At 38.5% G+C, this 60254-nt stretch overlaps 1 protein-coding gene across 1 annotated transcript; it reads right to left on the bottom strand.

Moving 5' to 3' along the window:
* Window positions 1–10920: 10920 nt before the first annotated feature.
* On the bottom strand, window positions 10921–54480 carry LOC140229774 (nephrin-like). The gene is made up of 19 exons (XM_072310010.1): window positions 54359–54480; window positions 51089–51258; window positions 44211–44549; window positions 42726–43067; window positions 41757–42089; window positions 34467–34775; window positions 32560–32676; window positions 30774–30977; window positions 29808–30095; window positions 28768–29079; window positions 27925–28086; window positions 26168–26293; window positions 25380–25400; window positions 24287–24511; window positions 23335–23469; window positions 18888–18912; window positions 17822–17892; window positions 13201–13265; window positions 10921–12441 (listed from the first exon to the last, which is right to left on the bottom strand). Exons 1-19 carry the CDS (start codon window positions 54478–54480, stop codon window positions 12202–12204), a joined length of 3606 nt encoding a protein of 1201 aa, XP_072166111.1. The 3' UTR covers window positions 10921–12201.
* Window positions 54481–60254: the final 5774 nt, after the last annotated feature.

The following is a 60254-nucleotide window of genomic DNA, read 5'->3' as shown; positions in this document are numbered from 1 at the left end:
AAGCGAAAGCCCAACGAATTCGAAAATGTGAAGACAGTTTGCATGTCTGACGTTCGTTGAATTCATTAGCTACTCGTAGGGATTCGCAGAGATACAATAAGTACACTGGAGATTTTGGACATGTTTAAAAAAAAAAAAATCGGCTCCAGCGTATCTCTGCGAATCCCTACGAATAGCTAATGAATACAAAGAATGTCAAGGATGTTACGAACTATTCTAGTATTACCAACAGATGTGAACATATTTTCAAATTTTCAAATTTATTGGCATTCGTTGGGCATTCGCTGTAGTGTGACGGGGCCTTTAGCGTTGCGTTTGCTCAATGAGAGGTACAGCCCCGGTCACACAGCACTCCACGCCGAAATCACGTGCAAAAAGTTAAGAAAATCTGGTGGACATGGTCATACTGTAAGTGGTAATTTTTTTGGTCAATTTTGGTTTGACCGTGCTTTGTACGGGGTATGGCCGTCGGTGGCTGTTCCACTGCTGAAGGATTGCCTAAGCACGGCTAACCACGTCCAGCCACGTTCGTATGTGTACGCGGAAATCCATTTGTCAGCGATAAGCCGCTAAACATACGCTATTTCCCGTGATACCAATGCATAACACGCGTCAGATGACCGTACTCTGCCCGTGACAGACCGCTAAACTTTCGCGTCTTTACCGCGTCTCCCCAAGTTTTAATCACTGCCGGAACACGGATTATCACGTGTGTTTCACCTTTAACACGTGGCACGTGTGCCGCCCGTGGTTGCCCGCGGAATAAAATTTTGAGCAGTTCAAAACTTTTTACCGCGTCCAACGCCGTTCAGACTTTTCCCCGCGTCCTGCCACGTCTATAAATCGACCGTAGCTCGTCTTAAGGCCGTGTCACACCTTTCCGGGCAAGCTTTTCGGGCTTGTGACGAGGAGGTAGTTTCCAGTTACGTAGAAGATTTTCAGCGGGCGAACAAGAATGTTTGCAATTTTCATTCATGCCCTGTCATACAGTATCTGGGGAAGTTTTGCGGCTTGACTTGCGGGGAAACAAATTTACTCCCCGGAGCTCTCCCCAATTGGTCCGCACCTGACAGTACCCCGTCTAGCGCGTATCTCGCCTGTAGTTGCCCGGAGGTGCTCACGCAAGTCCGATTTAACCGCAGCCAAGTTTTGAGCATGACCAAAACTTTCTCCGGGTGAGTCGCGGGGATGCCCGGAGAGGTCCACGCAGAACGCCATTAGGAGGCCCTTAGCGGCAGCACTTCCCAGGCAACTCCCACGCAGGTACTTCGCAGTCCCCGTATGCAACCAAGATAATGACATTCCGTGGGACTTTGCCATTCCATCAGAGGAATTCCTTCACTGAGTTGTCAGCCCCCACGCGACTGGTACAAAGGTCACACAGTATACCCGCAGGTAGAATAAATTAGAACGAGTCCAGCAAGTAAGACACATGCACTGAATCGCCCGAATCCTTGTTCGTCCTCAGAAATTGCCGGTATGCTGGAAAATCCCTACACGCAACAAGCCTGCGTAGCTTGCCCGGAAAGGTGTGACAGGGCCTAAACATGGTTGCGGGTAAAAAGATTTGCGTGCACACCTCCGGGTGACTACGGGTGAGATGCGTGCTAGGTAGGCTACTCATTCTGGGGACCTCCGGGTAGTAAAAAATTGTTCTTTGCAAGTCGCACGCAAGGCGCGCCCGGAAAGGTGTGACACGGCCTTTAAACTCGACATCAACGCGAACAACATCGTCTGCTTCACGGGAGACCACGTGTTTTATTTATTTTTTTATTTATTTATTTATTTTTTTTGTTGTTGTTTTGCTTTTGACGTGTTTCGGCCGTGATTAAGCCGTAAAGCGCTGTGTGACCGGGGTTTATGTTACATAAAAGTATCTCCTTGATTGCCGCGTCGAACCTTCTTCACTTTATACTGTAATTACATAGTGGCACCCGTGATCTTGTATAGGCCTAATGTTTATTTTGTATACTGTTTTTTCTTTGTAATTGTTAGCATATTTTTGAACATTGTCATGAATGGATCACTGCTTATACTGTCCTTAAGCATTAGATAAAATGTATGAATGCATTCCCTGTCCGACTTTTGTTATCCGGCCATGTAGGGACAGGCGCCCGTCCGGATAAGCAATTTTGCGAATATGGGAAAGCAATGTTATTCATGTACATACATGAGAGATAGAGACTACGCTATCGCTGTCGACCCTGTGGCAACTACACTGTATTAGGTACGTACAACAGTGTGTGTGTGCACCGCAACGGTGTGTAATCTCTGCTGGCTACTCGAAACTGCCTTCCGCTTATTACGGAAATTCAAACATCGTATCAATTCATAGCACGTTGTTAAAAAAAAAAAAAATATATATATATATATATATATATATAATAGGCAAATCGAACGGGTTTTGTATAAGGAGCTTTTTTTTTTTTTTACTAAGTTTGAAACCATTTTTTTCCCTCTTCACATGTGCGAGTTAGCACGTCCAGATGCTAGCGAAGCCCGGATAAGAGAATATAGGAAGTTATGACCGGATAATCGAGGTCGGACTGTATTTACGAACGCGTGATATTAGACTCGTTTTAGCTAGGCAGCAGTGTGACGTCATAGTATTATCAATATCCATTAATCATTCCCTCGGATAATGCTTTCCAGGAATCGATTGTTTTCGTCTAATCGAATGAACTGTCTTATCATAATTTAACATCAAACGCAACTGCAGTTAGTGAATCTCCCAACCTTTATCACTTGTTTATTCCTGCTTCCTTTTCCAAGTTTGATATGTTGCAACTGTTTAGTGGAATTAAACGCTCAATGTTGAAAGTATTGTAACGTGTTCTCGTAATGAGCCGATTGCATTTTGTATTGCTTCAGTATTGTCATTGTGTTTTGCTATTACATGTATTCCCGATTGCTGGTTTCTGCGTGCGCATTCGTTTCCACGGAAAAAAACAAAAACAAAAACAAAAACAAAACTAGAAATGTCGCTATGGCGACTGGTATGCCTCCGCCATAATGCATGATTCTCCTAATAGGTCTAGATAGTACATGTGGACAATGTGTGAGTACATTTTAACAAAATTGGCAAAATATTAAAATGACAAGTTTGTCACAAATATGTTGAATGTTCAACTTCCTTGACCTATAGGAGAGCTTGTATTTGGGGATTTAAGGACTTTGACTTGACTTTGACCCATTCATACGTTTATGCATCCAGTAATTTTCAAGGTATGGAGAAAAAGTGCAATTTCTGTATTGAATAGTAAATTGTTACGGGTACCATTTTCATCTGGCCTTTGACCCTAAAATTCATAAGATAATCACTGTCAGGCAGAACACGCATAAATATGTAGTAGGTTTCAAGATAACTTGAGCCACTTCCGAGATATGGAGGAAAAAGTTAGTTGAGCACTTTCACTTTTCCATTTTCATCTGGCCTTTGACCCTAAAATTCATAAGATAATCACTGTCAGGCAGAACATGCATAAATATGTAGTAGGTTTCAAAATAACTTGAGCCACTTCCGAGATATGGAGGAAAAAGTTAGTTGAGCACTTTCACTTGATCTTTGACCTTTTGACCTTTGAGGCAAGATAAAAGAAAAAAAAAAAACTTTCCAGAGAATCTCTATTAGGTTATACACGCATACACCAAGTGTAAAAAAAGTAATCCTGCTGGCATTGCATAAACATGAGGGAAATAGTAAAATTTTGAAGTGTTGCTCTTGACCTTTGACCCCTGACCTTTGACCCCATGAACCCTACATTCTCTAGATAATCACTGCCAGTCAGTACAATGTATATATACTATGTTCCATGAAGATACCTTGAACAATTTCCAAGGTACGGAGAAAAAAGTGAAGTTCTAATATTTTTACTTGACCTTTTGACCTTTGACCTCATGACCCCTAACTTTCACCACAGAATCTAAATTGGGTAATATATGTATACACTAAGTTTCACGAATTCTTATCCTCAGGCATTGCATAGATACGTATGGTGGAAATAGTGAAATTTTATGTATTTGACCACGACCTTTTGACCTTTGACCTTGAGCATGTGCACCCATAAGTTGAGAGGCACTGCTTCACCCCCTAATGCCAAGTGTCATTAGGATACCTCAAAAGGTTTTTTTTTTTTTTTTTAGTTACGCTGTCCACAAAATTCATTACGGACGGACGCAAGGACGGAAGGACGGACGGAAGGACGGACGGATGGACGGACAACCCGAAAACATAATGCCTCCGGCACCACTTCGTGGCGGAGGCATAAAAACCAACACAAAATGGTAATCATCACAATAACTTGTGATGTAATGCATTTTGTCATGCACTTCATTCCCACAGTCTCGTGGCTGTCCAAACGTTTAATACACAAACATACACACGAACACAGACATAGCTTTCAGCTTTCTGAATCTAGCCAGAGAGATCGATAGGGAGAGAGGGGAAAAATAGAGAAAGAGAGAGAAAAACTTCGGACACGAATATGAATATGAATTAACAAGCGCATTATGACACAGATATGCCTTCTATAAATAGAAAACACAAAAGCACAAACAATTAAATTTCATTTTGAAAATTTATTTCAAAATATTAAATATACGTATAGTCCAAGGAATGATTGCATTTTGGTCTAGAGAACAAGTCAGAGCAGATAACATCATTAAAATCTACCACTGTCTACACCTGTTGCATAAATCTAACAAGAGTCGTATTGTGATAACGATTTGCCATAGATAACGAAAATATACACATGGCATAAAGCTATTGAGAAATGCAAGATAAAGCTTTGTGTGAGAGAAAGAAATACAGAATATTACAAAGCTACAAATATATTAGATTTCGGCAGTAGAAATTAAGAATGAAACTATTAGAAGAATAGGCGGTGTTAATTTTCATGATTACACATTAATTCGCCAGACGCAGCTGACGGGAGACATTTTATGCTTTGGACATTTGCTGTAGTTATCATAGCCTGTGCTTATTATACAGTGTACATATCTCAATTTATTTGTACGTTCAGAAGAGCACATGCACAAGAACATACCTGAAAAGTCAAGATCAATTATGTCGCCAAAAAATAATTTGCATATACACGATATCAAAATGTCATTCCCATACTGGACGTATAATTGTCTATTGCAGGTTACTTTGCTAATTACATTGTACGTTTGATTCTATCGCATATAATATCCCCTCCATTGTGTACCGACTGGCTTTTATTAAACGCAATGCGTGAACAAGACTGCATACCACGCACTGACGATTAAAGAAAAAAAGAAGGGATAACATGCGGTGTGTTGTCATGGCGACATTCTATATTTTGAAGCGCTTATACCACAGTAAAGAGTTTCCTAGAAAACGTTTTGGAACAACGCTTAGTGGAAGTATATCTTTGGCGTAAGTATCCCTAATCGTGCAAGGTGAGCGAATGTTGAACATCGAAAAACCGCGCCTTCGCTCCATGAATTATAGAAAGTCAACTTTTCAGCCAGATACAGTACGAATAACTCCAGTCATGAAACTGCATCATGGTTTTGCAGCAAATGTTGTGCACAAGGGTTAATAAGTAATTCCCTGGTTTGTTTCATATCAATCATATCTAATAGCGGTTTTTTAATTTTCTAAATCATCATTACAGCATGAAATACACATGATTGTGTGATCGATTCTAAATTACTATTGACAGGTACTTCTTTTCTCCAGTGCCCAGAATGTCTCTGATATGATCACGTGGTCATGGTTTACATCAACATTTATCATCATTGATTAGTTTTAAGAAGTCAACCACTTGTAACAAAAATGTAAAGGCCACAAGATTAAAGATTTAAGTCAGAGCAGACTAATACTAATAATATTCCTTTGCAGTCCCCCAAAATGTCATGTCAAACCTTAAAAAAAGAAAGAAAAAAAAAGAAAACAGCACAAGAAATAACATACATGAAATGATTATGGACTATTCATATCCCTATCAAATAATGAGATATTTCTTTTCTCTCTCTCTCTTTTTTTTTTTTTTATTTTTTTTTTATCTCGGGTCAAATTTTCTTGTTGATGAGGATTGTCAAAAAATCTGCTACCACAATGGGGGAAGGATTGTTACCAAGAATAGAACAACCCCCAATTTTCTTCAGAATTCAAAAACTTTAAAAGATGCAACCTTGCACAATACAAACACAGTGGTTGCAATTGAACATGGAATATGACATACTCTAAACACTGTACCACTATGTTGTACAACTCTACACGATGCACCTACATACACTCTTCTACTTGGCAAGAACCTCTGGTTCATTATGTTTTTACTTTGTAGCACAAAAAAAGTGAAGGACTTTACACAGAATATTCAAACAGGATCAAAATAATATTAACATTTTAGCATCTCAGATGATGTCAGCTGTACCATAAACACAATAACAAACAATCACACAAACAGATTAACAGAAGTGAATGTCAACATGATAAATGCATTGCATGTTTAAAGATAGGTTGTCTTGGGTGGGGCAAAATGAATTGCTGGAATTATATCAAAAGACAAAGAAAGAGGAAAAATGTAAGTGAGTAAATTAATTCTAAAGCTCTCAAAATCGTGTGAAAAGTCACATACATAATTATTTCCTATCACCTTGTGTTTGCTACAGATCAACGTGTGGCCTAAAATAGTATACACAGACATAATATTGTACATAGCAGGTGTCTACAATTGCATAGGCACGATCATAAACTAATACCTTCTTTCATTATTTCTAGTCACAAGATAAGAGTAAGCATGAGGTTAGGAATTAATGTAGGTTCCTCAAACATGATTTCTCTATTTTTTGTTTTCATGTTAGATCTACAGAATCTGTACGTATGAACACAATGCTACAATACTTCAGCAAAAAAAACAAAAACAAAAACAAACAAAACAAAACTGCGACTGCAGATTATTCATACCTTTGTGCTACTGAGCTGATTTTACAACAATAACAAGACAAACCTGGTTTATCAATGCTGTTGACTTTTCCAAAGACATATCATGGACGAAACATACTCTTGAAATAGCAAGCATTCCTTAGGACAAGAAGAACAAAAAACCCTTCATTAATTTAGGCAAGTAAAGGGCACAGTAATGTTATTGATACAACAATTATTTCAGCTATGTTATGTAAGTGCACACATTATTATTATTATTTTTTTTTTTAAATGGATCAAATTTTGGACAGTCTCAATTGGTAACCAATAAATTCTTACTCTAAACATAGTTCACTTTAGCATCGGCTCCTTACCAAGTTTCAAATCACCCACAGCATGACAAATTCTTTGAAAGTTAGAATCTAAACACAGTTACAAAACTGACATAGTGACACAGAGTTGTTTAATGATACACTGTGATAAAACATCACATTGTTCATGCTATCTAAACATCTAGCAGCCTCTCAAACACTATTTCAGAGATGTCGATTTGAGTAGATGTCAATACTAAATTGAGTTGATGACAACTCATGCATGGTGCACCTGGGATTTTGATTTGTTGTATTTATTTCAGCACGATGACGTTTACAAAGTTTAATTAAGCTTCACTGCCTTCAGCTGCCAGACATGTCAGATCGAAGTCACTTTTATGTTCAAGTATCATAATCCATAAAGAAATGTCAGCACACTCGTATTACAGAGAGAGCTGTTCATGAACTTAGCAAACTACTGTCATGAAAAGACAAATCTAAAGGACAACATGAGAAAAACTAAAGAGCGGAGAAGAGTAAAAAGTCCATTTTGTGCATAACAAACTGTGAGAACCATGAAAAAGGTGTACACCCGATTTCTGCATCTCCTAATGACTTACAACCTGAGTTAAAGTGAGTTTTGAGATCTTTATAATATTTTATGTTGACCACAGTCACATAGACATATTTATTCAATTGCAATTATTCATCCTTTTTCTTCGGTAACTTAAAATGAAATGCATATTTCTGTTGCTACATTACACAAAAGATATCCACATTTAAAAAGAAGTAATATTCTTGCTAAACTGTTTCAACATTTATCAACTCTTAACAAAGAAGGCATTTACAAACAATTATGCATAGATCCTACAGAAAATTCTTCAAGTTTGAAAGGATAGGTGTGAAAACTAAATTTTACACAAGTAATGCAGTATGTTTGAAATGATTACACAGACATGAACATTAAAGATGATATTGAAAGAACTGGATACTTCAAACGATGTGAGTTGATGGTCAATTCATACTCAAAATTTGATAGGGGAATAACTGGAAGAACATGGCATCAATGTGACAAATATGAAGAATACTCAATCAAGGACAAAAGCTCTTCAATCAACAACAGGCCCTAATTCAGATGATACAACTACATTTTGGGAGTACATAATTAACTTCAGCACCTCAACATTCATCTCTTCCCATTGTGAGTTAAATGCTGCATAAACCCATGGCTCATGGCTCCCTGTTGAACAGGTTTAACCCATATCCTCTCAAGTTCTGAAATCTCCATTCACTTTGCTCAGGCCCATCAGCTTCCAGTGAGGAATGGGTTATGGACTTCAGAGCAGCAACACATATTAACTCTGTAATCAGCAGTCATCCGTGACAGCTGACGACAACTGTCTCAGAGACACACATCAATCACAAGGTTTTAACCTTAGGGTGATGTTCAAGGCATGCTGGCACCCAAGTCATTGTGTTCACATGTACATTTCCTTCCATAATAGGATACTCAATGACATTAACCCGTTGAAGATGAGTCCTGAGTATACTCAGGCAGGTGTCTATGGGAAATGTGTGTTATGGCAAAATCAGTCCGTCCTCAACGGGTTAACAACGACTAGAATTCAGAGATAAAGTATTGGAAGCTGTCATTGTCATGCAAAGAAAACAGGAGACAAAAATAACACTCATTATTATCCTATTACACTGTACTACTCAATAAAAAACTATAATTGCTCTAGGTGCTAGGTAGCAGTAAAAAAGATTAAGCACATCTTCTTTAAGTACATTCGTCTATTCTGAGGTTTGTGGAATGGCATACACTACAGAGTTTGTCTTTTCGAAGACAGAGAGAAAAAAAGCACAACATGGGACAAAAATGGCTTTGCCAGGCAACGCAGCTCAATCCACAAAAGCTTCGGCACATTTCAACACTCTTCTGGAAGACAAAGAAATGCAGTGGACAAACATATTTTGGGGGAATTTGTCATCACTTTCTTGACATCAACTGAACAACAGAAAGGATCTCTTGACTCCCAGTCTTCAATGAAAGGTGGATACCATTCAAGAAGAAGCTCAAGTTGCCACTTAAACGGCTAACATCTATGCCTTACTCGCTCTACAACACACATTCATTTACAGTCTACCAAACAAGACATATTACTATGTACCAAACCAGGTTCTTTAGACTATTATCCAAAGTCCTCTTTCTCTAAAACATCAAGCGAGGGCGCCATACCACTCTTGTGCCTTTGTATATATATACAGCTCTAGGGAAACTCATCCACTGGAGTGTGTGTTGGGAGGAAAGAATGGTACATGATCTCTTCTTTCTATCCCTACATGCACCTGTACACAATAGCTGCACTATATTATGTCTCTTCCACCATAAGATATGTCACCACTCTCAACATCTTCTACATGTATGCATGAATGAAAGGTGACACACAGCTGGAAGAAATGACCTCCAATGTACCCACAGAGTATAGTACGATCAAGTGAGCCTCTACACAGTGACGTAGTGAGTTCATATGTACAGCTGCCCAGACTGGTGTGCCACTTTCGTGTGTGTAATACTGACCAGTCTCTCCGACTCAACTCGTTCCAGTGCCGACGAGTACATACATCTACAACATACACTGGAATGAGAATTTAACTCAATCCTATTTGTGCTGTATCACTGGCCATTTTACAGAGAATACTCGAGGTCACCTGTGACGGTGACTTCTTTTCCAGATCTGTCTCTTTGTCTGTCTAACTCTCTGTCCCTCAGTCTGCCATCCTCTCTCCCATATCTCCCTAGCTCTATCTTTTCCGTCCCTTCCACCTGTCTGTCTGTCTGTCTGTCTGTCTGTGTCTCTCCCTTATGCAGTTTTTACAATGGCAGAAATTCAACGTGCCGCCCCTGATCAAACGTTCACCACCTACCCCTTCAACATATCCATGACACCTTAGTATCGATACCCTGCCAGATAGATGTCCGACTTTCTGGCAGGGCAAAGGGTCGATCAAATGTAGCCAATTTCCCAAGATTGCCTCTTCCTTTCATAAACCATAATTTCATCATGAAGTGCTGTGCTGGTTAGATAGCCGACAGTGTTTATGTACAAGTCAAGCACTTTTGTGCCGTGATATAAATTATACATGTACACTGGTAACACTTCAGCTGGGTCTGCTCAAAGATGATGCATTTTCTCAATACAAAGAGAATATTAGCATACTATTTTTTGTTCGAGCTAGTTTTTCTTCTTTTTTTTCAAGGAAAAAAAATCGACCAACATGCCTGCAAAATTACAGTTAAACTGCTGTATAGGTTGGGAGTAAATAATGTTGTTAATAATTCAACTATCATGGATAGATTTACTTAAGTCTGTATTGCATGAATGGCTAATCCTCTTGTTGTATTCATAACCGTGATGAAGACTTTTGATAATTGCTACACCATCATTTCTACAGTGGCAAGGTGTCTATGACCTATTATTGCTGTTAGATAAAACGAAAAAAAAAAATGTATTCAAATACTGATAAAAGTCTTGGGGAGAGTGCAGAGTTATTGTACAAATCTGGTCAAAAGGGCGCCATCACTCATAATGCTACCACAATTTTCGGCATCAAAGGAGGGCATCATACTGTACTTAACAAAAGAAATGTGTTCATGTCGTGTTGATATTTAGTGTGGCAAATATCGAGGCTAATTACTGTTCATTGCAAAGAGGAGTGTCTTGACAGCACCAGGAGTGTCTCGACGTTAACAAGAGAGTCTCAACTTCACCAGGAGTGTCTAAACATTACCAGGAGTGCCTTAATATCACCAGGAGTGTCTCAACATCACCAGGAGTGTCTCAACATCACCAGGAGTGTCTCAACATCACCAGGAGTTTCTCAACATCACCAGGAGTGCCTCGACATCACCAGGAGTGTTAACATTACCAGGAGTGCCTTAGTATCACCAGGAGTGTCTCGATATCACTGGGAGTGGAAGCCCAGTGATTAAACTGTCAGCTGATAAGCAATCAAGACATTCTTTGGTTTACGCCTAACTGTGAAGACATGTGACATCTACGTAACACTAAAGACATTGTGTATACCGAGAATTCCCTTTGTAGATATACCACGTAGTATTTTTTCCACACTATGGAATGATAAGTTGAGTATTTCTTCTTCTTTTTGTTTTTCTCTCAGGCTTGATACAATATTGTGTTCCTGTATTCACAATGAACTAATGCATTTCATGATTACAACACATACGTACAATCTTCCACCGGTGAAACATCAAAAACTCTGAATTTACCAGTGTATTAACCACACTCGTTTGCCCATGGGAATTCCCTAAATATAGATAGATGGTGGATTTAATACATGGTAACATTAATATTGGTGCTGCACCCTTAAGGGCAACCAGTGTCTATTCGAGATCATATTCATGGTTTGATTTGAGAGCAGATGTGCAGAAATGTAGCATTCTGGGGCATGTTCATGTGGCAAATCATCAAATAATAATTCTCGCTTAGAGCCATAAAAAGGCAAGTTACTGTCCAGTTCCCCCCAAGCTCCTGAGCACACGGAACTATAAACACGAGATGTCAAGGCAACAAACCACGGAGGTGTGTTAAATATACATTATAACAGTGTGGTTAATACACCAGTAAGTACCGTATACTGTATGTAGCTTTAGTCCTACTACAGTGAGTTACACATGTTATTCCATACAGCTTTCTCCTGTTGCCGATATAGAATAGTCTGTTGCCTTACTTTAAAAGAGTTCTCTTTTGCTGAAGCCTCTGTCAACAAAGTAGTTCAATATACCTGGCATAGAAAATATATTACATCAATAGACACAATTTACATACAATTTTTGCAACCTGAAATCAGACTTTTCAGGATAACCTCCTCATTTCCTACTCCTCTCTCAAAATGAAATGCGCACTCCTTCCATCTTTTGGAGAAGAATGAAGTGCAAGTAAAACAAAATGGAGTCATCATCGAAGCGATTCACTATCACGGCGCATCTGGAGCACCTTGCGGCGAGACGTTTTCATAAATCAGTGCATCCTTTTCGGCCGGTGGCGGCGCCGTTTCTTCGTTGGCGTTGACTTCCATCGGTGCCTCCCCGTCCTTCATCTTGTTGAAGTCCAGCGAGGCGTAGATGGTCGCGTCCTCCGTCCGGATGGGAGGCTCGCCCTCAGGGTGGGGTTTGTTGTGGGCCACCTCGGCATAGATGAGACCATCATCGCTGACCTGAGTGGACGAGAGTGACCAGATACAGACACACTTTAACCCTTTATGTGCTTTGAATGACCATTGGCACAGAAAACCACATATTCAAATTCATGAAATTCAGTGCTTATTTACGTCGATGTAGGGCAATTTGTCAATCAGTTGCAAACCACATATCACTGTTACATCACACAACATCAGACAGAAGTTCTTGCACAGAAGGGTTGAAGTCCCTCCCTATGATACTATTACAATTCTCATTTACTGCTATTACTGCTACTACGTTTCTGTCATTATCTTGTCATCAATTTTATTACTCATCACCATTATCAGCATTTATGATTCAGGACTGCAATGGTCAAAAAAAAAAAAAAAAAACGAAGCATATAACAAGGAGAACTTAAAACAAGAACAACTTTTTTGCCTTGATGTGTCCCTATAAGGATAAGGACTGGGGGGGGGGGGGGGTATGAAACTTTCCTCTCATGAGATGCAAACCTGGTCGCGATTTCATCTCTGAAGTTTACATTTGGCTCCATACGATATGAAACCCTCCAATCAGACTTGGTGACACATCACAGCTAAACTTGGATTACACAACTTTCAAACTCTTACAACTTTTCAGATATTTCACAACTTATTTTGCAATCCAGAGCATGCACAACTACCAAAATATAACTAACATTTTTGAATAGTCAAAAGAGGGTCAGAAAGAAAAGAAAAACCATGCACACATAATCATTACAGAAAAAGAAATAAATATTCAGACATTCTTCTTACAATTCTGCCTTCATGCTTCGACTTCCCATTTTCTTCTTTCGGAACCACATCATAAACTGGATTATCTGTAAAGAGGATGAAAACAAAACACTGTTACAATAAAAGTATTGCTCTATGTTGACAAAGTACTCAAATACATTTCAAACTAAATTCCAAACAAAGTATAAATATTTGTGCCTTCACTGATGAACACAACTTACTATATACACGAAACTGACTGAAGTTATTGAATGACAGTAATCTCTTGCATTGTAAGGTGGGGTTGATCCTTCCTGTAGGTTTGAACTGTCAACGGGGAAATGTATTCATAGCGAGAAAAACAGCAGCTCAAAATCTAAAGTCTTTATATATATATATATACAAACATATAGTCCCATAAATCTATATCTATACAAGAGTCATATATATATATATATATATATATATATATATATATATATACTCTAGTATATAATTGTGTGATCTACAATGTACATTGTACCTCATTACATGAAGCACAATTACACCTTCAAAATGTTTACTCCCTACGAATGTCATATTCCTGGAAACTCTGAAAGACCTAGCTTGTTGTTCAGGAAATTGATAAGAGGCAATGTTTTTGATGCAATGAACTACTCTCTGTCTCAGTTTTGGTCACTGGGACAATAATTATACAATGTTACAAAGGGGCCTTTTCAGATTATTTGACTAAAACATTTCCTGCTTGGGCTTTTCAAGGAAAAAATGAGACTTCGACGAACAAGCAGCTCAAGGTTTACATCTCAGCTGAATCCAGTTCCTAGTATTGGAATCTCTCTACGAGTTTCACAACCAACCCTATTTGTTTTAACAACTATAGTCTCTGTGTATAGAGTATAATACTTCTGGGTTTTCTGAGCAAATTTGCACTCACAGCACACAAAGTAAAGGCATACTCATTCCATAGCATTCTTCTGTTCATGATAATACATACATCACTGCACACTTGTGAACTACACATAACTATTTGAACACCATCACTGTCACACTGTCTAGCTTTAATTTTTTTTTTTTTTTTAACCCGTTGAGGTCGAGTCTCGAGTATACTCGGGCAAGCATCTATGGGAAATGCGTGTTGTAGTAAAATCAAACCATCCACAATGGTTTAAATGAACATCTATGATCATTTTAGGCTGACAGTATTCCAATCCCATACCAAAATCTGGGAGATTCAGTACAACAATGAAGAAGATATCTAATGAAGCCTAATTATTGTATCACATGCGAACTAAGAAAGCTTTTATATTCCATTATCGGGGCTCAAAACGAAATCTTAGTTTTCAGGAACTTTCTGCTGATTCAGTAATAATTGGCAACTCTGTCTCTGTCTCGCACACATATCTATTTTTTAACCTTTGGCATATCTACAAGAGCTCCCTTGTGGAGACTTTATCAGCTCCCTTGCGGAGACTTCCAATACGAATGAGCTCCCTCCTGGAGACATTATATGGTATATCTAATATTCATGCTTGATATTCTTTAAGCTTTATAATGTTTGACTTATGTCAGTATTGTTTAGGGCAAATAACTTGTTGCATAGAGCCCCACTTTTTCTTTCTTTAAAACACAACACACTATTATATCTACGATGCTAGGAATCCCATGACCGTTAACTTGCACTTTAACTATCTTTGCCTTCAAAAGGAAACGCTACAGGAAAGACATCTACACCCCTGACCTTGAAGTTTTCTGGGCAAATTAACAGCTAACCCCCAAGCACATTTAATTATATCCTTGGCAAGATGCCCAAGGGGAATTTTCCAGGGGGTTACCGCTATTGCAAAATAAACACAGTGCCTCTTTAGGTGACTATAACAACCATCTGCAGAATCACTCAAGTCTTAATTATACCATGACTTTGTTTATGTCAGCAGTGTTTTTATGCAAAGTCCTGAATTGCCAAACATCAACACTGGATGGCATAAAAGCTAACAATGACAACCAAAAACAACCAAGGAAACATGGCTGGATCGGTAATGGGAGTAGAGAGGTCAGGAGGCCACATGGCTGACGAGGAGGAAAAACAGGAAGCTCAGGATGAATGGGTGACGTTTCCAGAGGGATAGGAAATAACACCACTGAGGCTAATTGGTTGATTATAATGGGGAGGGAGGGAGGGGGAAGATAGCACATATTAGTGACTATACAACCAAAAACTAGCATGCTACAAAACATACTTGGTATATTATGTATATGACAACAATGGGTAAGACTACACTACAGCAGACCTCCCAAACTTTCTGACTATTAAAAAAAAAATAAATAAATAAAAAAACAAGAATAAGGATAATTTGGTTCAAAAGTAGGATATTGGAGAGAGCATTTCCCATAGGAGTGTGTAGTAAATTTATCAAGACAAAAAGGAAAGCTTTATTTAAAAAAAAAAATCAAAAAAAAAAATCAACAACAAAATAATAAAATGGGAATGGTTAAAACTCAGATTCTTTCCCCAAACTTAGAATGGTTGGGAGGTCTGCTGGAGTCATTCATATTGTAATTTGAAAAAACAAAACAAAACATAGATGCACAATCATGCATACATACATGAATGTGGATATACAAGAACTATTATATTAAGTAAACTACTAGGTTACATCATTATTAGTCCAAGCTTTAATATCATACATATACAAAACAAAACAGGCAGTACATTGTACATTACTCACTAATAACATTTAGTTTGTACAGGGTCTTTACATAAGGAAAGATAGTAGAAAACTGTCTTTCTTTTAAATACATAAGGAAAGAGAGCAGATAACGAAACATGAATCAAAGGAAAATCTACAATATATATATATTTCAAGTCCCCCATTGTCCTTCTCCCAAACATCACAATTTTTTTTCTAAAAAAGATGAATAGATGTTTTTGGTTGAGCATGAGGTTATTCAATTCAGCTTATCAACCGACCTTGTGGTGAGAAAGAAAATAACTCCATTCCATTTTCTATTGCTTGTTCTGTCTCAATTCTGTTTTTGGTTTCTGTTTTTATTGGACACAGAATCACACCTTCCTGTTGCTATAAGATAAAAACATGGAGACCTAACCACGAGGTTGATGTAGCGAGATGTCTGTGAATCGATTGGCATCATGATAATCATACTGCATTCATTGTCGTTGTGTGCACTACAAGATCATTTTCACCTTTCCCACAAATAACTATTCTCTATAAACCACCTATAACATCTTGCTCCAGTCATGAAGGTTTTTCTGCATTTTATTTTTGTTCATGGATGTTCTGTGTGCATTTCGTCCAGTTTGAATAACAGACAAGATGGTCTGATTCACTAATATGTATATTTTTCTTGGGCATCTTGAATTTTGAGGTACAGTACTAGTCAGATGACATCATTGATTGTGATATTGTCTCATTGTAATCATATTCTTTTTGTTCAATATGTGTTTGACTACCAAATCAATACAGATTCTACCTGTGAAAGATATCAAATAGTCAATCTAAACATAGGGAAATGAATCACTGATTATCCCTCAGACGAAGCTTTCTCTAGGCTCAAGGCTATCAAAACAAGACGGTCACTTTGTATTTGTGCAGGAAAGGCCAGAAAGCCAAACAGGCCCATTACGCCCTAAATCTTTCATTGTTTTTTGCTGAAACCATCATAAATCACAACAAACATTCCACTAACCATACAACATGTGATGTAAAGCATGGGAGTTAGAAATACACGCCCATAAGTTTAGTACCTCCTTAGTTTTTAGGAATAACAAATCCAGTGCACCATAACCCTGTCCAACACACACCTTAAAAATCTATGGTGACATCGCCTTTTATGAAATAAACCACGCGCTATTCACACCTTAACCCGTTGAGGACGAGTCCAGAGTATACTCAGGCAAGTGTCTATGGGAAACGTGTGTTGTAGCAAAATCAGCCTGTCCTCAACGGGTTAAAAACTGTGGTGGCTTTGCCTTCTATTACAATAATGTACACAGCCATTATACCACTGTTCAACCCTTTGAAGAGTACATCGTTGTATATCCCGAGTATACTTGGGTGGGTATCTATGGTGAATTAGTGTTACAGTAAAATCAACTCGTCCTCATGGGTTAAAGTGCATTACACGCACATGTTCCTACATTCACACTTTTATTAAGTCTGTGACAAGTTTTATTAAGGAAAAAGAGTGTGAAATTCTTAATGTGTACTAGTGTGAGTATCAAAGTGTTTAATAGTCATCAATGCAGGAAAAAAAAAAGACACTATCTTCCTTGCTTTATTTTTGTTTGTTTGTTTTTTGTGTCAAATAAATAAAGACAAGAAACCCAGGGCTTAATACTGTGAGAAGAATTAACTACCTTTTCTAAACACACAGAAACACAATCACTACAGTATAAACAACATATCAATACGGTATATACACATACAATTTACATTATGTTATAAATCATACACTTGCTGTACATGGGTTATGAAACAAAACGACAAATCATTCAATACTTTAAAGGAATATACATGTAGCATACACAACCATGGATTACGATGTAAACATGATAAAAACAGCCAGCAATCACTTTAATATAGAAGGGGTAAATCTACAGCTACACCATAGAAAGAGAATGAAGAGAAAGGCGATCGACACGTACATGCACAATACCCACCACTTTGGAATGCCTTCATCTGACCATTCTTATTGGTTTTTCCTCCAGCGCCTCCCCTGTCGAAGGAAGGAAGAGTTAGGTTGATAAAGGTTTCATGTATCGTCAGCCACCCACAATGTGCAGAAAAAGAAAAAAAAAAACCACACAAAATAAAACAACCCAAATTTTTTGCTACAACACACATTTCCCATACACCCCTGCCCGAGTATACTCGGGACTCGTCCTCAACGGGTTAACCCTAATCAGGCTGGGCTTTTTTGGCTATGCTATATCTTGGGGGGGGGGGGGGGCGGATTCCGCCCCCCCTTCAGATCTCGCCTATGGAACGCGTGATCACGCCGAAAATCGGCACACGCGACACCCGCGACGTATACTATCAAAATGTATGGTTGCTTTCTCCGAAAAATTTTTCTTATATTTTATATTAATCAATTATTGTAATTTATGCATAAAATCAGTTTTGGGCTCTAAATCACTTATTAATATTCTAATTAAGCTAATTTCTTTTTCAAAATGTTTCTTGTATCATTCTCCTGAGATGTAGGATAAAAAAAAAATCTGTATCGAAATTAATTTCTTATGTATTTGATTGTTTTTTGGATTTCTTTATATGTATTTCTTTGTTTTTCGACCTTTTGTTTTTGTTTGTTTTTTGGCCAAAATTTGTCACAGACATTTTTCGAAGCTTTATTATGCTAAAATAAATTAACTTCATCCATTCTAAGTCAAGATATGAATTTTTATGTGAATTAATTGAAAAAACACAATTTGCATTGGATTTGTACACAAAATCACGTTTTGGAGCAATTTTGGGGTTGACAAATTTTTTTCGAACAGGCGTCGCGTCAAAACGGTACGCGCGGGCGCAACAATTTTAGTCTCAAAAGTTGCGCGATACTTGAAAGAAAAAAGTCATGAAACATCGCGGCGGGAGCTTATCGCGCTGCGAAGATATTGCGCGAAACGTCGAGGGGGGGCGGATTCCGCCCCCCCAGCCTGATTAGGGTTAAGGAAACTTCAAATTTGGGTTGTACTGATGCCTGTATGACACTGGACTAACTGTTGGATTTTTTCCCCTTTTTGTGTGAATATGTCTTTATTCTTTATTTCTTTTCTACAGCATTTAATAGTAATCCACCCAAACTTAGCCTAGTTGAAGATCAGCAAACCCACTCAAGTGTAGTAATTGCGCCTCTCAGTTCAGTCTATCAGGAAGGACATGGTGACACAACAGGAGATAAGGAGGGGGATTAGCTAATCCCTATGATTGACAAATATAGGGGTTAGGTAATCCGGCCTATAATTGACAAACACTTTTCAGATTTGTTCCAATCAGCAACAAAAGCTAGCTCTCCAGTGTGTGTGTACCAATCAGGGAGTAAAGCATGGTATGAAAGAATTGTGCCAAAGCTTTATTCATGCATTATTTCATTGATTTCCCATTCCAGCTGAATATTCACGAAGAACACTGTTATTTGAAGCATTTCTATTACATAATATAATTTTGGTATCAACATGACATTGCACTGAGGGAGTCTTGTTGGATAATACAAAATACATAAGAGCACAGGAAAAAGGATAAGCTTAGTTTCCAATATTTCTTTTTTCAACAGAGAAAAAAAAAAAACAATATCAGACAATTTTCATGAAATCATATTTCATAATGATGTTAACATTTCATAAAATTCATGTTGAACATTTTCCAAGCTTTTGTACTCTACTATCCACAGATGTATCAACAATAAACTTTAAAGTATCAGCGAAACTTGTGAAGAGAAAGATATGTCACACTCACCTAAATGATGAACCTGTTGAAACGAAAGAAATGCAAAGAAAATAAAAAAGAGTTCGCTGTTAAAAAGTCATGTACACAAACAAGAAAAATACATTAGGTAGGACTAATTCAGACTTTTGGGATTTTCCATGTAGGTGCAAAAATACTGAAATATGCCTCATGTAATATTCCATATCAAAATATCAACATTTGAAGCCCTGCTGTACAAAATGCAAATAGGAAACAAAAGTTATATTTTTTTTTTTTTCATACTTTAAAGTTTGCATGAAGATTGGAATGTCTATTTTTCTTTGTCTTTTGGGAATACTTCCGCACATGATAGTTCTGCCTTTCATAGCGGAGGTTGCCTTCTGAAGCAAAAGATAAAAAAAAAAAAACATTTCATATTGATTGAGATTGGTTTCATGCAAGTAAAAAGAAAAAACATGAACTACGAACAAAAAATCAGAGTACTTTAATAGAATGTATAATAATAGATCTAATACTGACACTGATTGCCATGATAAAAGTGATAATATAATCTAGGGATTTTCACAATTCAAATCCTAATATTACTTTTCATGATGACAATGTTAACAAGGATCTCCTCAAGATTGTGCAATTCAAACAATCAATTTCATAGCATTTTTCCATTGTTCATATGAACCAGATCACTCTACCAAGCCCACATGAAAGTAGAATTTTTTGCAAGAGACTGACAGTTTCCTGAGGAAGGATCTATGACCTCACAATGGAGATCAGTCGCACCAGTAGATCGGATATTTACAATGACTCAAGCATTCTACAGATCTACTGTGTCTCTACATTAACCCATTGAGGACGAGTCCCGAGTATGCTCGGGCAGGTGTCTATGGGAAATGCGTGTTGTAGCAAGCGCAATCTGTCAACCCGTTGAGGACAGTTTGATTTTGCTACAGCACGCATTTCCCATAGACTTCTGCAAAAGTACACTCGGGACTTGTCGTCAACGGGTTAAAATGCAGGGTGTGCCATTACACAGGAAACTCACTTTACATTCCAAAACCACAAATCATCTACTGCATTAGGCAATGAGAAAGAAAGAAAAAAAAAAAAGGAAAATAAGCCTCAACCTAACAAGTGTATGACACTTTCACCTGTACAACACAACCGCAAAATATCACTTTTTTCTTTCTGCTGTAGTCTGACATTCCCATTGAGAGAAAGAATAACTAACAATGCGTTTTCATGTGCTTTTTTTTTGGGGGGGGGGGGATAGAATTGCAAATATTCATCATTCAGGGGTAAAGCCTTGATACCATTGACACATAGAGCAGCTGTTCTCCTCCCAAAAGGAGTGCAAAGTACCCCCTTTTGTCCTCTTTTCTCTATCAATCTTAACCCTATTCTAACTGGGGGGGTCAAATTGACCCCCCCCCCCCCCTCGACGTTTCGCGCCACGATTTCGCAACGCGCGAAGCTTTTGCCGCGTCGTTTCACGACTTTTTTCATTGAAGTCTCCCGCATATTTTCAGACCAAATTTGCGACGTCCGGGTACACCGTTTTGAAGTTATGTAATGTTTTGCATATGCATGTCAACCAAAAAACAGCTCAAATTCATGATATCGTGTGCAAATCCAATGCAAATTGTGTTTTTTTGGTTAAATTGATATAAATTACATTATTTCAACTTTTAACCATTGAAAATAATCAATTCTAGTGTAGATAAGCCTGAAAAAGTGCCTGCAACAAGTTTTGGCAAAAAAAACAATGGAAAACAAAAGGTTGAAAAAACAATAACATACATAAGAAATTAACAAAACAATTAAAAACAAAAGAAATTAATTTCAATTGAGCTATTTTTTTACACAAAAATTATTTGATGTGTCTTGAGGAATTCTGACACAAAAATTTAGCAATCCTCCAGTCTTTTTAATGGACTTATAGGTGAAGATATGATTTCATGCACAAATTTGAATAATTAATTTATTAAAAATAGAAAGGCAATATTTTTCTATTGTATGATGATGTAATCTTGTAGTTGACATCCAGCTCTATCTTCAGGCAAAATTTCGCGGCGACTGCGCGATCGGCGGCCGAGATCTGAAGAGGGGGTCAAATTGACCCCCCTCAGTAAAAACTTGGTCTCAAATAGCCCAGTTAGAATAGGGTTAAACTACACGTACCTTACACAGCAATGTGTTCAAACATTGTAGATGTGTCACATGCTACAACTGATGGATTGCTATACCTGCATACTCAGCTGAATATGATGTGCCTCTAATGAAAGTGATGATGATTAATACACAAATGCATTATTGTGTGGTGCATTCATTTTGTGACAAGTTGTGATGGTGAATTGCAACACATTTTCCAGTACGGTCTCATTCTGCATGGACTCAGCAGCCACATGGATGTGTGTAGTATCATTTTTACGTCCTTATCTGATTCAAACAGAAAGGTACAATACACAGTACATGCAGTATGTGCAGAGCAGATACGAAGGGTCATGCATAATCAGGAACTGTTCAATCATGAGATGATACATACTGCTGAATTTGAATTGCATACAAAACAATTACAGCGTAGGTGATCTCTGTACTGTAGGTAGATGTCACTGAAACATCACTTTCATCAAGCTTTTGTCATTTGTGAAGAGGACTGAAGTGCAGTCCAACACCATAAAGCAGATCACTTTACTATATTAGATATAAGTGATCTGATATACATCCTACAGAATGATGAAAGATTCTCTGGCTTTACTCTATTCCTCAAAGGGAAATTTAGCTTAAATGCATACAGTATAATTGCGTGTGGGTCCCTCAAGTCATACGCATTGTAGATGATAAAAAAAAAAAGGTGTAAATGTGTGGTAGTGAGTATTCCAAAGATGTAACTAATTACCCTGCTTGGTATCCTAAAATTCTCCTGACCCCTAAATGCATTAGTACTGGCCTTGGTCCATTCTGACGAGTCAATTTATGTATGTAGTGTAGATATCATTGTGCATGTAAGCATGTAGGCATGCTGTGATGCTGATGCAGTTGTGTGGGTTATAAGAAGTGACCCTCACTTGCAAAGGACCATGGGAGTTTACACTGCAAATACAAAAGATCCTTACCCCTTTTGCATCCTTTGCCATAACTTTGAAAACTTGTTTCATTTCCCTATGAGAAGGTAACTCAACGATCAAATATTGACAGCATATGGTGTAAGGATGTCACATGAACACAACTACGTATCATACTTCTGACTTGTGCCCCCTTCATTTTTTTTTTTTCAACTTTCAACAAAATGCTTCTGATTCAAGTTTAAAATATCCAAAGATCTCGAAGTCCATAGGCACTAATAGTTGGATGAATGCTCCATTTAATGCTCCCTATGAGATTACAAACATCTCTCATATCAAAGTAAGAGAAAAAAAATAATGACATCTTCAAAGGAAATGAACAGTGCAAGTTCAATCCTAGGGAGCAAGTGTACAAGTATCAGTGGTTACACCTAAGACCTTACATAAAAGTGTCATCTTTGGATGACATCTTGTAGGAGGGTTTGCAAAAGAGGGCATGGCACTGTGACTGGTGGTTGTGTGGTAGATGATGAGCGAAGGGTGTGGCAGCTAGGTAAAACGTGGTGATCATTGGAAGAGGCTCGGGCCGAGAGCCACGCCTAACTTACTCTGCTCCGCTTGCAGAAACCCAGTCTCATCATCCGCCACAAAGGGGTGAAATCGCTTGATCTCACCTTTTTGCTTCCGCTCGTGCTGCTTCCGAACGACGACGAGGACGACGATGACGATGATGGCGACAAACACCACCACCCCGGCGATGGCGGCGGTCATCGTGGAATCTGCCATTGGCTTGTCAGCAAGTTTAGCCACTGGAGAGAAAAGTCCAGAGGAAGGCAGAAAACAGGTGCATGACCGAGATGAGAAACTGGAGGGGTAAATTTTACTCACTTATCCACTATGGCAGCCGATTTCTAGAAAGGTCAAGGAATAAGCATCCTTCTATTTCTTGGTAGTAATGTTTCTAGTTATACAATACCACGACCATGAAAGATAAAATCCTCACTACTACAGGTAAGTGAAAGATTGAGGTATTGTTTCTGCAGCTATCGCAGAATTCCATGCTGATGCAAGCTGCAAATATCTCATCTGCCAGCTGTGTATTTCTATCTGAACCATTTCTGAGGCCAGGCACGCCGCTTATCTTGCCAAGATTTTTCATCAGCATTCATTAGTCCACCTAAACTTCCCCACGTGTAGTAGTACAATTGTATGCCTTAGTCCAAGAGGATGGCTATAGTGACACAGTAGGGATTAGGGGGATTGACAAGTAGTTTCCACAAATCAGCGTTGACTTGCAAAGAAAACAGTCCAAGCAAATTATTGATTCTTGCATCAAGATCCTTCTATTGCAGCTTAGTGACAAATTGCCCTCCATTCAAATAAATAAATAAACACCGATTATTCAGTGTTCGAGTAATATCCCTGATGAGAAATCATGAACAGACACGATTACAGGCTTACATCCAGCCTATGTATATGCCCAAGATTCTTTTATCATGGATATAACTAAGACACCGAATGGTTTAATATTCAGGTCGACGAAGGACACATTTGTAAATAAGTTGCAAAGAAAGTAGTCTAGCTTGCCAATTGGTAAATAAAGCACAGTATTAAAGGGATAGATACCTTCGACGCGCTCCACACTACTGCACAGCCCTCTCCCAAAGGTGACCACAGTGACGGGCTGGTCGCTGCGCTTCTGTACTTTGACCCCCGGCTCTAGGCAGGCACTCTTCGGGTTGCACTGTCCATCTGCGGGAATCTCAACCTTGAAACACAGCTCTTCAGGAATCTCTGTGCTTGGGTCGGTGTTCAGTGATACGACCCCATTTTCATTGGACACGATCACACCTGCAGCACAAAACAAGGGTGCATCAAAACGCAAATGTTGATTTAAAAAACACACATAACAAAACAAAAACAAAAACAAAAAACAAGCTCCCTTGTAGGTTCAAGCTGCAATGTCATTTCGTGATATGAATACTTAAGATGCATCTTGAATGAAACACTCCGTTGAAGTCAGCTCTTGAGATCAATAACTGTTTGATGTGAAGTGTTATTCAACACCTTTCCACATTTCTAACTGAAAACACGGATTTGGCTACAAAGCAGAAAAGGAAGAGCACTTCCCGATAGGATTGTGTAGTAAGATTAAAAATGAGAATGGTCAAAACTCAGATTTTTTCCTCAAAATTCAGAATGGTTGGGAGGTCTGTGCTTTGCATTAATAAACATAAAGATACTGGTGAAATGTGTACAATCATCACATTCAGATTAAAAAAACACTTCATGCAAATGAACAATGACCTGCTTGAAGGTTACACATACAAATTTGTTGAGTAGGTGATGCGATACGTCTCTCTGGTTTAAGAACAGAATGTTATCAACCAAACTTGTTTTCACGTTTGTTGTGATTAACCTTATTGTAGGACAAAAACATAATTACCAATTATCAATATCTGTATATTGTAAGCTGTAAGTATATAATTGCCAGAGTGTTATCACTGTTTTGTGGAAAGATGTAAACTATTTCTATTGATCAATCTCATTTGATCTAATGTCTGACTATGACAAATTAAGAGTCTTAGAGACACACAGTGGTTATGATTTTATTGGTAGAAGTACATACATTGCACATTTCATGCAGGTGTGTTTTAATTTGTTTGTTTGTTTGTTTATTTTTTCCAATTTGGCTCCAGTAGACTTTTATCCAACTTACCATAGACACTTGGTATTGATGCTGAAAGAAAGGAATGATAGAAAAGGAAGATGAGATAAAGACATCATGGTAATACTGATATTAACAAAAAGTGAATGGTTGCTTCACTTTCAGTACCAGTCTGTGTGTCTGATTGATATGCCACTCTACTGCAAAGCAAAATACACAGATGGTAGATACACATGACCTTGTTCTCAAAATTTCAATTGCATCATAGAGACTAGGCAATGATTCATTATCTGTTCAAAGAACTTCTTACGTTAGCAAACCCTGATACATTTCTCTCCATTATTACATACTTCACTGGTAGAAATTTTTTGTGAAGGAATTTCCACACATTTTGTGCAACAAGAAACTACATGTAGCACAAAAAATAAAAGCACTTGTATTTTTTTGCTCATTATATGTAATACTATATTATGTACATCCTGTTTCTATGGAATTCAAAACTTGTGAATTCATCTTACTCAACCGAATGCAAAGTTAATTGTGCAAAAATTTGTGCTTTCTATAAAAAAATGGGATTAGATGGAACTGGCATCTTTAAAGTCACACATGTCAATCTGCCGTCTATCTCAATAAAGTCCACATAAGGCTTCATACAGTATTTGAAACCAAGTTTGCTTCACACACGGATATCAATGAACCAAGATGTCTGAAAGCCTTTAACACCATGTGACTGAGGGGATATCTGCCTCTAATCAGCAGTTTTACAACATAATTGTCCAACAAATTTTACAATGAATATTTGTGTATATCTCTGGAAAGGGTGAGACCAAAATACTCACGGGCCGTTGAAGCCAGCACTTCAACACTCTCTGTACTTCTACCATTACTGTTTTCTGCCGATACTGAAATGATGTACCGTGTGAATGCCTCTAGTGGTTCTATGACGTATCCATTCTCTCTAATACCTGCAAAAAGAGACATTTATGCAATTTTTCAACATATTTAAGAAACTTTATTAGATTGTATCCTGCCACCAAACAGGTACACTTACTATAAATTTCAAATATCTATTCTAATTGGGGGTGGGTAGGCAGGTGAAGAATTTTATTTCAAAAGTTGCATAAAAAATATAACTGTAACTTTCTAGTTTCTTGCCAGTGTTCTACTGGCACTTATGAATAGTTATACACATGAAGTGCATCAAACTAAGACCATAATGGAAGCTAGACAGCTCACTCTTTTCTAACAATGCCTCAGTTCAGCAGAGGGGCCAAGATGACAAAAAGGGATTAAAGGAGATTAGTTGATCTCTTTTCACAAACAAGGAGATGAACACAACAGTGCCAACTAGCATGGAATGCATGGTAAAGGCTAAAACTCCTGTTGCCTTGACAGAGTATGAGCCCGCCTGACAACAATCACAAATCGAAATGACAGAGGTCCCAAAGAGAGGTATATGGGAGATATTTGTGTGTGACATGCTTCTGAAATTGAAGCCCCGATGTTAACCTGTTCCATGTGAAAACCTGGTGGCCTGTGTATTAAGTCTATGGGGATTTCAGAATTTAGTATGGAACAAAAAAAAAAGAATGTTTGTATATTCTATCTTACGGAAACAGCTTCATGTCCAATATTTCAGATAGTATTTTGCTGAATCTGGGAAACTTGGCGAGCAAATATTTAACTCTAACTTACCTGGGCTATAAGCAAGCTTGAATTCCTGGGGGGGGGCATTATGGCCCCCCCTTCGGATCTCGGCCGTTGATCGCGCGATCGGCACAAAATTTTGCATGAACATAAAGCCAGATGTAATCTACAAGACTGTTAAGTCAAATTTTCAAAAAATTTGCATATATGCAAAAAACCTAATACTTGTCTGTAATTGGCTTATAAAAGCTTACGGAATGCTGATTTTTGGTGTAAATATTCCTAGTGACATTCCGAACATTTGTGTGTAAAAAAAAATTCAGTATCAAAATCAATTTCTTATGTTTTTTTTGTTTTATCATTTTTTTAATGTATTTCCTTGTTTTTTCGAACTTTTGTTTTTGTTGTTTTTTTAGCAGAATTTGTCATACACATCTTTAGAAGCATAATTATACTAAAATAAATTTATTTCAGCCATTAAAATAAAAAATATGAATCTTTATATGAATTAAGTGAAAAAACACAATTTGTATTGACTTTGTACACAAAATCACATTTTTGAGCAATTTTGGGGTTGATGAAAATTTTTTGAAGGGGCGTGGCTTCGGAACGGTATGCCCCCCCCCCCCCCCCCCCCCCCCCCCCCCCCCAGATAAGTTAGGGTTAAGAGATGTTTGTGAATGATCTCATGCAGCAGGCTTTCCCATTTGTGTATTCCAGTAACTGTCACCAAATGACTTCATTTCCTCTGCACTATGTAGATTATCATGGGTTCCGATAAGCAGACCCGCCCATTCAGAGTTAATCACACAAACCACAGGACCATTATCAAATTCACACATTGACAGAAAATGTTAGAGTCTCAAGTTTTGTTCCCTGAAAGCTATCATCATAATCAAAATTTATCAACTTTATTTTTTGGTTTGTTTTGTTTATGGTAGCAACGCACCAAACATCTCCTCGCATTGTGGGGTACTCTCGTTCGTGCAGTATTTGACGATGAAACTTTGCGCTTCTCCTCCGTCAAAGCCTGGTTGCCAGGTAACCGGGATGGAATCGGCAGTCGTCTCCGACATGTTGACCCTGAGATGAGATGGGGCTTCTGGTTTAGCTGTGGGAAGGAGAATCAAGTGTGTTTTGGTTCTTGAGGTGAACGAGCTGGAAGGCTGTACTATAAGTATCATTAAATGGGTAAAAGATATCCCCATGCACATCTACACTTACCTAGTATCAGGTATGACACTCAAAGAGCCTGCAAAATGGGCAAAATGTGTTGCTTTTTACAACTGTGCAAACTGTACCTTTCTACACAGAGAGTAATGAAATACTGTATAAAACAATGACAACCCACATGAAGAAAGAGGAATACCTGAATCCCTTCTATATGAACAGTTTGATTGCAACATTTTTTAAGCACAATTTCAAACATTTCAAGGTAAGTTCATCATCAGATCGAACAAAATAAAAAATTTTCCAGTGATACCTCACTTGTTATATAACTTGGGATATTCTTGAAGTTACATTAAAAAACATCAAATATTTTCTTGTTATTTTGTTTGTCTTTTAAGCAGCTTTAATTGCAAATATCTCAGATTACCAATATTGGAGTTAACTCATTTTGTGGTTAATCTCTTCATCTAAAACTTAAAAATGGATTATCTTATCACTGATGGCAGTACAGTCAAGTACATACATTGTTGCATATACAGCAATCATAAGAAAAATTATTCAATAGTATCAGGCAGAATACATCTTTGAAAAGCAAGAGATGTTTAATAGTAGGATAACTTACAAGTTCCACTCAGAGTGATGATGAAGGAGTCATTTCCCTGCGGGTTGCTCGCCGTGCACTCGTAATTGCCGTGGTCAAGTTTTGGCTGGACGTCCTCGATGGTCAGCGTGCTGGTGATGACACTCTTGTAGTCGGTATTATCTTCCACCGACTCCTCCGTGGCCCGCTCCCAGAGGTCCATCGAGTGGTTGCCGTGGCGACTCCAGGAGATGGTGAAGCTAGGGTTGCCCTCGGCAACGCACTTCAAGGTGACTGTGGAGCCCTCATTGGCTGTTGAGCGATTGTCAGCCTTGTTCAATATAGTTGGGGGAACTATTTGAAATGAAAGAATGATACAATAAATACATTTAACATAAAATTGTTTTATTCTTTTTGTTTTTATTTCAACAAGAGTACAGCTTGCCTTTAACCCGTTGAGGACGAGTCCGAAGTAGACTCGGGCAAGGGTCTATGGGAAATATGTCATAGCGAAATGAGCCCGTCCTCAACGGGTTAAGCAAATGGAGTCACTGTCAGATGATCATAATGTCTGTATGACTACATGATAACCCTGATTGTCATATAAGGAGTTAGTGAACAACACTCACTTCAAGTTGTAACCATGACTACAAACAACTGACTCAGAAAAAAATGCTTGTCACAGCCATCTGCCTCACAAAATCACAACAGACAGGGGATCACAAGTAGGCACATATAGAAAAGGTGACTGTACTTACAACGGGTTGTATAACATATCCTTAACCCTTTCTGTACCAGGGTCTATGGACAGTGCAATGCAATGCTCTGGGGTTTTCTCTGCCACTTGGCGCTCCAGGCACACGACTGCTCGATAGGCTGTATGGCTGCCAGCTCTATGCCATTTCTGGCATTCCAGTCCATACAAAAACAAAAGGTTTCTGCTTTTCATATCAACAGCATCTCAGCCAAAGAAACCTTTTGATGTGACAGAGAAGAAAACACACACACACACAAAAAAAAAACAACAACAAAAAAGGTGAAAACTGAATCTTGGTCACATGTTCACTAAGGGTATTACTCACAGTCGACTATCAGCTGTTCTTCATTCATGGTTGATGGGGCAATGCCGTTATCAGCGAGGCATCGGTAGATACCAGTGTGAGATCGCCGCACCCGCTGGAACCGCAGGGCCTGAGAGCCATCCTCCTTGGTGAACTGATCAAGCATCAGACCAGGGTTATCGGCCTTGATCCAGACCAAGCCCGGCTTGGGGTTGCCGTCGGCTTGACAGGTGATCTCGAAATCTTCGGTGCCCTCCTGGATGAAACGGTCGCTATGGTTTCGGATCAGGAGAGGCACGGTCGGTGGATCTGAGGAAGGAAATAATTGACAAATTGCAGAATTGTGTTACCAAACATAACACACTAGCAGGTCTGCCAACATTCCCACATCCAAATCAGGGAGATTCCACACAGCAATCAGATAGATATCTGTGTGTTACATGCATTTCAATGGGTGAAAATAATTCCCAAATCAGGGAGATTGTAATATTTTTTCTCTTATTCAGACATGAACAGAATTTGACATTTTCAGGGAGACTCCTGCAGACTTTGGGAGACATGGCAGCTCTGCACTAGAAAAAAAAAAAGAAAAAAAAATAGAAAAAGTGATAGAAGAGATGAAGAAGGAAGATGGAAAGAGAAAGATGGCATGATGGAATGCAAAGGATGACTAGGAGAGGGAGAGAAAGAGTTAAAGAGTTAAAGAGGAGATAGGAGAAGGAAGGAAAGAGAGGGAGGGAGAGATGTGGAATGAAAGGGGTGAGAAAAAGTGAGATAAAGAGGGATGAAGATGAAAAAAAGAGATAAACAGAGAGAGGGAGAGATATGGAATGGAGGATAAATGGGAGATAAAGACATATAGTAAAGGAGGAGAGAGAGAGAGAGAGAAGGAAGGAGAGAGAGAAAGAGATAGAAAAAGAGAGAGGCTGAAACAGAAAAAAAAAATCTTGAGACTTGGAGAAATGCTGTTGTTCCATTGCTACTCACACTGTATGTCTGGCAAACATTCCTCCGAGCACACAGTGGCTGTCGGGCAGGTTGGGGTGGTGGTAGCACAGCAGCGGAAGCTCTGCCCGTAGTCAGCCCTGGTGAAGTTCCTCATATAGCTCAGTGTGGTCTTCTGTCCCATGGGGGCAGTATTTTCCTCAAAGTGTGTCTGGTAGGCATCAGCATCATCAATTGTGGTGGTACCTACAGGATCAATAAGAATCATATGAAACATTGGAGAAAGGTCATGACTGTATTTTTCAAACATCAACCAGAATGTCCTACAACAATATTGCATCCTTGAACACATTTATTGTGGTATCACCATAATCATTATTGATATAAATCATCAATATTATCCTCAAAAATAATGCCAATGAACAGTAATGATACTAATATCATCATCAATGCAACTTCTTATTAACACTATTATTTTTATTTCACCATCACCATTATCATAATCACATAAAAGTAGAATTAGCAGACGTGTCAGAATTAAACAGCAGTTGCATGAATATTCTAAATGATATTAGCATTTCATTGTATTGATAACCAGCATTATCAGTTTCATTACTGCTATCAGATTTGCATATTAAAGCTGTGTCACTTTCTATGTAAGGTACTTCATAAGAGCAAGGACATTTCATCTTAAATTTACACACAAAAAAACAAGGAAAAGTACAATTTACGCGGTGCGTAATATATGTCCCCGCCGGAAGTAGCATTTTGTAGCAAAATGTACAATACAGGTCACAAATCAAGGTCAAAGGTCAAAGAAATCAAAGGTCAAAATTCTGTGTAGAAGTTTTGAAGCCCTCACCTGCTGCCATCACATAAAGCAAACGGAATCGAAATCGGGTTAGAAATGGCGAAGGAGTAGCATTTTGTAGCCAATGTACAATATAGGTCAAAAATCAAGGTCAAAGGTCAAAGGTCAAAGAAGTCAAAGGTCAAAATTCTGTGTAGAAGTTTTGAAGCCCTCACCTAGTGCCATCACATAAAGCAAACGGAATCGAAACCGGGATAGAAATGGCGAAGGAGTAGCATTTTGTAGCAAAATGTACAATACAGGTCAAAAAATCAAGGTCAAAGGTCAAAGAAGTCAAAGGTCAAAATGCTGTGTAGAAGTTTTGAAGCCCTCAACTATTGCCATCACATAAAGCAAACTGAATCGAAATCGGGTTAGAAATGGCGAAGGAGTAGCATTTTGTAGCAAAATGTACAATATAGGTCAAAGGTCAAGGTCAAAAGTCACAACTGAAATTCTGTGTAGAAGTTTCAAAGCTCCCACATGAAGTGCTATCATATAAAGCAAACAGAATCAAAATTGGCTCATAAATGACAGAGAAGTAGCAAATTGAAGATTTTGATCACACACGGACGCACACGTGGACACACACACACGTACGGAGCCCGTTTCATAGTCCCCTGCTCGAACTCATTCGGCGGGGACAACAAACTGTCTACAATCAACCTTATTCAGGCTCTCATTCTTTGAAAGAGCTGAGAAAATGTATTTTGCATTTCTCTTTGAAATCACAAGATATTGCTCCCTTTCCTCACTGCAAAACAAGGCAGCCCAATTAAAGACACAATTCTGTTTTGACATTTACATAAACAATATCAACTTATGAAATTTGCTAGAAATTTGAAAGTTTTGAGTGGACAGACAGATATCACCTCTGACTCTACACATATCTCAGAGAGGTAACTTATCAATTGTAGATTTCTTGTAGCTAGAGTCAAATGACTCATATCTCAAACAAGGCCAGTTAGCCAGACTCACCCATGGTCCAAACGAGGTTTGCTGCTGGGTTGCTGACCCCAGACTTACAGATCATCAGCTCAGACTCACCGGCCACCACCGTGGGGCAGACGATCACTTCCACGGTTTTTGGGCAGTCTGAGGAAAAGGAGTGTTGTGGTGGTTAATTTGCTTTACATGTTCTCTGCGTTCCTTGAATTACATCTTTATCAGACAGTGTTGATACATGGGATACTGAACAGCCCTGGACTGGTGAACCAACATTTACATTCAATAGTACTTTTCATCAGATTGAATTTTCATCACATGGAGGTTGAATGATGGGGCGGAATAGTATGGTGTTTATGTGTAAGGAGGGGAGGAGGGGATGGTTTAAATGGTGGTTGACATAGTTCAAGCAAAGTCCTGACCACAATGGGATCATCCAAATTCTGGTATGAGAAGCAGGGTTTACAAAGACATTCAGGTTAATAATGAAAATAAGTTTCTTCAATTCTGTCATATATTTACTATGCTTGATGGTACAATGTATACATGTTTTAACATTAATCTTGTGAATGATTTCATTATAATTTCTTCTTGGTATTTCAATGAAACAGAGAATACTTTGAAAGAGCACAATCCCTCATCACACACACAATTTTTGATTACAGATCCAAATTACAGACGAAAATAAATTATGAAATAGTTAATTTGAATACACTCTTATTTCATTTGTTTCTTGTGAACACTGAAAAGCAAGATAAATTTGTGGGATCAAATTTTTGTGAATTGGAGCTGACCGCCTTTTTCACAGCATCAAATTTTTGCAAATGGTCACTGGCATTCAATGCATAGAGTGTAGACAAGAACTTTCACATGCATTTTAATTTTGCACATCTTGGCTCTCGTGAAATTCACGAAATTGAAATGAACGCCAACATTTCTGCTTTTACAGTATGGATATGTGCACAGTAATTTCATGATCCTATAATTATAAGGTTAAGCAGATTTTTGAAAGGTTCCAAGCCTGTGCAAGACAGCAAAGCACGAAAAGGTATTTTGTAAAAGGAAGGATTTACACAAATCTCTTCCTAAGGAAGAGGGATAATGAATCGAGAGAGACGAGGTGACTCATTCATCACTGTTTTGACCCGAGAAGAAGACATCTTTAGGGAGCCACTCCTGGTTTTCGTCTACACATTCACCATGTTTGTAAGCACTCAGATCTCTAGGCTAAGTATACCTTCCTGTCCATGTTAATCCTCAAGAAGCCATGAAATTGGGTGTGGAAATACACCCCTTGACTCCATGCCACTTCCTTCAAATGTCTCCATATCATCATGCCAATAAAGCCTGGCAATATGTGGTTCAAAGACAGTGTGAATCTTCAAAAGCAGGAACTACTAGATAGCTCTGAAATATAGTTAATGGGATGGCATAGTATTGGCGGAGATGAGGATTGGGCTTTTAACTTTTTGCGAAATACCAAAGAAAACTATTCGTGAAATAATAGAAAGCACACCATTTTAGGGAATTCAAAGTTAATTAGATGAAAATCGGTTTGAGAATGGCTAAGACATCCAAAAACAAAGTAAAGCAAAGTAAAACAAAGTGACCCTAACAAAAGGTGGGTCCCACCTTTTATTAGGATTGCTCTGTTTTGGAGATCTAAGCCATTTCAAAGCCAATTTTCGTCAAATAAACATTGAATCCCTCTTGGACTTACACTGTACATGCTCTTCCATATTTCATAAGAGGTATCTCATTATCTCACCAAGAAATGTTAGGCTTTAAACCAAAAGTATACGATCCTTATAAGTTTTTCATCACTTTCAATAAAGTTTATTGTAATTTTTTGCTTTCAGTAATCCTGGAAAGAAAGATTGTTACTTTCTGTTTTTAAGCATTAAAGAGAGAGAGGGCACAAATAGAATATCAAGACTCACAGTTGACAACCAGGGAGTCACTCAAGACTCTCATTGGCTGGGGCAGTGCTGGGTGGCTGACACTGCACTGGAGGGCCAGGCCGTTATCCTCCCGCTGTGGGACGTAGCTCAGCAGGCTCGTGGCGTCGAAGCGGTCGTTGACGTCAGTCGACATCTGCAGCACGGCGTCCATGGTCAGGTTCCGGTCGCCCACAAACCACTGGAAGGACGGCGCTGGGTGTCCGTTGTCTGCCTGGCAGGTGACGGCGGTCTGCTGGTCCTCCACCAGGTCTCGAGATGCACCCTGTATCACCGGTGGATCTGGAGGACCTGTGTCACCATGACAACAGGAGAACATCATTCTATTATATACCATGACAGAAAACACTCTCTGTGACAATAACAATCAAGTATACTACAGTTGCAAACAGCCAAATCAGCAACACTTCTGGTTGACTGTGGGTGGGTAAAAGAAAATTAAGATGAAGCAGATGGAGGAAAAAGGAAGAGGATGAAAAAAAAAAAAGAATATAAGAAGGAGAAGAGACAGAAGTACAAAGAGAAAGAATTGAGAAGACAAAAAAAAAAGAAGAGAAGGTAAAGAAGATCCAAGTTACAGATGATTTTGAGGATATCTGCTATTTGTTGCCAAGGATGTTGCTTTCAATGTCAGATTCTCTCAAACATCTCTCAGATATCACTCTCTACAAGTCCTTTTTAGAAGCTGAATGTACATAATTGATAATTGGTGTGGTTATTGTTTAAGCATATCTTACATTGGTTAATGAAATATGCAAAATATTAGAACTGATACAGTACGTATGAAATGAAGGCAAGATAAAAATCACAATGTTGTCATTCTGAGATGACACATTAGTAATCAGAAATTAGTAATCAAATTAAACTTTTTTTTCAATGACTAAACCTTCAAAAAAATCCACAGAAAGCTTTATTTATTGTCAACAGCTAATGATAACGATATGATTAAGCAAATTATCCTGTATGCTCTCAAAGAGATACCATTTTCCAAATAACTTACTGTCTCTGTGAATTGTAAGCCTTATTTTACAAGGGGTAACCTTAGATGCCCTGACTTCTGGTCTTTACCGCATCTTCATTGCAACAATGCCTACAGCCGCCAGATTCAAAGTTTTGATATCTCCATTACACAAAGGGAACTTAATGGAAAAGCTGGTCCCCTCCCCCATCCCCCCTCCCCCCCCCCCAAAAAAAAGTAAAGGATTAATTTCAGTTCTGATGTTACACCAGTTAAATAAAAACCTGAGTGTGGTGATACCTGCACCATGGAGTGGAAACTAAGGCTGGCTCAGTTCAGATACAAAGTTCCCTTGTATATTTGAGATTCCCTGTGGTCAATCCCTGGGTGAGTACACACACAGCCAGTGAATTACCGATGAGCGTACGCTTCGATGCACAATATGTGTGCTTGCTGACTGGTGCTATTTGAGGTCTTTGAATGTGCCCCAGTAGGCATCGAGTGAATCATGCCCCCCATGTATCCTCACGCTATTAAACAGGTCCTTAAAGAGAAGAATCAGTCCTCTAATAAAGTATCATCTTTATGCCGTAATTCATAAAACCTACAAAAGCAAATCATCCCATAAAGCGATTGTTCCTCCCTCATGTCATTTTTAGTATCATTCTAAATTGCTTTTATGACTCCATGAAAGGAGCCCTTTAGGCAAGCATAAACAGACAATGACATGTTAACACACAACTTGCAGTAAATGGGGGTGCCTTGTAGAAACATAATGAGAATTTCCATAACACGAGTCCAGGGGCTTAATATTCCCCAACAGAGCATTCACTCCCAGTGAGTAACATGATTTACATACAAAAAATAAAAAAAAAGAATACTCCATACATGACTATGTACTTTGATATATCAGTGCAGCATAAAACAATGGCAAACATTATAATCTTTTCTTCACTGCCTTTTTGGCTGTTCACATCGATTCATTTTAAAACATGTTGTGAAGAAACATCCCTTTATCACCTACATTGTATTTGTTGCTGAACTTGCACTTGTGCTTCAGCTCTTTGGTTCTCAGACACTAAGAATAAAACTTGATAAGCTTTTTTCACTGCCATTCAGTAATCCATCAAAACCTGACCTTGCTGCAAAGTTTAGCAAGCTTACTAAGCAGGGAATAATTTTACTTCTCAAATTTGACTAGCAGATTTGATCAACGGTTAAATACTTAACAAAGTTCTGCACAGTCCTATATACACTCAGCAAAAAAAGAAAGTAAATGCTTTTTCATGTTTAGATTTCTCATAGAATATTTGGCTGATTGAACACTGCTGTTTTTCTCTTCCAAGGCACAAAAGTAAAAATTGCAAAACTGAACAAGTCGTCATTCATGCGTATGTGCTCTTCCATGGAACAAAGAACAAACAACAAATTTCACACAAAAAGAAACATGAAATAAGTTGCAAAAATAAACCTTTGATCTCTGTGATATCTCTAAAGCCCAAAAGATCAATGAAGGCTAAAAATAATGGACGAAAATAAAGCATCTTATGTCAAATCTGAATTTAAATGAAATAAGAGAAGAAGTAAAAATTAACAAAAATGGTAGAAATTTGAGCTTTTCAAATTAAGAAATTGTAAATAATGTTTGGTTCTTAAAATTGTCACATGGACTCTTAAATCACTAGAATAAAAGAAATAAGTAAAGAAATTCCGCTTACTTAATCATCTTTATGCTTATCATTCCCTATGTCATTTGAAATTTGACATGACAGCAAGTTCTAATTTTTCCCCTTTAGTTTTCCACTTTGTTTTCTTAAGAGTTTATAAAGAGATAAAGAGAACAAAAACGTATTTTTCCTATTTCATTCATGTCTCTCGTTGTGTTAAACTGGTCTTTTGTTGTCAATGTTATCGTGAAGAGCATTTGCCAATGAAAGGCAACATGTCAATTTTTGCAATTTTTGATTTTGTGCTTTGGAGGACAAAAACGAATGTGCTCACTCATGCGTAAAATTTCCCTTTTAATTAACACATTAGCTTAATAGCCAATTTAATTACCTTTAACATGGCATATAATATATTGATTTTCATAAAAAATCTTCTATGAAAAATATGACTTCGAAAAAGTGTTTACTTTGAAAATTCTTCTTTTGCTGAGTGTACAAATTGTATGTACAAAAAGTAAAAATCTGCTTACACAAGAAATTTTGTATAGCAGTCAAAGAAAAAAATGCATAGCAAATACCAGGAAATTTAATCCCTGCTATAGATTCAGTCCTTACTAGGAGGCCACAGTGACACAACACAGATTAGAGGGATTAAAGAATCTATCAATTGACAATTACATGTAGTTTCCAGATATCTGTGTCAGTTGGAGAAGGAAGCGCAGTAGGTGTTACAGGAGACTGGACTGAATACTATGCAACCATAACAAACACTTTGGGGCCCAACTTACAGTCAGCAGAGAATCCATGAGTAATTTGAAAACTACCAGTCTGATCATGCATATTCATATACCTATTGTAGTTTCGATGGATATGGGAAATGGGGCATCCTGGATTTAAAGCGCCCTTGGACTGAACCTGGTTTTGTAACTGGCTTGGAACAAGCGACTGGATTATATGTGTCACGTCTCACACGTCATACCACTCTACCGGTATGTGTGTCGTATGACATAAATCTACATTGAATACGTGCATAATGCAATGTACAGTACAACGAACATATTGACCCGCTACAACAAAAGGATCCGAAAGTCGGGGGGAGGACAATTGTCTGAAAATGGCATGATATTATTCCCTTGCTCTTCCACTTTGATTTCATAATATTGTTGCCGAGATATCGATGATTTTATTAGCACAGATGGAGTGGTTTAAGAAATCAACGTTTCGAGAAAACCGCCTTCAAAATTTTCCTTCCGACGCTATCATGATTATTATATTAAAGGCAAGACAGTTTTCACCGCCTGACAATAGAAGTTACTCTTAGCAACCTCCACGATGTTCATTCAAGCTTAGCGCCAGCGGTCTACGCATGACCAATCAGTAACCAGAATGCCACGCACTGAACAATAATATTACTCCCTCGTTGCTAGGGGCGGAGTCTAGCTGCGGCGCTAAATCCAAATCTTCGGATACTTTCAAAGCAGTAGCATCACCCTTTCAATAGTTATTAGAGTTGAAAGTGAAGAGTGTGTACAAGGTTGTTAAGAAATGAAAAGGGGACTCTAAAGACACACTTAATCACACCATTCTACCACAAAAAATGTTCGAGATAAACTGCTAAAAAACACACTTTCCTGTCCATTTTATGATCTCAAATTTTAGCATAATGTAGAAGAAGACTTGCTCTTTCAGAAAATATGAAAAATATGAAAATCGGCTAGGTTGACCCATTCCACGTATTTTCAGTCCTAACACAAAATCAGTGTGTGCGACTTTTTGTTTGTTTTGTGATGCACAGTCACAAATGTACATTGTACGCAAGAGGCAGGAGTTACTGGTACTATCTCGGCTGCGCTCAAACCTTTGATATTCACAGACTAGTTTACTCCAGCTAGTGTATTCACAGAGACTCTAAATCAAAGCATCTTTTAGATGGAAGACTCTCCCACCTGAACCCTGTAGAAAAACGGAAGACTCTAATTGTGTGAATATGGACACAATCTTGTGTACATATATGTAGGTCACATTACGAGTGCAAAGTGCAATGTCCCTTGCAGCTGGGGTCCATAGCCTGCTGAATGGCCATGGAGGCTCTAGAATTGCAGAAGCTCTCTGGCACTTTCTTTATAGCCTTACAACTGTATTCTAGTTATAGGCCTAAATGGCAAAAGTAATGAGCACTGGGCTGGAGAATGCTACAACTTGTACATCTTTAATATTTAAAGGGATGGTATAGTTTTGGTTGAGATGGGGAATTCAGATCTTAATTTTTTTCAAGATGAAACCATTTACAAAATATGAAAGAGCAAACAATTCTAAGAAGAATTCAGAATTTATTTGTTGACAAGCGGTTTTGAAATTGCTGATATCAAAAAACAAAGTAAAATAAAGAGGTCCTAATAATAAGGCAAGTCCCACCTTTCATTTGAACCCCTTTGATGTTGTATGTCTCAGCCATTTCAAAACCATTTTTCAACAAATAAATTTGAATTCCTCTTAGCATTGTACAATGTATGGTCTTTCATATTTTGTAAGAGTTTCTCATTATATTACAAAAAGTTGGAAACCTGAAACCCCATTTCAACCAAAACTATACCATCCCTTTAAGTGTTAGACATACAGTGACAGCAGGAGAGAGGGAGATTTTGAGAAAATGGCCTCAATATGGGGGATCTCCCACCAAAATTTGGAAAGTTGGGGTCTTTATATTCAACCTTCATGCATACCTTTAAAACAGCAACAATTTTAGTTATTCTTGACAACAAGAGGAATAGACTGTTTCTTTCATGTATCAAAATTCATGGATATTTCTTTTCCTACTGCCTAGTATAAACAAAACATTTAATTCAACTGTTCCCTAGTTCACAAAGTTTCTTACATTGAAATTTTGTTGCTACGATGTAGGTAGGGCAATCCTTCTGTCAGTATTGCGGTTGTCAAGGGCAAATTTTATTAACAAAGCATAGAGTTTGAATGGATTACAGATCAGACAGTCATTCAAGTTTAACAAGCAGAAATCTATGTAGCACCCACCAGGTGTTGCTAGGCAGGGCAAGCCTTCACCATAAAGCATGCACTGAATTATTGAAACGGTCTTTTGATACACAGTCTTTTGCAAGTCAAATAGTCAGTTACAGTACCGTACATGTACAGATCTATGCAAATGATACAACTGCTTTGAGTAGTGAGTACAAATTGATTCTCATATAATGCAACACACTAAACTGTGAAATATGCATAATCTTCATGTCAGCTGTGTGAGGATGATATAAATTTATAGAACACATCTGTTTGTCTCAACTCATTTTGAGAATTTACAATGCAATAAATCATTGAGGCCAATCTGCAGACACATGGAGGGAATCTACAAACACACAGTCCCTTTTTTATCCGCTTCTACAAAGTGTAGCACTTCCTGTCAGAAAAAAGACTTCCTACCCCACAGTCATTATTTTGTGAATGTTTAGATGGTGAAGGTTGTAAAAAATGTGGATGTCAGTCTGTCAATCCTTTCCTGCATTTCTGTATCAAGCTTTCCCTATGTTCAGACGATCCCCCCCCCCCCCGCAAAGTTTTTTTTTTTGAAGTTTGGAGAATGTGAATCCTTTTTTATGGTCGACCTTCCGCACATACATTGTATTGAAATCCCCCGCTGAAAGTGGGACAAAATGCACGGCTGGTGGTTTTAGCTGTGTGTTGAAATAGGTCACTACGCGTGGCGCTGTACGGTGCGCGATTGCAAATTTATACGATTGCCTGATTCTCCACCGCATTTCGAGCATGCGCACTTATGAGGAAAACAGCTGCGCAAGAGATCAAGGTCAAGTCCCCCGTCAGAATATTGTCGCCAGACTTGACAAGCTTGCCAGAGGAGTGGGGAAAGTCCCACCGAGTATTTACACGATGGGATTGCTGGGGAAAGTCCTGGCAAATGGGACATTCCCCACGAAGCAGGGGATTATCTGAACGTAGTATTTAAGTCAAGAATATGGAAAATAAATGGTGATGTGCTCATTCCTTCCTTTCATATTAATTCTTTCTTCAGAATGAGTGACCTATTAAAATATTATATGCTTCCCTCAAATTTTCATCTTTGTATGACATTCTTTCCTAAACTTAACTAATAAATGATATGAAAAAAGTTTTGGTTGAAACCGTAACATCATTGCAACTAGCTCATTCTCTTCAACTCATCGAGTGTACAACTGTGCCTCAAGTAAATGGACAGGTGCACACCCAGGCGCTTAGCTACATTTGTATGCCCTGACATGCTTTATCACCATTCCACCACCATGTTCAGTCACTGAAAATGAAAATGTGCAGTGTGATTTGGAAAGCCTACTATTAACCCGTTGAGGACGGACTGACTTTGCTACAACACTCATTTCCTCTGGACACCTGCCCAAGTATACTTGGGACTTGTCCTCACCAGGTTAAGAATCAACAATGTCTAGATCACATGAAGGCCATGGAGACACAAGAGGGATGATATTTAAGAGGGAAATAGGTAATCTCCACTCCTTGACAATTAGTTTCCAGATATCTGTACCAGTAGGCCAAGAAGGCACTCCAGTGTGCATGCCAAACATTAAAAAAAAAAAAGCATTAAGCACTGGTAAAGTTTAATGCCGAGTGCTATGCCAAGCTTACCTTCCACAGAAAGCATCACACTGGTATCGATGCTGATGCCGAAGGTGGTTGCCTGGCAACGGAGGACCTGTCCGTGGTAGGCCCTCGTGGGCTGGATGATGATGGAGCTGGTGGCGTCCGTCAGGAGTGAATTCTCGCCGTTTTCCGTGAAGTCCGGACCGCTGACCCCGGAGAGTACCTGCTCACCCTGGAGGTACCAGGTGATCTCTGAGCCAGGCCTAGTTCCCGGACTCTGACAGGTGATGGAGGCGGGGACGTCCTGCCTCAGAGTGAGTTCTCCACCATCCGGTACCTCCTCAGACTCAAACAGGATGTCCACCTGGCTAGGAGGCACTGCAGGACAACAAGGGATGGCAATCCAACTGACTATCCTTCCATGGCTTGATTGTTGAGATTATGAGTGGAAATAACTCTCAAGAAGACTAGAGAATTGGAACCAAGCAGTGTGCAATATTTTTTCTGTCATTCTCATTATCTTATAGGGCATTCTTGCACAGCATATTTTACTACCAGGTGCATTTAAATGCTTGGTTTAGTGGGAAATTTGTTGTAGAAGTGTAGCCTATTAAAGAGTATACATGTATGCAATAAATGGTATGGGGAAAGCTGCTATAAGAGTGGACATGCCAATACGCCTCCCTGAAATATTACTGTACGTGGGTGAAAAAGGTAATCATGGTATAGCAATTTAAAGAAAAAGTGCTAATAATGCTTCTTCAAGCTGAACTTGCTGAGGACAGGCTGAATTTGGTATAACATGCACTTCCTGGAAGCGGAAATTTTCGCATATTTCGGGCAACCAGAAACTTGCGCAAAAATAAAAGCACGCAAATATCTTTGCTTGTCATACATTCCAGTAGTTGACGTCTTGATTCAGCAGAATTAAAGACACCCGAAACTCTTCTTACCCTGCCAAGCATGAAAAATTAGTTGCGCAAAAATATCCACTTTTGCTGTATTCCAGCTCACCTTGTACATCAAGTAGGACAAACTCTGATAGGTCTGTATCCAGGGCGGGGTGCCTGGCATCACAAATGACCCTCGTTCCGTGGTTAAGCAGGGTAGGGGTGAAGGTCACCTCGCGACTGGACAACTGGAGCTTGCTGACGCTCGTGGGTTGGAGTTCCAGGTTTCCCTGCGTCAGCTGGAGGACAGAGTCTGCTGACCACTCTAGACTGGCCGGTGGGTTTGCCCCTCCCTGCGAGGTGCAGGTTATGGTGTAGGATTGGTCAGACACCACCGGTATGTACGTAGCGCTCTCATGGCCGGAGGGAGTGGTGGCATCCGACAGGACCACAGATGTCGGGGGAACTATGAGAGTAAGGATGCAAACATCAGATATCGATGGGACTGATGGAGGACCCCATTCCAGAATTAAGTTTGCCACCTGCCAGGTTTACTGATACATTGTACATCTGCAGAGACTCCCATCCTAAATTGGTTTTGAAATGGCTGAGATATATCCAAAATAAAGCAATCCTAATTAACCCATTCAGGATGGTTTGATTTTGCTACAACTTGCATTTCCTATAGACGCCTGCCTGAGTATAGTTGGGACTTGTCCTAAACCGGTTAAAGGTTAGACTCATCATTTATTAGGATTGCTTCGTTTTGCCTTGATTTTGGATATCTCGGCCATTTCAAAACTAATTTTCACCAAATAAACTTTGAATTCCTCTTAGAATTGTAGGCTCTTCAGCATACGTGTACCATGGCATGGTTTCTAGGTATCTTGCAAAAAGTTAAAAGCTGAATCCTCACCTCAACCAAAACTATACCATCCCTTCAAATGGGAGATTCTCCCACCTCAACCCCCCCCCCCCCCACAAACTGGAAACTCTGATAGCATGAAAATTCACACGATGTGAGCATAGCACAACATCTCTTGTGACACGGGTAGAGGCCCTGAAAACTCCAGGGTTAAAGAGATGCTCCCTGGTGCTATCTTTTTTATGACAAAATTCAAGTTGGGCTGGAAGAAGATAAAATTTCTGAGTAGTTTTCTATCTACATGTATGTAACTTGCGATTCAAGAAAGGTAGTCTTAAAGTATGTGTTTGTGATGCCTCACTTGCACAATTTGTGAACACTTTGTATGAAGAACGTGGAAACGTCTGAACAAATGATCCTCATGATTATTTCCACACCAATAATACAATATTCATAACTAGTCATGCAAGTTACAGCCGAATGTGTGTACAACTGTATGATTCAAACTATATACAGTGGACTCCTGTTACAACTTCATTAAAAACATTACAATTCCGTTACAACAAAATTTCATTATATCCGAACTTCCATAAAAATACAGAGTGGATAATGTTGCGGCCTGAATTCTTACTTTGTTGTAACTGGAATTTTGTTATAACCGTGTTCGTTATAAACTAGACTGCACTGTATGCATAAAGAGGGCAGCAGTATACACAGAGGTAGAGAAAAAACTTGATTACTTACCATTCACTACAATTTTAACATTTGCCTTTGCCGTTCCCGACAGCGTTGTAGCCGCGCAAGTATACGTGTTGTCGTCCTCAATCCCAATGTTTTGAACGGTCATGTTTCCACTGAACTTTTCGTCAACAACCAGTTCGTACTTATTAGTGTCTGTGTTTGTCCTTATGCACGATGACGGACACGTGTAGGATGCGAGCACGGTTTCCTCCATCTGCCAAGAGAGGCCGCCAAACTCAAATTCGCCAGATGGCGGGGAGTAGGTGCACACCAGAGTCACACTGTCTCCTACCCTGGATGATATTGAAGCAGGTGTCGAGACCGCCAAACCTGCCCCTGAGCCTGCAACGTGTTAAATAGTGAAGGGGAGAAAAAAAAAAAATCTATAAAGATGAAGAAAATTTTGCCCAAAGATTGCTTCAAACAAGCAAACAATTTGAAAAAAAAAAAAAAAGAATAGGGTGAATGTATGTAACTTGGGACTGACATTTATGATGTTATTTAGGGCCTACATGCATAAAGGTCAAATAAAAATGTACAAAAATCTGTTGTTATGGTCTGGTATTGATTAAAAAAGATAATGATAGGGCTCCCTAAAATTCTATTGAACTGTGTTTCCTTTTTTTCAACCATTTTTAAATTTGGTGGTGAACATATTGTTTAGTTTACTTGGACTGACAAAAATGTGACACCCTAGCATTGCTGAAAGACACTGTATTGTGAAGGCATATTGGTATTAAGGTGTGAACATGCTGTCTCTATGTACAGAATAACACTAAATGTCTTTGGATTTAGTATCAGTATTGTGAGCTCTGTCTAATTAATGATAAGGAATATATAACAATGCATTTTGTTTGTTCTTCCTCTACAGATACTACATGATGTGCAACATTGAATCAGTGGATTACCATCCGATCATGATCTGCCAGTGTGTCAACTGTCAACTGTGCATCTCAATATCTTGGCAAATTTACCTGTCATTAAAATGTTATGTTACAGTTGAATGCTAATAAAGGAAAGAGAAATAAAAGAATCTCTACTCAACAAGGAGAAGTGAGAAGAAGAAGGAGGAGGAGGAGGACAGAATACTGTAAAAGTGGATATTTTCGCGCGACTTATTTTTCGCGCTTGGCCGGGTAAAACGAGTTTCCCATGTTTTTAATTCCGCGGAATTAAGACATTAAATACTGGAACATATGTGACCCGCTACAGCAAAATGATCCTAAAGTCGGGCGAGGTCGATTATTTGAAAATTGCATGACACAATGCCCTAATCTTTCTGCTTTAAAGTGATATATAACACATCTTATAAAGATAACCGTCTGCGGAGTCAAGACGTCTGGGAAATCACTGTTTCGAGAAAAGCGCCCTAAAAGTTCTCCTTGCAACGCAATCACGATCAAGGGACACGCAAGTCAATATTCACCTCGGACAATAGAAGGTAAGCCCTAGCAACCCCCGAAATGCGCATTCAAACACAGCGTCGGCAGTCTCCTCACCGACCAATCAGTGACCTGGATGCCAGGAGAAGCGGCTGGGCATAGCGCACCCCGCCAGCACACACCAGTCGACTGGGCAGTGGGCGAGCTTCACGCTTCGGTTAGCGGCAAGCAGCAAACTGACCAATGAGATCACTCTTGTCGTTGATAGGGGCGGAGCCTATGTGTGGCGCTCAATCCAAATGTTCGAACCAGTTTCTGCTTCATTGAAACGCCAAAAAAACATGGCCCAGAAAAACGCTATTTTTTTGTCTTTCCTTTCATCATTTTGCTTCAAAATTTCGACAGATGATAGAAGACATGTCAGACTCTAATAATATGTCAAATTCAGAAAATCGTAAGTTTTGACCAATTTTGATGCTCTGACTTCAAACTCGATTTTGACGGCTTCGACCATGCACGACTTTAGGACCATTTTGTTGTAGCGGGTCACATATGGTACGCAAAAATATTCGCGTGCTTTTATTTTCGCGCTAGTTTCTGATTGCGCAAAATGCGCAAAAATTTCAACACCGCGAAAATTTCCACTTTTACAGTACAGTAGGGTGTGAATTAAAGGCTGGTAAATTTGAAATACTGATTGAATAATGTGTGTGTGGGGGGTGGGGGGTGGGGGAGAAGTTTGTAGGACAGGTGATGCTTGGCACTGCAAGAGAGCAGGGCTGTTGAGTCAGGTGGTAACAGCATTCTCAGGCCAAACATTGAGATCGCATAGGAGTCTGTACACACCTTACACTGCACAGTCACAGTGCTCAGTGTGAGAAGCACACACTGAGGTACAGGGTAAACCACACACTGACACTGTGGGGGATGACGAACCCTTCAGCTCTCTATACACACCTGTGCGGTGTCAGATTCAGAGCAAAGTCAAGGTCAGCACCTAATACCTGGGCAGCAGATATTAAGACACCTGACTGGGCACTTCTTGGCCTATAACCTACTGGATTTTGGCTCAATCTATAAAACCAACCACATATATGTGTACTCTGTGTGCTGTAGAAAAAATGGCTGACTTATGGTTACTGAGCATTGCCCAGGACCTACCGGTATACTGTTATTTGTCAGGTCGGATACTTCTGTCCGGGTTACCTTTTAAATAGTTTTTCTTCTTTTTCTTTCTTTTGGTCTGGCCTGACCATGGTTTACATCAATTGTAGAATGAATATTTCTGTTGTTTTTGTTGTTCCTGCTGTCGTTATCTTTCTGTTTTTTTTTTTTTATTTGTTTTTGTTTGTTTTTGCTTTTTTTGTTTTGTTTTGTTTTGGAGGGGGGGGGGTTGTTGTTTTTGGTGGGTTTTTTTGTTGTTGTTTTTTTTTTTTGGTTTATAGGGCCTATTGCCTATTCAAGTGATTATGAATCTCCACTTTATTGTGTACATGTATGCACGATCTGCATGTATTATCTGTGCATAATTGAACAATCCTACATGTATATGGGGGCTTCTATATTACATTAAAATTCGGGCATAATATTTTCTGCTGTAAAGTGACAAATGACTACCTCGGACCTTCCCAAAGATTTGCTTGCACCTTGCCTATAGAGACAACTGTAAGCACACAATCACTCGGACCCAAAGAACAGCTATTGGGGCATACAAGAACAGATGAGATAAATTTGTCATCTCTTGGCAGGGCAGTGAGAATTTTTGTATTGTTATTTTGATTGACGTAGTACAACCATTTTGTAAGCATCATGTGTAAAACAGCTCGGAGGAAAGAAGAGCATGAGTTTTCTGTTGTGCAGGCACATGTGTGTGCACGTGTGTGATGTTGGCATCCCCCGTATGTGATTTCTCACAAGCGTTTTGATCACAAATTATGCACTGAATATTTCCACTCCTAGATCCAAACACTGACACACTGACACACATGTTATATAGGGGCAAAGTACGATACTGATACCCTCCCCCTGGCCCCAGTGTGATCACAGAGTGGAAAAAAAATTAATGATGACTCATATTCGGTCTTTATGATAAACTTGGACAGGTGATGAAAAATTAGTGATTGCTACAAAACAAATGGGTCATAAGATACATGTAGTGTAAAAGCTGTCATTTCTGCAATCTTTGGGTAAAATTTTCGCGAACTTCATGAATTACTGTTGTGCCACAAATCTTAAACATATAACACATGGAAATATCACCCCTGATCTTGATTGCATAGTATGTAGGAGTAAACAGGCAGCCATCAGTGCACTGAATAGTTGTATGATAGTCTCAGTGTCTAAAGTATGAAAAGACAGCATCTAGCAAAAAAGCCTGTGACATCCTCATTCTGACTTTATTAGCTGTTTTACACACGAAAACAACAGCTTTTACAGTTACCGAAGTACTTTACATTGTAGGACAGTGGACAAGTATGTAAAGCAGCTTGATGGTCATGTTGTCTTGTGTGCCATGTTGTCTTGTGTGCACTCTTTCGAAAGCTTGTGAAAAGTTCTATTCTTTCCAATGTATACACCTAGCAGCACATTTGTAACAGGAAATACCATGTTCAGAGGAGTAAAACTTCATTAAACCCATCTGAACATTGAATGACAATTGATTGAAAAATAAAAAACACTGGACAGTTGCTCAATCTTTGTAAAGAAGTGCTATTCCAAATTATTGCATAATTATTACATGTGTGGGTTTACTCATGATTGATACAAACTGATAGTCATGGGACTACAGTTCAGTATCTGTGTAGTCTTTGAAAGAGTTGAAAATGATGATTATAATTCCCAATATCAAAAGTATGCCACGCCTGTCACACAGTGGCACTCCAGGTGCAGCAAGATGAGACAGGCTTCTTTTGATAATAGTGCTTTGCATGAAAAAAGACGAAGAAGCCACAGTTAAAGGCATGATTGTTACACAAACAGGTTTCAAACACTTTCTTGAAAAGTATAATAATGAGATACATATTGTACATCCACTTTTGGTTTCAGAAACTTACTGTATACGCCGTTATTTTCATGTACAGATATTTTCGCGAATGACGAGGTCATACACATTTTCGTGAGATGTTTTTTCGAGAATCGACGCCGACGCTCTATTAACAAAGCGCATGGAGACAATTTCGCGTGTTGTTAAATTCGCTATCCAACTGCAAAATTAAACACTCGCGAAAATAACGGCATATACAGTATTCCTTTGTGGAAAGCATCCACCTTTCATAACAAAAGAACAAATCCAGAGAATTACATGTATACGAAGTTCAGAAGTTCATTTGCCCTTGTAAAGGGATGTTATAGTGTTGGTTGAGGTAAGACTTCATGTTTCCAACTTTCTCTTTTCTTTCTTTTTTTTTGGGGGGGGGATAGTAGTCTTATGAAATGTTGGAGAATATAATTCTAAGAGGAATTCAAAGTTTATTATTTAGTGAAAATTGGTTTTGAAATGACTATCAAACATTATTGATCATAAAAAAAAAAGTAGGACCTAACTTTTAGGAGTATCACAATTTAGGATATCTCAGTCATTTCAGAACTGATTTATCTCAAATACGTACACTTTGAATTCCGATTTGAATGGTGCGCCTTTTGACATTTCTTAATGTGGTTTTTAAATACCTCTAAAAAAGTTAATAGCTGAATCCTCATCTCAATCTGTACTTTACCATCCCTTTTAAAAAGCAAGCATCTTCCATGATATCAAATGAGTTTAACCCACTATCTCTAGAAATCTTACTTTACCCATACCTGGTGTATGGGGATTTTAGGGTCATAAGGGGAACAGATTATTAACCCGTTGAGGACCAGACACAAGTATACTTGTGCAAGTGTCTACAGGAAATATGTGTTGTAACAAAACTAGTCCGTTCTCAATGTGTTAACCTGTTGAGGATGAACTTATTTTGCTATAACACACATTTCCCATAGACACCTGCTCGAGTATTCTCGGTACTCGTCTTCAATGGGTCTAAAGGGGAAATCCAGTTCAAATATATATAAGTTAGTCTGATTAGAAACAGTAAAATATTACAAGTTCAACGGTATAATTTTGATTGAAATTGGGTGAAAAATAAGGAAGTTATGACATTTTGAAGTTTCGCTAACTTTTCACGAAACAGTTCTTGAACGGTCAATATATGAATATGCAAATGGCAAAATGAGCATGTCATACCCTCACAACTTGCCATATATATAGTTTGTACATAAAATTTTGAAATTTCCAGTTTTTCATTCAAATGCAATTATGCCCGAGGCTCAAATCCTGGTACATTTAACTGATCACTATTCTGAAGTTATTCAACCAAGAATATTATCATGTATCAGACTTAAATGACAGAAACATTGAATTTTTGTCATTTTTTGTACACAATCAATGGAAAATTGTGATGGTATGCCAGGGTTAGCTCACTCATTTGCATTATATTCTTATGGACTGTACAAGAACTGTCTTGCAGAAATTAGAAAAACCTCAAAATATCATAACTTCCTTTATTTCATCCGATTTCAGTCAAAGTTTTACTGTTGAACTCTTAAGACTTCATTCTTTTTTATCAGACTAACTTATATTTGGGCTGGATTTCCCCTTTAAAGGGGTTTGACATGAACACTCACATGATTGTATGTGGAGGCAGAGCAGTCTCCAGGCAACAGACAGAAGAGGGAGGAGGAAGACACGGTGGTTGAACGAGAAATCCATTGCTGGTAGAAGGCCCCGCCCACTCTGTGTCAATCAATGCTGTCTATTCAAAACTTTTATCCAATAGGGCTACTGATGCGATGAGCCACACCCACAGGCTGCAGAATGTTTCAGTCTTTACTCTAATGAGCAGCTTGAAAATGTTTGTCCTGTCGAGAGAAGTTGATCTAATTTCGTCCCGATATTGCAACACAGGATGCCTACCAATTCACCTCTAATTGTTATCTTTTCCTTTCTGCGTAATTTCCTGCTCTGATGCACGTACATGTACATGTGTAGTTTGTAGGTATGGAGAGGTCACTTTGTTTAGAAAAGGGAAGACCTGTATTGCTTTGTTTTGTTTTTCAATTTTGGTGAGGACTCTCAGATTTGTCATTCAACAGATATAGAGTAAAAAAAAGCAGTATTTCTTTGTCAATTTTCTTTTGTTTTGGAGAAAAATATCTACTGGTTCAGCATTTACTAACGATGCTTTCCTCAGCTGCCATGTAGGTGAAAAATATCTTTAGGTTTTATTGCCAAAAGACTCCTTAATTGACTTAATGTATTTCTGTGCTGTTTTTTTTTTATCTCTTTGTCTCTCTTCCAGATGAGATGAAAAAACAAACTCGGTCACTTTTCCTTGGGATGCTCCTGCAAGACACTTTTATTAACTTATTCCTTTACTGGTGGGCAACAAGTATCGTTACACATTTGTCTCCTATATCATCCTCTTTGAGCTCTGTCAACACTGTCAACTCCAGAAAACCAACTTTCCCTCAGGCTTATGGTCATAAATTGGTCCTTGTGTGCTTCCGTCTGAATTTTTTTCTTGCACTTTGATGCTCGATGGTCACACTCTACGATCTGCTCTGGACCAACTTTCATGCGAAGTCTCTTGGACTCTCTGCCACACTGCCTTTCCCCTCCAAGACCTTTACCGCTGGGTGTCCAATGATGTCACAGGGCTGCAAAGAGAACAAAAACAATTGAGTAATTTACTTTGGAAACATTAAACAGAACATATCCTATAATTCACTGCAATCCTATTTTCATTGCAATCAACAACAACAACAACAACAACAACAACAACAACAACAACAACAACAACAACAACAACAACAACAACAACATTATCTTCACTAGTTATCACATTGATGTTTGATACCAGACATGAAAACACCAAAACACATCACTGTCACTTCATCCAGGAGTTTATAAAACAATTAGTAAAAGATAACTTGAAGAAATGCACTGTTGTCATTGACAATGCCCTGTACACTGTAATTCATTCTGATGGATTCCTCATAATTTTCCTTTCCTTACAATAATGTTGTGTTTTGTAAACGGGACGACTGAAACATTCCCTACAGCCACTTTCCTGTACATCCTGAAAAAGCTTAAAATAGAAGTTTTTGGGGAGAAAGTGAAACAACTGAATGTCTGCTCAGTACTTCCTGCTCTTTTTGACGGAGGAAATGAACAAAATGTTTATGGCAGCATTGAAAAAAAAAATATATACACCTCTTTGCAGGTCTAATACTTAAATGTCAATATTACAAAATATGACGTCTTCAACCAAATAGTTTTATAGAAAATGAAGGTGCAAAATGTGACAAGCATTGGGTACAAATGGACCCTAACTGATTTAATTGTGGAGCCTTGTATTTTGAGGACGAGAGATTCATCAAAACCTACGTAGTTTCATACTCTGTATGGTACTATCTTAAATTACTAGTAATAGCCTTATTAACTCTTTATGCGCCATGGTGGAACCCCCCCCCCCCACCCTTGTGCCACATTATTCTGAGACACCAAGGTAGTCATACGTTGAGAAAACATTCTGTTTTTCAAATCTATAACTTTTACAGATTTATGTTAAATTGTAGACAAAGTGAGCAAAGTCGTAGAGAATATATATGCCATGCTTTGCATTGATGTAGATTCTATGACAAATCTATAATTGCTTTTCTTTCAAATACATGCACACAAAGTAGTGACAGATAGAACTTTGCAATTTGCATGCAAATCCAGTATGAAACACTGCTTGTTAGTCAATCCCCACATAAAATGCAAGCTATGGACGAGAGGAATGGAATCGCGGGAAACGCTTTTATTGTACTGCGGCATTTGGCGATTTCTCGATCGGTTTGGGCGATTTGTGCGTTTGAGCAGAATATGCAAAGTTGGCACGCCATCGACTGAGTCGGGCGTGCTAACGTGGCACATAAAGAGTTATCAGTGATCATTCCCAATTAGTGCCTTTTTGGAAGATTCCAGAATATTATGTGACCCTGCACCTCAAAACAAACAAAAAGTCGCCAGACATGAATTTTTAGTTAAGACCATATTCTGAAAGAGCAGACTTTAAGCTTTAAAATGATGTATATTAAACTCAAATCAGATGGACTCTCCTAACCTATCTAAATATTGGAAAGAAAGCGCAAACTCAGGAAAAGTGTGAACTGAGAAAAGAGGCTCTGAAGTACAGTGTCTATTTAAGCGCTTAATCTTTACCAAACCGTGCTGGCTGTGCGATGAATGGGACAAAAAACAGGAAGTAAACCACCAGAGTAATAACAATGAAGGGATTATCAGATTAAACTGAAATCAAGCATGCCTCATTAACACATTCTGTCCATAATTAATGCCAACTTTCAAAGCAGTAGCACTATCCTTTCAAAAGATATTAGAGTTGAAAGTGAAGAGTGTGGACAAGGTTTTTCAGAAATGAAAAAGGGATTCTAAAGACTCACCTAATCACACTATTCTACCAAAAATGTTCGAGATAAACTGCCAAAAAAACACACTTTCCTGCCCGTTTTATGAAACCAAATTTTAGCATAATGTAAAAAAAGACCTGCTCTTTCAGAAAATATGAAAAAGTCAAGTTCGGCTAGGTTGACCCATTTCACTTATTTTCAGTCCTCACGCAAAATCAGTGTGTGCGACTTTATGTTCGTTTTGAGGTGCACGGTCACATATTATTCATGGCCATGATATCAACTTTTGTGCATCATATACATCAATTGCAATGCTATCAATCCAATGCCAGTCACGAGAAGAAAATGACTGAGAGCATGCAAACACAAAATCACCTTCTACAATAAGTGTATAGCTGATGAGGAAATGACTTATTGCGGAAATTAGTATACGATAATATATCTTTTAATCATTAGCCCTTATCAGATATCATTTCAATAGAGTTTGCAAGGAAATGTTATCAAAAGCTAGGAAATAATTAACTGCTAGAATATTACTTGTGATGGATCACTGCCCTTGGATTTTCAAAATTAAAAATTGACAATGCTAAATATCATACATATTTCCGCAGCATTTCATGAGCATTTATGACAGATTACATACTGTTTTCTTTATAATCTATTATGTATGTACAGTATTGTAACAACTTGCAAGAATAGACAAGTCATTCTCTTTTCTTTTGCCATTGTGCATATTTTGACTCTACAGTGTAGATCTTTACAGGTACAGGTAGTTAGAAACATATTTCACTTTAATGACAAACAAGAAAAATGTATTGATGTTTGCTACTGCAGCAAAAACATCCACACACGTACCTGCTGAACATTTGACAACTAAATCCACATTCACACTCTTGAAATAACTGGGTGTACAGATATACACTCGTACACAAAATGCCTGCCCACACAGCCTTCAAGTTATACTTCAATGCTAGCGTAATATCGCTGCACATCCTTGTATCTGAGCATTCTCACACCAAGCAAACTCTTCACAGAACGCCGGCTTCGTACATAGCAAGACCCTGGATCGTGGGAAAAAATCCCTGCCATGAATAGAAAAATCTGCCAGAAAGAGCGGCAGAATAAGAAGACGAAGAGATTGCAGGAGAAGAAAAAAAAAAAAAAAAGAGAGGAAAAGAATAACAGACTTTGTGGCTGTTGGAAGAGTAATGTGTGCCCCACTACCCCAGCTTTGTTTTCCTTTCTCTCTCCTACTCCATTCTCCCAGTCCTTTCAGGTCACCTGCATCTGCCCTACACTCCCGGGGTCTTTTACCCCTACCTGCTGCGGAGGGCAGCTCCTATGGGTCGTGGAGGGGTGCAGAACATTATCCGTGCAGCGTCGCTCACGGCAACCGCATCACCACCACCACCACCACACTCAAACCGGAATAACAGTCCCATGCATATCTTTATCTTTGAGAAACCTTTTTGAGAGACCTTCTATTTAAAAGAATCACAGAGAGAAAAAAACAAAAAGGAAAAGATTTGGTGATAGCCTTAGATTCAGGCTTCAGGATTTGGTTTGAATATAAAAACATCCAAGTAAAAAGAGGAATACACAAAAGGAATCCCAGATCTTCCAACCCATACGAACTCCTCAAATCCCGGAAATTATTCTGTAGTTTGGTGCTCTATCTGTTTATCAAAGTTCTTACTATTCGGTCTTCATAAACAAACAAACAAAATTGTTAAGATATCCTTTTCATTTGATCCCATTTGATCCCATTGCATTTGATCCCATTGCTGTTCACATTTGTTTCACATTTGTTTCAGTTGCTAAATTTTTCAAAAGCCCCCTCATTGCTAAATCATCAACTGAACCTTTATTAGGCAACAAATTTTGGATGAAAATTGATCGCCATATTAACCCTTTGAGGATGAGTCCTGAGTATACTTGGGCAGGAGTCCATGGGAAATGTGTGTTGTAGCAAAATCAGTCAGCCCTCAACAGGTTAAAAATCAAAACTATGCTCAGACTGGAAAACGGGAACCTTTTGGTTGAGATGCCATTGACTTCTAATGGATTTCTCTAACAGGAAGTCTGCTCATTCCGAACCTGTTTAGGGGAAGTGTCGGCATTCTGCTAGCTGGCAGTATCTCACAGAGTTTATTGGATCAAAATATAAGAAACAATAACAACAATACCCTTCCCCTGAGAAACAGATTGAAGAAAGGAAAAACATACAAATAAACCAGGAATAAGGACCACTTTTCCTGTAGGTTTGCATATGGAGCCAATTGCGCCCACGCCAAAAATCGCCCTTAAAGGGACTGTACAGCACTGGTTGAGGTGGGGATTCATGTTTTGAACATTCCTAATTGAGATAATAAGAAGCCTCTTATGAAATATGAAAGAGCATGTAATTTTACGAAGGATTCAACGTTTATTTGATGAAAATTGGTTTTCAAATGGCTGAGATATAAAAAAAAAAAATGATAATAATAAAAGGCGACCGGCCACATCTTTTATTAGGATCTCTTTGTTTCACTTTGTTTTTGGATATCTCAGCCATTTCAAAACTGATTTTCATCAAATAAACTATTGATACCCCTTAGAATTGCATGCTCTTTGACATTTCATAGAGTGGTTTCTGAATATCTCGCAAAACGTTAAAAGCTAAATCCTCACCTCGACCAGAACTGTATACACCCTTTAAATGCTGAATCAATTTTGTCTGATCATGAGAATTTTTAGAAATTCTGATTGTCCAGTGTTTCCGTGCAAACAGTGTGCCCATGAACGCCTCATCACTGCCATAATAACTTTTGTTTGAACATGATTGTGTGTAGTTTTGGTGGAAATGCCGGAAATTACAAATATGGACATTACTTTGATACAGTCAAACCTGTCTTTAATAGCAACCACTTGCCTATTGAGGTCACCTGCCCTATACAACCACTAATTCCCTCCACGAGAAAATGCAAACCTGTCTGTAGCGTCCGTCTGTCTGTAACAGCCACTTTTTTGTCTCCCTTGGATGGCTGCTATAGACAGGTTTGATTGTATTACATTGCTATGCACAGTTGAGTAAATATTCCTATATAGAAACTGTGCAATATATATTTACAGTTGTTATCATTATTATTATAATTAACATGAATGTAAACCTATAGGCCTACACATAGTAGAGGTAAATGGTGGAGTGACATGTGAGGCAGTGGTACAAGTGTAGGATTGTATCAGGACAATTCCCCCCCCCCCCCCCTGCTAAATACTAAATATTAAATACTTGTAATGATCAGGGTTAGGGTTAGGTTTAGGGTTAGTATTAGTTCAGGATTTGGTTTATGGTTAGGGTAAGGGGAAGGGTCTGGGGTAATTGCCCAGGGGTTAATCACCCTAGACCCATGTACAGTATCATATCAGCTGACATAGATTATGACCAGGGAGGTGGTGCCACCTCACTGATATGACTGAAACTGCTACAGTTTGTACATGAACATCCGAGCATTGAGAATTAGGGTTTCTGGGACAAACACTGAAGTACGTAGGGCTTTCTATAGCTCAGTTGGTAGAGCACCGAGCTAGCATTCTGGAGGTCTCGGGTTCCTATCCCGATGGAATCCCATATTCTTTGCTCATTTTTTCCACTAATAAATTGGATTCATTTCTGGTCAGTTTTCTTCTGTTTGCATAATTTGTTACAGTTTGCACACTTTACTTCTCTTTGGGTGTGACAAAATATTAAGATATTAATTTCCGTAACTTTCTTTTTCTGTGTCTGATTTTAATGAACATCTTTTATAATTGGGCCTACGTTTAGTAAAATTCAGTCATCAACTTGATCACACAGGAGAACGTAACCTCAAAGAAGTGCTCAGAGCAAAAATTGTGTTTCGTGCAAAATCTCTCGACACAAGATGAAATCATTTGGCGGGGGTCCATTGACAAAATATTTGTTTGGTAGTGGGCACTGTACTTAGCTCATTCTCCAGCATAGGGAGAAAGCACTCTTCTGTTTACCCTCAGGAAAATCTAAACATATTTAATTTCACTAAGGGCTATTTTGAAATTACTGACCAGAAATTGATTGGGAAGACAAACTTCTGGCTGCCCGAGTAATGAACACAACCAGGGTTCATGCACTCTAATAAAGTGAAGTGCTGAAACCATTTCCAGTGCTCAGGTCACAATGGTACTACAATGTAGGTACAACAACGGTGACACAACATTGGCTCCTGGATGATTGCTCTGGGTTATAGTTGTGGTAGTGTGGTTTAGTTTGATGTGAGAATTAGGATTAAGGTTAGGGTTAGGTTTGTGGGTAGAATTCATGTTTGGCTTAGCATGCAGATATTTCATGAGAGCAACTATTGCAGTCTGAGCGAATGTCCTGGAACCCAAAATATCTTTTGGTGACCACAGATTATACATGAAAAAAAAAAGGAAAATCAACTCTAAGACTTGAATGTTGATCCATTTGCAAGCAGATTTTGCATTTATTGTATATAAACACTGTAGAGGATTTGGGTTTTTTTCTTCTGTCTTCACACTCTTCTTCCTTCTTCACACTGTGACTCTCCCAACTGTCAGGTGGAAATAATCTGTACACGTGCTTGAAATGATCTGCATTATTTCCTTTCCCTTTTCCGACCGACTTTTTCAGCACATCTACGTTGGTAATTGTTTTATGTTTTATTTAAATATTTTCCATATTTTCTTCTAAAATTGGATTTGTGGTATTTCAGCGGCATCATTTCCACCTAATACATAAACATGTCCTTGTAGACAATAACAAGCATTGCCGACCAAACCTGTGGTGACGGTGGAGCCATGATGGAATCATGCACCAGACATTCCTGATGTCCAAATGAACTGACAGATCCACATTTTATGTACAAATGAACTTTAGCACAATTGACACAAACAATACTTTAAAAAAAAATGACAACGATGAGAATGAGGTTACAAACTTTAGGAAGAAATATGCTAACGATTATAATGATGATGGTTATTATTGAAACTACACCCGTCTACTGTACATGGCTAATGTAATTTCTGACAAAAGTATTACCACATGTGGTAAAATGCTCAATACACAGAGTTCATTTGAAATCACCTATTCAGTAAAAGATTCTCTTGTCCATGACACTAGAAAACACACGTACACACAAAATAGATATTCCATCGAACTTTAAGATTGGTTTAATGTACGTGTGTGCGTATAAAATAAATGCTAGAAGACTACAGTTGTATAATAGCAAAGTCTACAAAAAGTGTCATGACGGTGACTAATAACAATAGTAATAATATTATATTGTGACAAAACTTATGTCTGCAGCTCTGTTTTCTTACTAAACAATACATTCAAAGCACACATTCAAAACTATAGTAAGAGTAAAACATTGTCACCTTTTCTGTATGTAGAGCAGCTTTTCATTCTTTCTGCTGTACTGTATGCGCCCAAAGTACCCCAACCAGCTGAAATGCATTGGATTCCCCCTCAGCATTCACTGAAATGTCATTGGTGGGTTCATGCATAGAGACATTTCAATGCTTTCTTCCACTCGATTCCCACCCCTCCACACAGCGGAGATTTGATAAGGCTCATCCACAATGAATGAATGACCACAATAAGTGAATGGTGCAGCCGTTCCATGCCGCTGGCCCACAGACAAATGCACATTGTATTTCCTCTGCGATCTGTCTCGTATGACTCATGGATTTACGTGGGTGACTGAGCGGCTTCGATCCGGCGAGAAACCCATGTGCACTAAGAAATTTCCCATCCTACGGCAGCCTGCAAAACATCTACAGTCTCCAGCAGACAGCATTGTCTTTGTTATAAACCATTTGCGTGTTTTTGAGTCCCGATTGGCACAGAAAAGCTCATAGCCTTGTACACGTTTATCCCAAGTCCAAGACACAAAAGGGTTACTGACACTGATTAGCCCCATTTTGGCTTGTTCTTCACACTTACTTCAATAATTTTTAACAAAGACATAATTTATGTACCCAGAAGGTATCCTTCATAAAACACTTTGAAGTGAAGTAAGACAAACCCACACAAAATGAAACAAATATTCCTGAATTCCATTGAATCCATGATTGTTTCTAATCATTAGGTGATGTCATTCAGTTGTATTATGTCTAAGAATGGTTGGCTGTGTACATGTTCCATCATTTTTTTTTTGATTTTTTTTTGACAAAACAATAACAACAAAACACACACACACACACACACAAATGTGTACGTACCTACAATGTACCTAGGCAGTGCGCCTTTAATATTTCAATAGTACGTTCTGTAAATATCTAAAATGTATTTAAATTTATTGATAAAACATTTCAATTTCTGTAGAAAACTTTATTGAAAGGATGCCATTATGAAGAACATGAGAAAAACACACACACACACACACACAAATGTGTACGTACCTACAATGTACCTACATTTGTAGGCAGTGCGCCTTATTTCAATAGTACGTTCTGTAAATATCTAAAATGTATAATTTATTGATAAAACATTTCAATTTCTGCAGAAAACTTTATTGAAAGGATGCCATTATGAAGAACATGAGAAAAATACATCGTCACACCATAGATCAAATTCGCTATTTGAGGAACAGTGGCCAGCATTTACATTCCTCAAAATACAGAACTTTCTGGCCATATTTTACTTGACAATTTGAGAAGAAAAAGAGGCAAGGTGATGATAAAGGCTGAGGTTTCAATATAAATAGAAAACAACATTCTGTGGTATACCACAGTGGAATCATTATAAGTGCCCCAAGGGGAGTGTTCCTCGTTTAGCATTAAAGGGGATGGCTAGCAACCGATCAGTGGGAATCAGTGGGAATGCTGAGGGATGATTGTTCCAATCCTTATGGGATTCATTTAAGGGTACATTATATATCTACTGTTGTGTGAAAATTATTTGCTTCAGAACGGTCTCATATTCAAGTAGTAATGTGCAGATTAATGCCCCGTCACTGACCAGGCATGCTAACCTGAAAACATTGAAGTACTGGTACACATTACTTGAATATGAGACCATTCTGAAGCAAATAATTTTCACACAACAATAGATATATAATGTACTCTTAAATGAATCCCACAAGGATTGGAACAATCATCCTCCAGCATTCCCACTGATTCCCACTGATCAGTTACCAGCCATCCCCTTTAACTCTCGATCCCCTCCCATACCCTCTCACCCCTCCGATACCCCTTC

Source organism: Diadema setosum, chromosome 6 (genome assembly GCF_964275005.1).
Source record: "Diadema setosum chromosome 6, eeDiaSeto1, whole genome shotgun sequence".
NCBI classification, from domain to species: domain Eukaryota; kingdom Metazoa; phylum Echinodermata; class Echinoidea; order Diadematoida; family Diadematidae; genus Diadema; species Diadema setosum.
The sequence above is the reverse complement of the archived record's forward strand: the minus strand, read 5'-3'. Positions and strand labels throughout refer to the sequence as shown.

Coding starts and splice junctions, on each gene's coding strand:
- LOC140229774 (XM_072310010.1), bottom strand. CDS start 54,480: ATGGGACTGTTATTCCGGTTTGAGTGTGGTGGTGGTGGTGGTGATGCG. Junction 51,259..54,358: donor GGAGCTGCCCTCCGCAGCAG/GTAGGGGTAAAA, acceptor TTGGACACCCAG/CGGTAAAGGTCTTGGAGGGG. Junction 24,512..25,379: donor ATCAATACCAAGTGTCTATG/GTAAGTTGGATA, acceptor TTTGTGCTGCAG/GTGTGATCGTGTCCAATGAA.